This window comes from Nyctibius grandis (assembly GCF_013368605.1).
Source record: "Nyctibius grandis isolate bNycGra1 chromosome 34 unlocalized genomic scaffold, bNycGra1.pri SUPER_34_unloc_1, whole genome shotgun sequence".
NCBI classification, from domain to species: domain Eukaryota; kingdom Metazoa; phylum Chordata; class Aves; order Nyctibiiformes; family Nyctibiidae; genus Nyctibius; species Nyctibius grandis.
Window position 1 is genome coordinate 951578 of NW_027167468.1, and position 61235 is coordinate 1012812.

Below are 61235 nucleotides of genomic sequence, written 5' to 3' on the forward strand. Positions count from 1 at the left end.
AAACAGCCAACTCTCACTTACCTTTTCTCTGCTGACCCTGCTGTTGCTTGCTTTGTCCCCTCCTTTGGTGTTTTGGAGATTGTGTTCAGGGCAATTCCTACCTGGGTCTGCTGTGCCCTGCAACTCCTCATGCTATTATCTCGTGAGAGACACCACAATCAGGGTGAGCCATCTGCACACAGGCATTGCCATCTGACCAAATGGAGCTTCAGTCCAGGGGACCTTGAGAAACTCCAGGATTTCACCAACAGAAACCTCTTGAACTCTTACAAGGAGAAGTGGCCAGTCCTGCATTGACAGAAAGAACAACCCTGTGCATCAGGGCAGGCTGGGACCTGAAGTGCTGAGGAGTGACCCTGAGGAGAAGGAGCTGAGTACTAGGTGGGACACCATACGAGCCAGCGGTGCATGCTCACCATGAACCAGGCCAGCTGCAGACAGGGCTGCATTAGGGTGAGCACCCCCCGCCGGAGCAGGGCAATTATGATGCCCCTCAACACAGCACTGCCAGGGATCCCTACACAAGGGTTTTTCCCGGTGATCAGCTCCCCACATTGGAGGCCTGATGAGGACCTGGAGAGAGGGCAGAGAACGTCTGCCAAGGTGGGGTTTGGAGCCTCAAGCACATGCCCTGTGTGGAGGGGCTGAGACACTTGGTCTTCTTTGACCCTTTTTCCCAGTGGCACAGAGGCTCAAGGCAGTAGAGCATGAGCCTGAGAGTGCTTGAGGGGTGGTTTCTGAGATGGTGGAGCTTTTCTCAAATTTGGGAACCTCCATGAGACAGAAACAAATGCCACAAAGTGCATCTTGTGATGTTGAGCGTGGTCATGAGGAGAAAGAAATGTCACTTCAAGTGCAGTGCTGTGATACAATGGGGCACATAGAAAGAGTCTGGTTTAGGCAAAGCTTTGTATTGAAACAAACAGCCTGTGAGGATGGAGAGATATCAGTAAGGGTAGGGAGCTGCTCAGGAGAGAGCAAGCTTGGTAAGCAGAGTAGGTGTCAACAGCCTCCAGGGATACAGGCACAGGCGTGGGAAACCATAGGGCATCCTGTGCTGGAGACAGCTTGGGGTTCTGGCAAGGCTGAAAGGCCTCAGCACAGCTCAGGTCTGTGTCTCCTGGGCTATGGCTGTTCTCTCTGCAACTGGTGCCTGTGAGGAGATATCTTACCATTAGAGCACCAGACCTCATTGCTTCCTTGTGCCCACCTGTGAGCCTGGGAGGTATCACACCATGGTCCTGCTCTAGGCATTGCACATCCCCACATCACCCTGCCCCAGGAAGAGCCCTGAGCAACGTGTGAGGGACAGGATCTCCCTTCGCGGAGGCTGGGGTTCTGGGCTTGGCCCTTTGTTTTCATGTAACACATCCAGGTTTCCTCAGCATCAGAGCCACCTTTCCCTTGCCTTTGTCTACCTGTCATCACTGCCTCCAGTTTTCTGCTCTAACTGGCCTCCAGAGAGGCTTTGTCAGTGATGTCCCTCAGTGGGACCCATTATCACTCCTTGAAACTTTGGAGTTTGCGTCTGGCTTGGACTTGTTCAGATTTCGTCAACTTCTATTAATGTTATGTTCATGGACTCTAAAGCACTAAACCCACCTGAGGCATCATTACAATGCCTTGGGCTGTTCCCTCTGCTGCTGAAGTGGGCTGGGCTCCTGGGATGGAGGGAGCTCATGGCAAGTGGGCAGCGCTGCAGAGAGACAGCTCTGCCCAGGAGCAGCTCCTCTGCAGAGCGCAGCAAGGTTGAGGGCACTGCCTGCAGGCAGCGAGGGGAGAGGAGCCAGGCAGAGAGAGAGCTTAAAGGTGGTCAGGATTGGGAAGATGACTGAGAGCTCACTGGAGGAGAAATCTTTGCAGCCCTCGACATGGTAAGTCTCTGGGTGCAGGGCAATGCAGCTGTAGTTGCTGGAGGCATCTCCTAAAGCTGGCACAGCCACAGCTTATGGGATCTGTAAGGAGGGGGCTCTTGTTAGGTGATTCTGAATAGCTGTGAATGTGAGTGTGCAGCCAGGGGTGCCCAGGGCTGTCCTTCAGAGTAGGGTTCCTGCACCCCAGGGGGCTGTGTGCTGGGGCAGGGACTCTGCTGCCTGCCAGGGTCAGCACTCAGCCTGCCCAGAGAGCTCCACAACGCTCTACAGGGAGAAGCTGTGGGTGGAAGGAGCAACCCCTGGTAGGGCAGGGCTGGGTCCTCCTGCTTTTGAGAGGGTGCAGCATGGGCCAGGGCTGCTCACAGCTCCAGATCAGCCCTGGGACAGTTCACAGGGCACTTTTCAAGAAGCACATCAAGGCAGGGGCTACCTGGGAGCAAAGGTGCTTGACAGGGTCGGTGCTTTGACTTCCCAGCTGTTACGGTAGGTGGAAATGGTAATGGAGCTGTCAGGTGTGCACAGGAGAGGGAGACTCCTGTACCACTACAGTGAGTGATGAACAGGTTTCCAAGGAACCTAATAAAGTCACTTCACCCACCTCAGCCTACAGAAAGCATTAACATCCCCTTTGTGGTCTCTTCAGGGTTGCTCTGACCTTCTCTCTAGGACTGGCCAGCACACAATTGCCCCTGGGCAGTGCCCAGCTGCCAGGAGGTGTCTGCAGGGCAGAGCTGAGCACACAGCAGGTAAGATGGGGTCTGTGAGCAAGGACAGGGAGGAGATGTGGGGACAGAGAAAGAGCTCCCAGCAGGGATAGCTTCAGGCAGCAGCGATGGGCAGGGAGTGGGAAGAAAAGACAAACAAGCACTGGGGGAAGCTGTGTTTGGGCAGCTCTCTTGTGATCCTTCCCTGTAGATGTCTGCTGGGCGTTGTCTGCTGGGCAATGAGCTGACTCTCCATTGAAGACATCCCATCTCCAGGACCCCTGACTGTCTGCTTTGCCTGTCCTGCTGGGCTTGCCAGCTGCCCTCCAGAAAGGCACAGTTCTCGCGTAGGATCCTAGGGAGTGCTGAGCCTTTCCTTGGGGGTCAGCACTCCCCTCTCAGGGTGCTTTGTTTCTCTCTGTGAGCGGTTGTGTCCTGCCCTCTCCATCACAACTACTCGTCTGTGCTGGAAAAAGAAGAGTTCACAGTTCTGCCCTTTGAAACAGGACTCCCCTGCTTTCATCAGGTCCAGCTGCTTTTTTTTCTAAAGACCAATTTGTGTGTGCAGTCATCCTCGAGGCAGTAGAAGTGAAAGCCCTGGGCAACTGGGAACAAGACTGATGGACATTGTGGCTCTCCTGACTCTGCACTGAGCCACAGAGAGCTGGGCCCTTTTGCCTGTCCTAAGACTCCTCATACTTTCAGTCATAAAAAATGAGGATTTCTACCCCTCAAAGGAACCGTCACCAGGTGTGATGGTGCAAAGTATAAACAACAAACAAAGTTATTACCAGAACATGCTAAATCTCTCTTCTGCAGCCCATGCTTTTCAGAGTTGTGAGCGCAGATAGTGATATTTTTCCATTAAAGGTCGATTACATCTGACATCCTTTGGGAACATCGGAGCTGCCACAAACCATCTCCCAGGTACCCACTGCAGCAGAGGAAAACTGACTCCTTGGTAGCACAGGGTCAGAGGTCCTGCTCCTCACAGCTCACTCAGCCAGCACAATCCAGAGGAGGGAAAAGCCTTTGATCTGGAGGTGATTTCTATGAAAAATGGAGTGTTTTTTTTCAAAGAAATCTGTCCTAACTTTTCCCTATTTTCCTTCTTTGACAGTGCTCATGCCCAGAGGGACCAAATGTCCAACAGCAGCTCCATTACCTACTTCCTTCTCCTGGCATTTGCAGACACACGGGAGTTGCAGCTCTTGCACTTCTGGCTCTTCCTGGGCATCTACCTGGCTGCCCTCCTGGGAAATGGACTTGTCATCACTGCTGTAGCCTGTGACCACCACCTCCACACCCCCATGTACTTCTTCCTCCTCAATCTTTCCCTCCTTGACCTGGGCTCCATCTCTACCACTCTTCCCAAATCCATGGCCAATTCCCTCTGGGACACCAGGGACATCTCCTACGCAGGATGTGCTGCCCAGGTCTTTCTGTTTGTCTTCTTGATGGGAGGAGAGTGTTTCCTTCTCACACTCATGTCCTACGATCGCTACGTGGCCATCTGCAAACCCCTGCACTATGGGACCCTCCTGGGCAGCAGAGCTTGTGTCCACATGGCAGCAGCTGCCTGGGCCAGTGGGTTTCTCTATGCTGTGCTGCACACGGCCAGCACATTTTCACTACTGTTCTGCCAAGGCAATGCTGTGGACCAGTTCTTCTGTGAAATCCCACCACATCCTCAAGCTCTCCTGCTCACAATCCTACCTCAGGGAAGTCGGGATTATTGTGTTTAGTGTCTGTTTAGGTTTTGGCTGTTTTGTTTCCATTGTGCTCTCCTATGTGCAGATCTTCAGGGCTGTGATGAGGATCCCCTCTGTGCAGGGACGGCACAAAGCCTTTTCCACGTGCCTCCCTCACCTGGCCGTGGTCTCCCTGTTCATCAGCACTGGCACCTTTGCCTACCTGAAGCCCCCCTCCCTCTCCTCCCCATCCCTGGATCTGGTGATGGCAGTTCTGTACTCGGTGGTGCCTCCAGCAGTGAACCCCCTCATCTACAGCATGAGGAACCAGGAGCTCAAGGAGTCCATCAGGAAACTGATTTCATGGACATTTTTCAAGAGTGATGAATTTACAACCTCTCTCCATAAATGACTCCCATAGCATCTGATTCCATCCTGTTTTTTTTTTGTTTGGTACTTTAAATAATTTTATTTATCATTATTTCTCTTGTCATTGTCATTCATAGTTATCATGCTCCTACACAAATGTTTGCATTTGTGTCACTACACGAGACATGTACCTACTTTGTGTCACCTGCTTCCCTTATGAAAGTGTGTCTAACAATAGCTCAGAGTAACCTCGTTGTAGCATCTCTGTAATAAAATGGGAAAATAAAATAAAATAGAAAAGCTGCTTCTTAATATATATAGCTCGCATTGCATACTGATCTATCAAGCTTGAATAAGCAAACTAAAGGGCACCAGCTTATCTCAAGGACCATAATAACAGCCTTGACCTTGAAAGAAGGACTTTTCTTCTGGGCATCTTAGAGCTGTCCATGAAGGATAAAGGATGCCCCTGGAAAAAACAGGTAACACCAGCTTCCTAGCCCCTCTGACAGAGTTTTGAAACACTCCCAGCGTCTGGTGTCACAGCTACATTTTAACTATCACAAGACCAAATCGAGGGATGTCTGGATCAATAGAGAAGCAGACAGAATGCTGATTGATGTTGGCACTGCAGAAATACAGTTGCTTTGTGAAGTTTTACTCTGATTAGTAATCAGTACTGTGTGTGTTAATTAATGGTTAGTCAAATTGTGTTATACCTGAATGCTTGAACAGTAGAAGAACCCTGTGTAAAACCACTTTTGGGGTACCCCAGTTGATCTGGGACACCTCATGCACATAACTCACTATTTACCCTTGTAGTTCTCTACGTTGTGTCCTTGCCTTTCTCCTCTGTAGACACAGGCCTGTTGCAAATATTTGTAACATGAGTGACTGATGGACACCACAGCAGTGTGGCAAGGTCTTTCCATTCTCTATCCAGCAGATGTAAGGTCTCCACATATGTGCCTACACTCTCAAACTACTGTTTTTCCTCCCAACCGACCTTTACTCATGCCCTTGACAGTACAGTGAAGGAATTGACCAACCATTCTCACAGTGGGCCTGTCAGCAGCACCTTGTCATTCCTAAAGATCAGCTTCACGTCCTCCAAAGACCCTCAGGGGCAGCAGAGACACCACTGACACAAAACCCATTTCTTGCCAGGGCTCCACTTCCCAGCCCTGTTTTGATCTGGCCTTGGGGACAGCAGGGTTTGCTCCCTCTCTTGGCATGCAATTTCATCTTTATGAGGTGACGTCCACTCTGGCATGTCTTTGTTATGAGGCAAAACCTTTGCACACATGACGTCTAGGAGGCTTGGTACCATGTTTCCATAAGCAAAGTCAGAACTTGGCCTGGAGCCATACCTGAGGTGCTACAGCCCAAATGTGCACTGACGTCCTCAGGCAGGGGCACAGACAAGCTGAGCAGGAGCCTGTGTTTTTTGACATCCATGGAGTAACTGCCAAGGCATGGTGGGACAAGTGACCCAGCTTGGGGTGCTGCAAAGGATGGGTACAGGCTTTTCAGGGCAGACAGGCTGGAAGGATCAGGAGTGGGGGCCCCTCAAAGTGAAGAGGTTAACTGATTATCATAGAACATCAGGATCATAGAATGGTTTGAGTTGGAAGGGACCTTTAAGATCATCTAGTTCCAACCCTCCCTGTCACAGGCAGGGACATCTTTCACTAGACCAGGTTGCTCAAAGCACCATCCAACCTGGTCTTGAACACTTCCAGGGAGGGGGCATCCACAGCTTCTCTGGGCAACCTGTGCCAGTGTCTCACTACCCTCACAGGAAAGAGTTTCTTCCTGATATCTAATCTAAATCTACCCTCGTTCAGTTTAAAACCATCCCCCCTCGTCATTACATGCCCTTGTAAAAAGTCCCTCTCCACCTTTCCTGTAGCCCCTTTCAGGTACTGGAAGGCTGCTATAAGGTCACCCCGGAGCCTTCTCTTCTCCAGGCTGAACAGCCCCACCTGTCTCAGCCACTCTTCATAGGAGAGATGCTCCAGCCCTCTGATCATCTTTGTGGCCATCTTCTGGAGTCGTTCTAACAGCTCCATGTCCTTTTTATGACATGAGCCCCAGAGCTGGATGCAGTACTCCAGGTGGGATCTTACGATAGCAGAGTAAAGGGGTAGAATCACCTCCCTTGACCTGCTGGCCACCCTTCTTTTGATACGGTTACAGTTGGCTTTCTGGGCTGCAAGCGCAGATTTCCTGCTCATGTTGAGCTTCTCATCCACCATCAACCCCCAAGTCCTTCTCCTCAGGACTGCTCTCAATCCACTCTCCGTCCAGCCTTTATTTGCCTTGGGATTGCCCTGATTGTCACGGTTTAAAATGACAATCCTGGTGGGAGTCTGCTATAGACCAACCAGTCAGGATGAAGAGGTAGATGAAATATTCTATAAGCAGCTGGGAGATGTCACATGATCAGTTGCCCTTGTTCTCGTGGGTGACTAACTTACTGGATGTCTGCTGGACATACAATACAGCAGAGAGGAAACAGTCTCGGATGTTTCTGGAGTGTGTGGGAGAAAACTTCCTGGCTCAGCTAGTGAGCGAGCCTACTAGGGAAAGTGCCCCTCTGGACCTCTGGTTTTCAAATAGGGAAGGACTTGTGGGTGATGTGATGGTTGGAGGCCATCTTGGGCATAGTGATCATGAAACGATAGAGTTTTCAATTCTTGGAGGAGTAAGGAGGGAGGTCAGCAGAACTGATACTTTGGACTTCCGGAGGGCAGACTTTGGCCTGTTTAGGAGCCTGGTTGACAGAGTCCCTTGGGAGGCAGTCCTGAAGGGCAAAGGTGTCCAGGAAGGCTGGACACTCTTCAAGAAAGAAATCTTAAAGGTACAGGAGCAGGCTGTCCCCATGTGCCGGAAGACGAGCTGGCGGGGAAGAAGAGCAGCCTGGCTGAACAGAGAGCTTTGGCTGGAACTCGGGGAAAAAAGGAGAGTTTACATGCTTTGGAAGAGGGGCAGACCACTCAGGAGGACTATAAGGATGTTGTGAGGCTGTGAAGGGAAAAAATTAGAAGGGCCAAAGCCCAGCTAGAACTTAATCTGGCCACTGCTGTAAAAAGCAATAAAAAATGTTTCTATAAATACATTAAGCCACAAGAGGAGAGCCAAGGAAAATCTCCATCCTTTACTGGATGTGGGAGGTGACGTGTTAACAAAGGCTGAGGAAAAGTCTGAGGTGCTTAATGCCTTCTTTGCCTTAGTCTTTAGTAGTAAGATGAGTTGTTCTCTGGGTATCCAGCCTCCTGAGCTGGAAAAAAGGGACGGGGAGCAGAGTGAAGCCCCCATAAACCACAGGGAAATGGTTAGAGACCTGCTATACCACTTAGACATGCATAAATCTGTGGGGCCAGATGGGATCCACCCAAGGGTACTGAGAGAGCTGGAGGAAGTGCGCACCAAGCCACTTTCCATCATTTATCAGCAGTCCTGGATAACTGGGGACGTTGCATGGGATTGGAAAATAGCGAATGTGAGGCCCATCTACAAGAAGGGCCGGAAGGAGGATCTGGGGAACTACAGGCCTGTGAGTCTGACCTCGGTGCCAGGGAAAATTATGGAGCAGATCATCTTGAGTGCTATCACGGGGCAAGTACAGGACAACCAGATAATCAGATCCAGTCAGCATGGGTTTATGAAAGGTAAGTCCTGCCCAAAGGATTGTTATGAATGAAGTTAAACCCAGCTGGCAGCCAATCAGAAGTGGTGTTCCACAGGACTCTGTTTTGGGACCAGTTCTCTTTAACATCTTTATCAACAGTCTGGACGAGGGGATCAAGTGTACCCTCAGTAAGTTCGCAGATGACACCAACTTGGGCAGGAGTGTTGATCTGCTGGAGGGTAGGAAGGCTCTGCAGAGGGGTCTCGACAGGATCAATCAATGGGCTGAGGCCAACTGTATGAGGTTCAAGAAGGCCAAGTGCCAGGTCCTGCACTTGGGGCACAACAACCCCATGCACCACTACAGGCTTGGGGAAGAGTGGCTGGAAAGCTGCCTGTCGGAAAAGGCCCTGGGGATGTTGATCAATGGCGGCTGAATATGAGCCAGCAATGTGCTCCGGAGGCTGCACCTTGAATCTCGTGTTCAGTTTTGGGCCCCTCACTACAAGAAAGACATTGAGGTGCTGGAGCAAGTCCAAAGAGGGGCAACGAAGTTGGTGAAGGTTCTAGAGAACAAGTCTTATGAGGAGCGGCTGAGGGAACTGGGGTTGTTTAGTCTGGAGAAAAGGAGGCTGAGGGGAGACCTCATCACTCTCTACAATACCTGAAAGGAGGTTGTAGTAAGGCGAGTGTCGATCTCTTCTCCCAAGTAACAATCGATAGGATGAGATGAAACGTACTCAAGTTGCACCAGGGGAGGTTTAGTTTGGATGTCAGGAAAGATTTCTTCACTGAAAAGGTTATCAAGCATTGGAACAGGCTGCCCAGGGAAGTGGTGGAGTCACCATCTCTGGAGGTATTTAAAAGACGTGTAGATGTGGTGCTTAGTGATATGGTTTAGTGGTGGACTTGGCAGTGTTAGGGTAACGGTTGGACTCAATATTAAAGGTCCTTTCCAACAAAAACGATTCTACGATTCTGTATTTCTATGATTATTATTGTTGTTATTATTCTCTTCTGTTTTGGTCTATTAAACTCTCTTTATCTCAACCCACAAGTTTTACTTTCTTTTTGCATTTTTCCTCCCCATCCCACCAAGGCGGGGGGAGGACTTAGTGAGCGGCCATGTGGTGCTTAGATGTCAGCTGGGGTTAAACCACAGCAGTCCCTTTTTGGTGCCTAACGTGGGGCACGAATGGTTGAGATAACGACAGATCTCATCAGTGTGTTAAATCAGATTTGTTATAAGTACTCATTGTATTGTTTTAATTGTCACTGGTCACATTGTTGATTTATTTGCTCTCTAAGTTGTTGTTGTAGCTGTGGGATGTAACACCTGACTTGCTCCCTGTTGTGCTGGTTATCAGCTCTGGAGCCTGGCTCAAAGGTTCCCTTCGGCTGTACTGTGTGACACCGAGAGTGAGACTCATCCTGTACCTGTAGCCAGCAGTGCCGTCATCTCCGTACTTCGGGTACCATCTCCTGAAGACCATTAATAATTACACTTTTTAATTAAACAGCTATCTAAGGCTACTACGAGGAGATCGACGCCCACACAGACCCTGGCGACAGGCACTGCAGCTACTTAGAGCCCTGTGGCAGGCACTGCAGCTCGTCCAACCCCCGTGGCTGTGGCTACTCAAACCCCTGTGAAAGGCACTGCAGCTACTCAGACCTGGCAATGGGTGATGTATCTGAACCAGAGAAGCAACCAGTGCCAGTATAAATCGCCCCTACACACAAGAAGAAATGGACACAAATTCATAGAATCATAGAATGGCTTAGGTTGGAAGGGACATTAAAGATCATCTAGTTCCAACCCCCCGTCATGGGCAGGGACACCTTCCACTAGACCAGGTTGCTCAAAACCCCATCCAACCTGGCCTTGAACACTGCCAGGGAGGGGACATCCACAACTTCTCTGGGCAACCTGTGCCAGTGTCTCACTACCCTCACAGGAAAGAATTTCTTCCTAATATCTAATCTAAACCTCCCCTCTTTCAGTTTAAAAACCATTGCCCCTCTTCCTGTCACTCCATGCCCTTGTAAAAAGTCCCTCTCCAGCTTTCCTGTAGGTGCCCTTCAGGTACTGGAAGGCTGCTATAAGGTCTCCCCGGAGCCTTCCTTCTCCAGGCTGAACAGCCCCAACTCTCTCAGCCTGTCCCTATAGCAGAGGTGCTCCAGCCCTCTGAGCATCTTTGTAGCCTCCTCTGGACTCGTTCCAACAACTCCATGTTCTTCTTCTCTTGGGGGCCCCAGAACTGGACACAGTACTCCAGGTGTGGTCTCACGAGAGTGGAGTAAAGGGGTAGAATCACCTCCTTCCACCTGCTGGTCACGCTGCTTTTGATGCAGCCCAGGATACGGTTGGCTTTCTGGGCTGCAAGTGAACATTGCTGGTTCATGTTGAGCTTCTCATCAACCATCACCCCCAAGTCCTTTTCCTCAGGGCTGCTCTGAATCCATTGTCTGCCCAGCCTGTATTTGTGCTTGGGATTGCCCCACCCCACATGAAGGACCTTGCACTTGGCCTTTTTGAACTTCATGTGGTTCGCACAGGCCCAGCTCTCAAGCCTGTCAAGGTCCCTCTGGATGGCATCCCTTCCCTCCAGTGTGTCGATTGCACCACAGAGCTTGGTGCCTTACAGCCTTGCCAGCGCCCTTGGCCATCTCCATCACATCCTGCTCTATATGGTCCTACACCTGCCTCTCTTTCCCTGCAGGCTGTAGGCACCCATCTTTCTTCCCCACCTTGCTGCCAGCCTACCATTTCCATATCTTCACTGATGTGTCTCCACCCTCATTGACTGTTCTTTGAAACACAAAGCCATGGGTTGATCCAGACTCCCTTTGGGTGACCTCTTGCACCACAACACTACCCTTCAAGTGACATTTCTTCCTCCTAATATCCAGTCTTGACTTTCCAATTTGCACTTTCTGACATTTTTCCTCTCTTTCACTTTTTCCTTACACCAAGGAAAGATCTACCATCTCAGAAACTACCCTTCAAACAGGGAACCCAACCTGTTAGCCTTCTTGTGGTCTTTCACCTGACCAGAGACAAGTAACCTCACCATCATCTTCTAAATCACATGACTCCTACTGGCCTTTCAGCTCCTCAGATAGAAACGACGATGTGCCTGCTGCTGTCCCGTCATGTACTCAGGCAGAATGACATGGCAACCCATATCCAAGCCCTCTTCCTGGATAGGGCCTATGGGGCACTTTGGCAGAGGTACTTTCCCAGCCACGTTCCTGCTGCTGGCCTGTCACCTCCAGAGACAGAACTGACCTCACAGTCCCCTTCACAGCCATGCGCTTCCTGCTGGATTACGAGTTTCTGAGACACAATTGCCCTCATAACCATCCATCACCCTCCTATGGACCAAGACCTGACCAGATAAATGTATATTTGTTTTATCAAATTCATCCCATATATTTCCTATCAACGATTTGAGTGGAGGAACATTCTTTACAGGAACTGCTGTATTTATGTTGACAACTTTTATATCTCCTCTTCTGCCTCTATTTTTTTTTCTTCTTCCTCTGCTTATTCTGTCTTCAAAAGCCTCTCCAAGGGAAAGATTCATTGAATCACAGAATAACTGAGGTTTGAAGAGGGCCCTGAACATCATCTTGTCTCACTCTCTTACCTAAGGCAGGGTGAACCTGATTAGGTTTTTCAAAGCCTCCACCCAGCTTTGCATTATCCACAAAGCAGCTGAAAGTGCGCTCTGTCACATCATACAGGGGGATAATAAAGATGTTTAACAGTGCTGGTCCAAGTGCTGGAAACTGAGGAATGACACTAGTAACTGGCTGCAAGGAGGACTTTGTATCCCTGATGACTTTTGGGCTTGATAGTCCAGACAACTTCCCACACAGCGTCTACTTTTTCAGACCAGAAGCACCACTATGCCTATAAGGACACCACGGGACACCATGTCTAAGGCCTTGCAAAACTCTATGCACACAGCATACTTTTTTTTCCCCTGCCCATTTTGGTTCAGCAATCCCTTTCTTGTCCTGCAAGTGCCTGGAAATGGCTGCAGGAGGACATGTTCTATGCCCTTCCTAGGGACAGAGGTAGGCTGACCAGCCTGTAATTTTCCCAGTTCTTGTTCCTGCCCTTCCTGAAGATGGGTTAGACATCTGCCTTTTCCAAGGACCCCAGAACCTCTCTGATTGCTCTGGCACTTTTGAGAGCACAATCCAAAATCATGGGCAAGGGTGACGTAGCAGACAGGAGCATTTGCAATGAGCCTGTCCAAGGCAGCTGAGGTGAATCTCACTGGGCCAGTGGGGTTTGTTGTCGGAGTCACACACAGAAATGTCAGGGTTCTCTCAGGCATCCACATCTGAGCTGGCCTCATGGACTCCTTCTGCACCCAGGGATGTTCAGAGACAGTCTTTCCCTTGTACACAGAGGCAGTGCCCTGCAGCAGGGCTAGTGTCTCTCTGGCCTCCTGTTGCCACTCCCAAAGGACGGGAGGCACCTCAGCCCTGCAGTGTATCGCCCTGCCCTACACAGTTCTCATCTGAGATGACCCACATCATGAGGAATGGACACAGGAATCTCAGTTCAAGGAAGCACATCCCAGGGCTGCATTCAGGTGGTTTCCCATGGGATGTTACTCCCAACGTAAAGTGACCTCGACACACTGTGTGTCCCACAGGCCTTCATGGAACCCCAAGGAATAGCTGATGACCTTTGTGCTCACTCGAGTTCATCTCACCTCACACACAGGATGTGCATGTTTACATCTCGTCTGTACAATGCAAACACGGACTTCTGACCTTGGTGTCCTTCCATGGAGGGACAAAGAACCTCTCCAAGCTGGAGTGAGAGGCCAGTGCTGGGAATGGTGATTGTGAGGGTCTAGTCCATGATGATTGCCATGCGGCAGATTCCCTGGGGTGTCCAGCACACATCGGCACAGGCCAGACACAGCTCTGCTGGTCCCTCAGGTCTCTAGTAGGAGGCCAGGCTGTTCAAGGACACTACTGTGTGCCCAAACTGTGCAACCACACTGTTTAGCTGTACACTGGTGTTTTCAAATAAGGGCCACTTCCCTGGTCATGTTCTTGAGAGAATCTTTGGAAGAAGACCTTATCCTCTGGGAATACACTGGGGAGATCACCTTTCTTTATGGAAAGGCTGTTATGGAGGTCAACACTTTCGCAGAGGTGCCCATTGCCTGTCCCTGCCTGTGGTCACAGGACTACCATGCAGCACAACTGTGACCAAGCTGCCACAGCACTCAGGCCTTACAGTAATGCGAGGGATCAGAGAGTGTGGAAGTGGAAAGAGAACAGCTCTGGAAGACCAAGCACTGGTGTTCCCTGGCAGTGCTGCCATTCTGTAACTCTTTTGCCCTCCACCCATGCACACAGGAACTGTCCCTGCAGCTCCAAAAAGGCCTTGGAGGAAGGATAACACGAAAAAAGTCACTACTGGGTCTTTTATTTTGTTTAAACACACAGAGAGCACGGCTCCTCATTTCCACAGCCACAAAAGAAAAGCAGCGAATTAGAAAGTGGATGACAACATTATCACAAGTGAGAAACCACCACCACCACAAAAAAAAAAAAAAAAAAGACAGTCTGGGCCTGTAATGAGTTACATTATAACTGCTCTGCAGAAGATGATGGGCCGTTTATTGTTTCGAAAATAACACCCACTCATCAGTTTCCACAGGGCATCCTTGATTTCCTTGTTCCTCATGCTGTAGATGAGGGGGTTCACTGCTGGAGGCACCACTGAGTACAGAACTGCCACCACCAGATCCAGGGATGGGAAGGAGATGGAGGGGGGCTTCAGGTAGGCAAACATGGCGGTGCTGACAAACAGGGAGACCACAGCCAGGTGAGGGAGGCACGTGGAAAAGGCTTTGTGCTGTCCCTGCTGAGAGGGGATCCTCATCACGGCCCTGAAGATCTGCACATAGGACAGCACAATGAAAATGAAACACCCAAATGCTAAACAGAGACTAACAACAATAAGTCCAACTTCCCTGAGGTAGGCATCTGAGCAGGAGAGCTTGAGGATGTGGGGGATTTCACAGAAGAACTGGTCCAGGGCATTGCCATGGCAGAGGGGTAGAGAAAATGTATTGGCCGTGTGCAGCACAGCATTGAAAAAACCAGTGCCCCAGGCAGCTACTGCCATGTGGACACAAGATTTACTGCCCAGGAGTGTCCTGTAGTGCAGGGGTTTGCCGATGGCAACGTAGCGGTCGTAGGCCATGACGGTGAGAAGAAAATACTCTGCTGCAATCAAAAAGTAAAAGAAAAAGACCTGGGCAGCACATCCTGTGTAGGAGATGTCTCTGCTGTCCCAGAGGGAATTGGCCATGGATTTAGGGAGAGTCGTGGAGATGGAGCCTAGGTCAAGGAGGGAGAGGTTGAGAAGGAAGAAGTACATGGGGGTGTGGAGGCGGTGATCACAGGCTACAGCAGTGATGATGAGGCTGTTTCCCAGGAGGGCAGCCAGGTAGATGCCCAGGAAGAGCCATAAGTGCAAGAGCTGAAGATCCCGCCTGTCTGCAAACGCCAGGAGGAGGAAGTGGGTGATGGAGCTGCTGTTGGAAATTTGCTGCCTCTGAGCATGGGACACTGTCTGAGGAGGAAGAGACAGTGACAAGTTAGGGTAGACTTCTCTAAATAAAATCAAAGCCATCTCCCACAGTCTCCCCCCATTTAGCACACAGACATCCTTGTGATTTTCTAGGAGACCTTCCTTCAGCTCTGTGGCAGGAGTCATGGTTGGTGCTGGCCGCGTGTGTGATGAAGAGCAAGGCATCTGCCCATGGGCTCTTGATCATTAGCTGCGCTGTGCAGAAGTGGGTCGGGGCAGGGATCGGTCCTGGTGGTCAGTTTTGTCCTATGAAACTGCTATTAACGGCCTGTCGCCATCTGCACCCCCAGTGCTAAGGAACAGGGAGGGGAGAAGGCAGTTTAAGAGTTCTAGGTTCTTTTACAGCTCCCCCTCCATCTCACTTGAGGAGTATTCTTGGATGTCAGAAATTCTCAGCATTTCTGCTGCACTCAGGGAGAACAGAGCGAGTCCTGCGAGGCAAGAGGGTTCCCTGTGGCTTAGTGCAGAGTGAGAGGAGATGGTCAATCCCTCCGTCAAGTTCCCAGTTTCTCTGGGCTTGAACCTTTCTAACATGGAGGGTTATCACACTCCCATGTTACCCTGAAAAATGACCAGACACTGCTGAGAGCAGAGGGATCCACTGCAGACCATTAAATGCCTCACCCTTTTTCAAGGTCTCAGCACCCCACTTCCAGCCCATGACACTCATGCCTTATTTCACCAACCCAACAGCATTTCCTCAGTTGAAGAGATTTTGTGTTATCCATGAGGCTTTAAGATAAAACAGAGGTGCTATGAGATAGGTTTGCATCCTTGAGGGCAGCTCACAGCTTGGAAGGACATCTCAAGGGGACAGCCAAGTGCCCTAACAAGGGCATCTCAGTAGGAGTCAGCTCATATCCCAGCCCCACAGACTCTATTGACCAGATCCCACAGGTGAGAGGAAAGCTGGGACACTTGTTCCCATGGACACAACTTCATGAAAGGACCCACAAGATCAGGGTGTGACTCTGCAGCTGAAACTCCACCTCCCCAGAAAGCCTGGCAGCAAGAATGAAACAACCATAGCAATAACAGAGACAAGTGGAGAAACAAGGGAAAATCCAGTGAGGGTGTGGCTGGGAGAGGCCAGGGCAGAGGCAGCCGGGCCCTCAAGACAGCGTTACCCTGACCCAGCTGTGCACGCCACCTCCCACACACCAGCATTGCCGGGCAGCTGCTCTGAGCCCCTGTGCTCTGCAGAGGGAACTGGGCACGTGGCTGGAGAGCTGCACCACGCCTCTGCTGGAGCTCTGGCTGCACAGGAGGGGGTTCATGTCCTGGACCCCACAGCCTTGAGGGAACAGGCTTTGGTGGGTGGGAGAGGAGGCAAGTGGGGTTGCTCAGAGGAAGGGGTCTGCATTGGAGGGGGTCACACAGAGTTCTCTGAATTCTCCCTCCTACAATATTTCCTTTTAGTTTCCTCTCATTCCCAGATCATTTCCCTGCTGCCTGGAGATTTTCCTTCTGGGAGGTGTTTCCCTCTCAGCACTCACAGACCCCGTTGCAACCTCTGTGCACTCACCTACACAAACCTGCCTGTTTGCAGGACACTGGCTGCGTGCATGTTCCTGTTTGGAGGTTCAGAAGGGCAGAACACCCTGATGGGTCCAGCCAAGGTGATGCTGGTGGTGTCCATAGGCAGAGGAGTGGCTGAAGGCACATTAGGAGGCTCCTATAACACCTGCTAACCGCTCAAACATACAGCTCAGGAGTCTCAATGACTTGTTCAAACTTGAGAACATTTTTCTATTGCTCTTTCTCTTTCCCCCCACCCCAGCTCCTCTCCCCTGCCCTCAAATTAGGAAACTAAAACACAGGCTCAGGAAATCTCTTTATCTTTATAGCAAACCCTGCCTTGACCTTCCTCTTGAAACATCCCCTTGCAAGTTTCCTAGTGCTGATATGGAGCTGTGAGCAGCCCTGGCCCACACAGCACCCTCTCAACAGCAGAAGGACCCTGCCCTGCCTGGGCTCACTCCTTCCACCCACAGCTTCTCCCTGCAGCACCAGAGGGAGGTCCCCAGGCAGGCTGAGTGCTGACCCTGGCAGGCAGCACAGTCCCTGCCCTGGCACAAAGACCCCTGGGGTGCAGGGACCCTGCTCTGAAGGACAGTCCTGGGCACCCCTGGCTGCACACCCCTGCAGTTGTCCCCAGCAGAAGGCAGCCGTCATGCTCTGTCCCTCTCTGGCAGTGCAGCAGGGAAGCCCTGCTCTGGAGCATGTTCTTCTCCTCTACCACAGAGATACTGTGAGAGACATCCTGACAGCTCCTGTAAACTGTGGGATGCACCAGCTTCAGGTAATCCCACCAGCAACTGCCCCTGCATTGTCCTGCAGCCAGAGACTTACCATGTCGAGGGCTGTGAAGATTTCTCCCCCAGTGAGCTCTCAGCACCCTCCCACCCCACACTGCCTTTGACCTCTCTCTGCCTGGCTCCTCTCCCCTCGCTGCCTGCAGGCAGTGCCCTCAGCCCTGCTGCGCTCTGCAGAGGAGCTGCTCCTGGCCAGAGCTGTCTCTCTGCAGCGCTGCCCACTTGCCATCAGCTCCCTCCATCCCAGGAGCCCAGCCCAGCTCAGCAGCAGAGGGACCAGCCCAAGGTGTCTCTTCCTCTGTCCCCTCTGGTCTCCCTCCAGGTGTCCCTGGGGCTCCAGGGGAACCTGCTGTGAAACAGGCTGAAGCAATCCCTGATGTTCCCTCCCTCAGCTGGGGAGAGACACTTCTTTCCAGCAGCAGCATTTCTCCTCTCAGAGAGAGAGTGAGGTCTGAGACTGACATTTCCTTGTCCCATCATTAGACAGGACAACCAGACCATGACCAAGAGGGATGTCCTTTACCCCTGCTGAGGGAAGGGATGCAGATGAGTCAATAGAAGCATCTCATTTGTGGGTTTGTAGTCCTGGGGGTAGAAGGGGACTCAGCCCCCTCCCATGCACAACGCAAACCCACAGGAGGTGGGATTCCTCTTGCCTCAGGTGTTCAGGTGGGCACAAAATAGGCACCTGCATGTGAGCTCCTTGTCTCAGCTCCCATGGTGATTAATGGAGATGGAGGGCAGGACTGGGCTGTTCAGACACCAGCCTGGTGACATTGAAGGTGTCAGGGGTGGTCAGAGATGTGCAGGTAACTGCAAGCTCTAAATGAGCAGTTCACAGAGACAGGCCAACATCCAGGACAGGCTGGAGAGCTGGGCAGAGAGGAACCTCATGAAGTTCAACAAAGGCAAGTGTAGGATCCTGCACCTCAGGAGGAATAACCCCACGCACCAGTACAGGCTGGGGGTGACCTGCTGGAAAGCAGCTCTATGGAGAAAGACCTGGGAGTTCTGGTGGACAACAAGTTCCCCATGAGCCAACAATGTGCCTTTGTGGCCAGGAAGGTCAATCTTGACCTGGGGTCCATGAGGAAGAGTGTGGCCAGCAGGTCGAGGGAGGTTTTCCTTCCCCTCTACATGGCCCTAGTGAGGCCACACCTGGAGTAAGGTGTCCAGTTCTGGGCCCCCCAGTTCAAGGCAGACAAGGAACTACTGGAGAGAGTCCAGCGGAGGGTACGGAGATGGCCAGAGGGCTGGAGCATCTCTGCTCCGAGGAGAGGCTGAGGGAGCTGAGGCTGTTCAGCTGGAGAAGAGCAGACTGAGGGGGGATCTTATCAACGCTCACAAATAGCTCAGGGGCGGGTGTCAAGGGGATGGGGCCAGACTCTTCTCAGTGGTGCCCAGCGACAGGACAAGGGGCAACGGGCACAACCTGAGACACGGGAAGTTCCACCTGAAAGTGAGGAGAAACTTCTTTGGTGTGAGGGTGCCAGAGCCCGCGCACAGGCTGCCCAGGGAGGGGGGGAGTCTCCCTCTCTGGAGATATTCAAACCCGCCTGGACGTGGCCCCGTGCAACGTGCTCTGGGTGACCCTGCTTGGGCAGGGGTGGGACTGGGTGATCTCCAGAGGTGCCTTTGGACCCCAGCCAGGCTGGGACAGTGTGATTGTGTGTTACTGGGTGCCCGGGGGTTACTGGGAGTGCTGGGGTTACTGGGCAGCCTCGCAGCACTAGGTTTACTGGGCAGACTGGAAGCACTGGGATTACTGGGAGCACTGGGGTGACTAGGAGCACTGGGGTTACTGGGAGCCCTGGGGTTACTGGGAGCAGTGGGATTACTGGGAGCCCTGCTGTTACTGGGTCCACTGGTGTTACATGGAGCCCTGTGGTTACTCAGAACCCTGGTGTTACTGGTTTCCCGGCATTACTGGGCACACTGGAGTTACTGGGCACCTGATGTTATTGGGAAATCTGGTGTTACCAGATGCAATGGTGTTACTGGGAGCCCTGGGGGTACTGGGCAGTCTGGGAGCACGTGTGTTAATTAAAGCCCTGTTGTTATTGGAAGCACTGGTGTATTTGGGTGTGCTGGGAGCACTGGTGTTACTGACCGCACTGGTGTTAGTGGGTAAACTGGTTTTACTGGGCTCACTGGGGTTACTGTGTGCCCTGGTGCTTCTGGGTGCACTGAACCTACTGGGAGCCCTGGTGTTACTGGGACCACCAGGTTTACTGGTAGCTCTGGTGTTCCTGGCAGTGCTGGTGGTACTGGGCGTGCTGGGATTACTGGGCGCTATGGGCTTACTGGGAGCACTGAGGTTACTGAGCAGACAGGGAGCACTGGGGTTACTGGGAGCAATGGGGTTATTAGGAGCACTGGGGTTACTGGGAGCCCTGGGGTTACTGGGAGCAGTGTGGTTACTGGGAGACAGGGTATACTGGGGTTACCGGGAGCACAAGACACTTGTTACTGGGTGTCCTGGTGCTACTGGTGTTAATTGGCGCGCTGGTGTTACTGGGACCCCTGGGGTTACTGGGTGCACTGATGTTACTGGGAGGCCTGGTGTTACTGGGTGCACTGATGTTACTGGGAGGCCTGGTGTTACTGGGACCCCTGGGGTTACTGGGTGCACTGATGTTACTGGGAGGCCTGGGGTTACTGGGAACACTGGGATTACTGGGAGCACTGAAGTTACTGGGAGCACTGGGAGCCCTGGTGAGGAGAAGAAACACGCCTCCACACAATCCAATGTGAATCAAAGTGAAGACGCTTTATTAAGCATAAGCTGTCCCTTTTATACATTTTGTACTTTCCCTGGCTGTAAGCATGTGCCTTGCTATTGGTTAATATTACTAAACATACTCTTCTTTGATGTGTTGATTGGTCACTGCTCTGCCACTGGTCCTTCCTTAATTGGTTCCATCAGTTCTTGTTTCTTCTCCTCCGTGTTAGGCTCCCACCGGCTACTCCCTCAATTCTTGTTTGCTCAGCTACTGTTTTTCCTCATCTCTTCTCTCCAAGGTCGGCTTGTTGACACTAACTACATGACTCTTGTCATGCTGCTAGGCCCTCACTCCATGCTCTCATACTTCTGGCTCATTACATGACCATTCTCCTCCAGAAACCCCTCTACAATTCCCCCTTTCTTTTCTTGAGCCAGAAAGGCCGTGTTTATCATGCGCTGCAGGGCCCTTTGCAAGCAGGAGAATAAACACGGTAATACAAGCATGATAATACAAATCACGAACAATCCCATCAATAGCATTTTAATCAATCTGACCAGCCACCCTCTAATTCCCAGATTACCCAACCAGTCATCCAGGAACCCATGCTGTTCCCGTATTTTCTGTGTGGTATCCATGAGCTCCTTGATCTGCTTGTGAATTGACTTGGAGAGATCGTTCAGATCCATGCAACACATCCCATCAAAATCCTGACATCCATGACCATGTGCTAATAATAAAAAGTCCATAGCAGCTCTATTTTATCAGGTAGCATGTCGGATACTATCTACATCATTGGCTAATGTTCCTAAAATTCTAGAAGTTTGATCAGCTCTTTTTGTAACCCAGCAAGCTAAATTTTGCAATTGTGTTAGTCCTTGGGCAGCATCGTTACATTCTATCCCTATGTTAGTGACACTTCTTTTTTACCTGGCCTTATGTAGGTTAGTATGACTTTTTGCGTAGGCATTAGTAGACTTAATTTGCTTATCGTACATGAACCTCCCACCTTCTTACTGGGCAACCTTGGCCAAGCCCTATCCCCACAAATTAGGAATAAACCCTTTGGTAATTTTTGCTTTCAGATCCGTTTAAGGGGACCCCCACTAGACATGTATGAAAGGGTTGTTCAGGCTGAGCTAAGGAGGCACAAAACTGCGTCTGGTTCAGGCTCCGCATCAGAGTCACCCAAACGTTGTGACTCCCCTTCCACGGTGTCAGCGGAAGGACTATCGGTTGACATTTTGTCAGGTCTAGGATCCAAAGCAGGCTTAACACAGAAAAAACAACCCCTTGCTTCATCATGACTGCGCCTTTTGCTCCCTCTTCTATACCTCCCACGCAAACCTTTTTTCACACTTCCCGCAGTCAGGGCACTGGATCTCTCGAGAGGTCAGTGTTCCGAAGCAGATCCTGAGTTGGCTCCTGTAGTTCAGCTTGTTTTTGTAGCCACGGCTTCACCCACTTAGCTGGTACCCATTTGGCTCCTGTATCTGTAACAACACATGCATACCCTTGACCCAACGTTATTAATTTCATTGGACCTTCCCACATACCAGTCACCCCATTTTTTACCATCACTTTGCCTTGTTCCTGTTCTTTCTGAAAATCCTTCATACCTCCCTTTAACCCTGCACCATGTTTTACCACTGGGGGTACAGAGTAGTTCTGTGGCAAGCGTAAAAGGTTTAGTACATAAAGCGCTTTACACAACCTGTCAGGAGGAGATAGCCCTGGCTCTCCCCCTTTTTGTTTTTGTAAAAGGTGTTTCAGGGTTTGATTCATGAGCTCCACAATAGCTTGTCCCGTTGGTGAATGTGGGACGCCCGTTACGTGTGTTATACCCCACAGCTGGAAAAAGTCCTGTGTGGCGCGTGCCACATAGCCTGGGCCATTGTCCGTTTTAATCGTCTGTGGAATGCCCAGGGCCGCAATAGCAGAACGCCTGTGTCGTTGAACGTGTTTGCTGGATTCTCCTGTTTGCGCTGTAGCTATAATCAAAGAAGAAAAAGTGTCAATTTTTACATGAACATATTTTAACCTGCCAAATTCAGCAATGTGAGTTACATCTGTTTGCCAAATGTCCAAGGTCTGCAGACCTCGAGGATTGGTTCCTTGTATCGGCGTAGGTTGCGGCAGTTGCTGACAATCAGGACACATGGCCACGATATTCCGAGCATCACTGTGTGACAAATGAAATTGTCGTTGCAGTGCCCGATGTCCTTGATGAAAAAACTCATGTGATATACGTGCCTGCTGTTTAATGTCCGGCACCTGTACAATCATTGCAGTAGAATCTGTGGGGTCAGAAACCAAAGAGTCCACTCGAGCATTGCCTTCTGCAATAAACCCAGGCAAATTAGTATGACTTCTTACATATAAAACATAAAACAATGAAGTTCGGATTTGAATTTCTTGCCACAGAGCTTGCAGCAATTCAAAAACACACTGATTACGTGTATGCTCTATGACAGATCTATCCAATTGCTTTATAATGCCAGCTACATATGCTGAATCAGTAACCAAATTAAAGGGAATGGGAAAATTCTGAAATACTTCTAATACAGCTCGTAATTCTACCACCTGAGGTGAGCCCTCTTGTTGTATTACCATAGATTCCCACTTGCCATCAGAATACCAGACAAGGCCCACCTTGCCTGTTTTTCCAGATCCATCTGTAAAAATGGTAATTCCATCCACAGGAGTGTCTGTGCACAACACTCCTGTGGCAATTGGAAGTTCCGCACTCAATTTTATAACAGGATGGGAGGGCAAGTGGTAAACAACCTGTCCCGAGAAATTCTCCATGGCTGTTTGCAAAGCAAAGCTATTAGCCATACACCACTCAAAATATTGAGCTGCAATAGGAACGGTTAGTGATGCAGGATCTCTGGCCACAAGATCCTGACATCGCATCCGTCCTTTGATGAATAATCTGTGCCAATTGCTCTGCAATCATGGGGACAGTTTTCTTTGTTCTTAAAGGTAGAAACAACCAATTCCAATACATGTAACAAATCTGATTTTTCTGAATTCCATTGACCAATTATTGCATACGGAATTTGCCTATCAAACAAAGTGATAATTTGTATTTCCTGATTCAAATCAATACGATGTACAAATTTGGAATGTAGCCTGCTTTCTATTTCTGTAATCAGTTGCTGTACCTCTGCAGTAGTCTGTTGTGGTGCTGTTAAATTTGTGTCCCCTGCTAACAATTGGAATAGAGACTGCAATTGTGACGACGTAAGCCCCAGGTACGGCCGCAGCCATAACTTGAGCCTTATGTTCCACAATACCCACTTTTGTACATGCCTTTATCATAGCATTCAAATCTGGTTTTCCAGGTAAAGCTTCAATGATCTTTTGACAATCAGCATTATCATTATCCCTAGCTAATTGCGTAACTAGAGTATCTTGTAGACCAACATCAAAAACTTGCTTTTCAACTGCTTCTTGTAGCCTCACAACAAAGGATAAAAAGAGCTCCTTGGGTCCTTGTCTTACAGTAGTATATAATTGCATTCATACCCAGCGCTTTTTTTTTTCTTTTTTTTTTTTTTTGTGATTGAACGGATAAAAACAGCCACTCTAGAACGTGTAGCGGATCCTGCCAGCGCTCCTTCCACTGGCCCAGTAATCCCATGAGATGATAGTTGGCAATGGCTACATATAAACTTACTGGTGTCTCTAAATCCACACGATGTACCTTTTTCTGTTGCATACCTTTGACATATTGTGGGATTGTTTTTCATGCCTTGTGGTAATACCGTCCACTGATATCGTTGACAAGGCACCATGTTGTTCCTACTAGGTATTGAAAAAGCAAATTAGCATTTGTCAATTTCATGTAAAGGGATAGTGAAAAAACAATCTTTCAGATCAATAACCAAAACGTATAGTCTGCATCAATAACTCCTGGTAAAACAAATAGACCTTGCAAGGTTACACCAGAACGTCCAAGTAATAGTGCACTTAACCCGTTTCCAGTGGGTCCCACGGCATTCAGTGGTACCTTATGTACTCTGCTATTCTCTGTTGTGATTGCGGTTGCTGTGGTAACATCCAGTACGGCGCTCCCTGCGGTTCGGGCTGCGAGGTGACTGCTTAGGCCTGGAACTGGTTGGGAAGATTCATTTGTGGCAGCACACAGTTCCTCCCCGTGTTCTTTCTCCAGTTTCCCTGCACTCTGCAGCTGGTTGTTATCAGCTGACCTTGAGCATTATACTGAGACCTGCACAGCTTCACAAGATGCCCCAGCTTCCCACAGCAATGACACATCAAAACAGAGTTATCTCTCCCACTCAGCTTCGACTTCTTAAGGCAGTTTTTCTTAAAGTGACCTTCTTGCCCGCATGTATAACAATGATGAACTACCTTAACTGCTGCCGCAAATGTTTTTGCTAAATGCTCCATCTGAAATGTGGTGGTTCCCACTTTCCCACAAGCATCCATTAGCTCGGTTAAGGTGGGGTTACGGTTTGCCATCCCTGCAATAATTTTCCTGCAGTGCTCGTTTGCGTTGTCCTTCGCTAACTGTAACAACAACGCTCCTTTAGCAGCCCCATTTTGTATTTGTTTGTCTAAGGCAAATCACTCCCCAACTGAATGGCTCCCATTCGGGTGGGCCGCTTCCATCCCCTCGATATACCGAGCAAGCCAACACCCCACCACCCATAGCAGCCACAGCCCCGAAATCACATCCGCAAGTGCGTGCTCTCTTAATTTTCTCCAGAACCTGGCCAAGTCCAGGCCAGACACAGTAACCTGGACTGGCTGCAGTGTGGATAACTCCTCCACGCTACCGCCTGACTTTCCCGACCCTGAGGCTCTGCAGCAATTATGTCCTGCTTCCACCTCTTCAGAAAGGTCTATTAAGGGTGGCTCAGTCTCAGATTCGGGTAACTGGATGGTAGAAGCATCAATGTTCTGCTGCTGTTCTCTGGGCGGTGTGGGGGGGGCTCTGGCGGCGCGGAGGGCGAAGGGAGGGAGCTCTGGCAACGCAGAGTGCGGGGGGGGGGGGGAGTTCTGGAGGCGCGGTGGGGGGGAAGGGGGGGAAGTCTGGCGGTGCGGAGGGCGAAGTCACTGTGAAAGGAGCTGTAGCCGCCTCAGCCGCTGCCTTTTGCCTCTCTGTCCGCCTTCAATTGCTCCAGTGAGTCTATAACTAATCTGTACATCGTCAAATGACGCAGTGGCGATCTTGTCCCTCCTTGAGACAGCCTCAAACAGAGAAGTTCCAGCGCTTTGCCATGTACTAACTTCGAAAGCAGTCTGCGCTGTAGCTGGCAAATTATTCTTTTTACATCATTATTTACAATTATTTACATCAATAGTCTCCGGAGCAAATGCTCATCGTATTTCACCCCTCTCTTAGAGAGGATATGTAGGAGAAGCCTCACTATCGCACTTTCTTCTTTAGAAATATTTTGGCTGTTAAAAAAAATTGTCAGAGTCCGGGTCTCTAGGTTTGCTGGTTTTATTAAACAACTCAGAGTTGGACCACCACCGCAGTGAATGGTACCTGACTCCAATTCACTATCGGTTTATATAGAAACTAATAATCAATTACATCATAAACATTTCATAAGCTTCTGTTAATAATCCACTAATTATTTCAATTCCTCTTTCTTCCTTCGTCAAGAGTCCACAAAAGTCTATTCTTTTCCATTGGTCAGCTGATCTTTATGTTCTGGTTCCACTCCGACTCCAGTCGACACCCCGTCCTCGATGTTCTTGCTGTGATCGGTGTCCTTAATGTTCCTGCTGTGGTCAGCGTCCCGTCCTGATCCAGGTTGACCAGAGTCCAGTTCCCACCGTCAGTGTCTCCTAAACATTCAACCTTAAAAACAACTGAAGTTATATTTAAAACCTTATCTATACTAATTTTTATTTCTAAGTGTCCTATATTTCTTTTAAGGTAAAGAAAAGGTTAACCATACATCCCCTTTACTAAAATCATCAGAAGGTAATACTTCTAGGCCTACTCCTGCTTAGCTACTCATTAAGCTTTGATTGATGATTTGTTCAGTCCTAGGTCAGGATTACACAAGGAGCTTTGAGAACAATATTCATGGATTGTGAAAGCCCACCTGTGTTTATTCAGATAGACTTATATTAATTATTCTATTCACTATTCTATTTCACCCCTATTGATTCTTGTCTCTCTAACTCATAAGAACTTTTTCATTAATCGTGTGAAAATTTCTATAACACACATCCCAGTGCTGCATTCAGGTGGTTTCCCATGATACGTTATTCTCAACATGAAGTGACCTCGATGCACTCTCTGTCCCACAGGCCTGCATGGAACCCCAAGAAACAGATGTTTGTGTTCACTTGAGTTCATCTCACCTCATGCACATGATGTGCATGCTTACATCGCATTGGTACTATGGAAACGTGGACTTCTGACCTACTCATTTGGTGTCCTTTCGTGAAGGGACAGGAAACCTCTCCAAGCTGGGATGAGAGGCCAGTGCTGGGATTGATGGTTGAGGGGCTAGTCCATGATGATTGCCCTAGGGCAGCTTCCCTGCAGTGTCCAGCACTCATCGGCACAGACCAGACACAGCTCTGCTGGTCCTTCAGGTCTCTCACAGGAGGTATGGCTGTGAGGACACTGCTGCGTGCCCCAACCCTGCACACCCACACTGTTTAGCTGTACACTGGTTTTTTCATTTCTGGGCCACATTCTTGGGCATCTTCTTGAGAGAATCTTTGGATGAAGACCTAGCCTTCAGGCACTGTCCTGAGGAGATCACCTCTCTTTATGGAAAGGCTGTTATGGAGGTCAGATCTGTCACAGAGGTGACCATTGTCTGTCCCCACCTGTGGTCACAGGACTACCATGCAGCACAACCGTGACCAAGCTGCCATAGCACTCAGGCCTTAAAACAATGCAAAGGATCAGAGAGTGTGGAAGTGGGAAGAGAATAGCACTGGAAGACCAAGTGCTGGTGATCCCTGGCAGTGCTGCCACGCCGGGACTCTTTTGCCCTCCACCCATGCACACAGGAACTGTTCCTGCAGCTCCAAAAAGGCCTTGGAAGAAGGATCTTAGGAAAGAAACAGTCACTACAGGGTCTTTTATTTTCTTTAAACACACAAAGATCATGTCTCCTCATTTCCACAGCCATAAAAGAAAAGTAGACAGTGAATTGGAAAGGGGATGACAACATTATGACAAGCGAAAAACCAACACCACCAAAAAAAAAAAAAAAAAAAAAAGACAGGCTGGGCCTGTAATAAGTTACATTATAACTGCTCTGCAGAAGATAATGGGCAGTTTATTGCTTCAGAAAAACACCCACTCTTCAGTTTCCACACTGCATTCTTGATTTCCTTGTTCCTCATTCTGTAGATGAGGGGGTTCACTGCTGGAGGCACCACTGAGTACAGAACTGCCATCACCAGATCCAGGGATGGGGAGGAGATGGAGGGGGGCTTCAGGTAGGCAAACATGGCAGTGCTGATAAACAGGGAGACCACAGCCAGGTGAGGGAGGCACATGGAAAAGGCTTTGTGCTGTCCCTGCTGAGAGGGGATCCTCAGCACGGCCCTGAAGATCTGCACATAGGACAGCACAATGAAAACAAAACAGCCAAATGCTAAACAGAGACTAACCACAATAAGTCCAACTTCCCTGAGGTAGGAGTGTGAGCAGGAGAGCTTGAGGATGTGGGGGATTTCACAGAAGAACTGGTCAAGGGCATTGCCTCGACAGAGAGGTAGTGAAAATGTATTGGCTGTGTGCAGCAGAGCATAGAGAAACGCACTGGCCCAGGCAGCTGCTGCCATGTGGACACAAGCTCTGGTGCCCAGGAGGGTCCCATAGTGCAGGGGTTTGCAGATGGCAATGTAGCGGTCATAGGCCATGATGGTGAGAAGAGAATACTCTGCTGCAATCAAAAAGGAAAGGAAAAAGACCTGGGCAGCACATCCTGTGTAGGAGATGTCTTTGGTGTGCCAGAGGGAATTAGCCATGGATTTAGGGACAGTGGTTGAGATGGTTCCCAGGTCAAGGAGGGAGAGGTTGAGAAGGAAGAAGTACATGGGGGTGTGGAGGCGGTGGTCGCAGGCTACAGCGATGATGATGAGGCCGTTTCCCAGGAGGGCAGCCAGGTAGATGCCCAGGAAGAACCAGAAGTGCAGGAGCTGCAGCTCCCGTGTGTCTGTGAATGCTAGGAGGAGGAAGTGGCTGATGGAGCTGCCGTTGGACATTTGGTGCCTCTGGGCATGGGGACCTGTCATAGGAGAAAAAGACAGTGAGAAGTTAGGGGAGAATTCTCTAAACAAAATCAAAGCCATTTCCCACAGTCTCCCCCAAGTAACACACACAGACATTCTTTTGTTTTTCTAGGAGACCTTCCTTCAGCTCTGTGGCTGGAGTCATGGTTGGTGCTGGCTGAGGGTGAAATGAAGAGCAGGGCAGTTGCCCATAGGCTCTCAATCATCAGCCCTGCTCTGCAGAAGTGGGTTGTGGCAGGGACCGTTCCTGGTGGTCAACGTTGTCCTATGAAACTGTTGTTAACAGCCTGTCAGCATCTGCACCCCCAGAGCTAAGGAACAGGGAGGGCAGAAGGCAGTTTAAGAGTTCTAGGTTCTTTTACAGCTCCACGTCCATCTTCCCTGCTGAGTATTCTTGAATGTCAGAAAACCTCAGCATTTCTGCTGCACTCAGGGAGAACAGAGCGAGTCCTGCGAGGCAAGAGGATTGCCTGTGGCTTAGTGCAGAGTGAGGGGAGCTGGTCTGTCACTCCATCAAGTTCCCAGTTTCTCTGGGCTTGCAACTTTCTGACATGGAGGCTTATCACACTCCCATATTATCCTGAAAAATAACCGGATGCTGCTGAGAGCAGAGGGATACATCACAGACCACTAAATGTCTCACCTTTTCTCAAGGTCTCAGCATCCCACTTCCAGCCCACAACACTCATGCCTTATGTCACTAACCCAACAGCATTTCCTCAGTTGCAGAGGCTTTGCGTTCTCCATGGGGCTTTAAGATAAAACAGAGGTGCTATGAGATAGGTTTGCATCCTTGAGGGCAGCTCACAGCTTGGAAGGACATCTCAAGGGCACAGCCAAGTGTCCTAACAAGGGCATCTCAGTAGGAGTCAGCTCATATCCCAGCCCCACAGACTCTATTGACCAGATCCCACAGATGAGAGGGAAGCTGGGACACTTGTTCCCATGGACACACCTTCATGAAAGGACCCACAAGATCAGGGTGTGACTCTGCAGCTGAAACTCCACCTCCCCAGAGAGCCTGGCAGCGAGAATGAAATAACCACAGCAATGACAGAGACAAGTGGAGAAACAAGGGGAAATCCAGTGAGGGTGTGTCTGGGAGAGGCCAGGGCAGAGGCAGCCGGGCCCTCAAGACAGCGGTACCCTGACCCAGCTGTGCACGTCGCCTCCCACACACCAGCATTGCCGGGCAGCTGCTCTCAGCCCCTGTGCTCTGCAGAGGGAACTGGGCACGTGGCTGGAGAGCTGCACCACGCCTCTGCTGGAGCTCTGGCTGCACAGGAGGGGGTTCATGTCCTGGACCCCACGGCCCTGAGGGCAGAGGCTTTGGTGGGCGGGAGAGGAGACAAGGGGGCTTGCTCAGAGGAAGGGGTCTGCATTGGAGGGGTCTCACAGAGCTTTCTGAGTTCTCCCTCCCACAACATTTCTGGTTTTAGTTTATTCTCATTCCCAGATCACATCGCTGCTGCCTGGAGATTTTCCTCCTGGGAGGTGTTTCCCTCTCAGCACTCAGACCCTGTTGCAATGTCAGTGCACTCACCTACACAAACCTGCCTGTTTGCAGGGCACTGGCTGTGTGCATGTTCCTGTTTGGAGGTTCAGAAGGGCAGAACACCCTGATGGGTCCAGCAAAGGTGATGATGATGGTGTCCATGGGCAGAGGAGTGGCTGAAGGCACTTTAGGAGGCTCCTAGCAGACCTACTGACTACTCAAAGATACAGCTCAGGAGTCTTGGTGACTTGTTGAAACTTAAGAGCTCCTTTTCTATTTCTCGTTCCCTTCCCCTGACCCCCCCTCCTTTCCCCTGCCCTCAGAGCAGGAAACTGAAAACACAGACTCAGGTAATCTCTTTATGTTTACAGCAAACCCTGCCTTGACCTTCCTCTTGAAACATCCCCTTGCAAGCTTCCTAGTGCTGATATGGAGCTGTGAGCAGCCCTGGCCCACACAGCACCCTCTCAACAGCAGAAGGACCCTGCCCTGCCTGGGCTCACTCCTTCCACCCACAGCTTCTCCCTGCAGCACCAGAGGGAGCTCCCCGGGCAGGCTGAGTGCTGACCCTGGCAGGCAGCACAGTCCCTGCCCTGGCACAAAGACCCCTGGGGTGCAGGGACCCTGCTCTGAAGGACAGTCCTGGGCACCCCTGGCTGCATGCCCCTGCAGTTGTCCCCAGGAGAAGGCAGCCATCATGCTCTGTCCTTCTGACAGTGCACCAGGGAAGCCCTGCTCTGGAGCATATTCTTCTCCTCTACAACAGAGACACTGTGAGAGTCATCCTGACAGATCCTGTAAACTATGGGATGCACCAGCTTCAGGTAATCCCACCAGCAACTGCCCCTGCATTGTCCTGCAGCCAGAGACTTACCATGTCGAGGGCGGTGAAGATTTCTCCCCCAGTGAGCTCTCAGCACCCTTCCACCCCACACTGCCTTTAAGCTCTCTCTGCCTGGCTCCTCTCCCCTCGCTGCCTGCAGGCAGTGCCCTCAGCCCTGCTGCGCTCTGCAGAGGAGCTGCTCCTGGCCAGAGCTGTCTCTCTGCAGTGCTGCCCACTTGCCATCAGCTCCCTCCACCCCAGGAGCCCAGCCCAGCTCAACAGCAGAGGGACCAGCCCAAGGTGTCTCTTCCTCTGTCCCCTCTGGGCTCTCTCCAGGTGTCCCTGGGGCTCCAGGGGAACCTGCTGTGAAACAGGCTGAAGCAATCCCTGATGATCCCTCCCTCAGCTGGGGAGAGACACTTCTTTCCAGCAGCAGCATTTCTCCTCTCAGAGAGAGAGTGAGGTCTGAGACTGACATTTCCTTGTCCCATCATTAGACAGGACAACCAGACCATGACCAAGAGGGATGTCCTTTACCCCTGCTGAGGGAAGGGATGCAGATGAGTCAATAGAAGCATCTCATTTGTGGGTTTGTAGTCCTGGGGCTAGAAGGGGACTCAGTTCCCTCCCATGCACACCACAAACCCCTTGCCTCAGGTGTTCAGGTGGGCACAAAATAGGCACCTGCATGTGAGCTCCTTGTCTCAGCTCCCATGGTGATTAATGGAGATGGAGGGCAGGACTGGGCTGTTCAGACACCAGCCTGGTGACATTGAAGGTGTCAGGGGTGGTCAGAGATGTGCAGGTAACTGCAAGCTCTAAATGAGCAGTTCACAGAGACAGGCCAACATCCAGGACAGGCTGGAGAGCTGGGCAGAGAGGAACCTCATGAAGTTCAGCAAAGGCAAGTGTAGGGTCCTGCACCTGGGGAGGAAAAACCCCATGCACCAGTACAGGCTGGGGGTGACCTGCTGGAAAGCAGCTCTATGGAGAAAGACCTGGGAGTTCTGGTGGACAACAAGTTCCCCATGAGCCAACAATGTGCCCTTGTGGCCAGGAAGGTCAATCTTGACCTGGGGTCCATGAGGAAGAGTGTGGGCAGCAGGTCGAGGGAGGTTTTCCTCCCCCTCTACATGGCCCTAGTGAGGCCACACCTGGAGTAAGGTGTCCAGTTCTGGTCCCCCCAGTTCAAGACAGACAAGGAACTACTGGAGAGAGTCCAGCGGAGGGGTACGGAGATGGCCAGAGGGCTGGAGCATCTCTGCTCCGAGGAGAGGCTGAGGGAGCTGGGGCTGTTCAGCTGGAGAAGAGCAGACTGGGGGGGGATCTTATCAACGCTCACAAATAGCTCAGGGGCGGGTGTCAAGGGGATGGGGCCAGACTCTTCTCAGTGGTGCCCAGCGACAGGACAAGGGGCAACGGGCACAACCTGAGTCACGGGAAGTTCCACCTGAAAGTGAGGAGAAACTTCTTTGGTGTGAGGGTGCCAGAGCCTGGGCACAGGCTGCCCAGGGATGGGGGGAGTCTCCTTCTCTGGAGATATTCAAACCCGCCTGGACGCGGCCCCGTGCAACGTGTTCTGGGTGACCCTGCTTGGGCAGGGGTGGGACTGGGTGATCTCCAGAGGTGCCTTCTGACCCCAACCAGGCTGGGACGGTGTGATTGTGTGTTACTGGGTGCCCTGGGGTTACTGGGAGCAGTGGGGTTACTGGGAGCCCTGGTGTTACTGGGAACACTGGGGTTTCTGGGCATACTAGGAGTATTAGTTTTACTGGGAGCCCTGGTGTTACCGGCAGCACTGGTGTTACTGGGCTCCACAGTGTTACTGGGCGGCCTGCTGTTACTGGGAGCACTGTTGTTATTGGGTACGCTGGTGTTATTGGGAGCACTAGAAGCCTAGTGAGCACTGGGATTACTTGAAACACTGGTGTTACTGGGAGTACTGGGAGCACCGCTGTTACTTGGAGTACTGGTGTTACTCAGAGTACTGGGAGCACTGGGGTTACTTGGTCCCTGCAGTTCCTGGGCAGGCTGAGAGCATTGGGGTTACTGGTAGCACAGCACAATGGTGCTACTGGGCACCCTGCTGATTCTGGGCATCCTGGAGTTATTGAGAGTAGTGGTGTTACTGGGAGCACTGGTAGCACTGACGTTACTGGGTGTCCTGGTGTTACTGGGCGCACTGGTGTTAATTGGAGGATTGGGGTTACTGGTAGCACTGGGAGTACTGGTGTTATTGGGAGCCCTGGTGTAACAGGGCATCATGGGAGCACTGCTGTTGCTGGGACCATGGTTTTACTGGGCGCCCTGGAGTTACGTGGAGCACTGGGGTTACTGGGAGCCCTGGTGTTACTGGGCGCATGGGTGTTGCTTGGACCCCTGGGTTTGGTGGGAGCTCTGGTGTTACTGGGCGCCCTGGTGTTACTGAGTGCGCTGGAGTTACTCGTTACTCAGAGCCTGATGGTACTGGGAGATCTGGTGTTACCAGACGCAATGATGTTACTGGGTGCTCTGGGGTTACTGGGCACCCTGGTGTTACTGGGAGTCCTGGGGTTACTGAGCAGACTGGGAGCGACAGTGACAGCAGCGACTGAGGTGAGTGCGGGGGCGAGATCGGGCTGTACCAGGTGGTTTTCATTCTCTGGGCCCCCCCGAGCAGCAGCCCCGAGCTGCTTCCCCTCCCACCCCGGACCTGGAAGTTCCCAACAACGAATCAGGAGAGGAGGGGGCGTAGCACCACCCCCCATCGATCGGGTGATAAAAAGCCTCCTGGAGGACAGGGACTAGTCCCTGCCCAGAGGGTACAGGGAGAGTCAGCAGTGACTGGGTGTGTCCCAGGGCAGGAGAGGCCGCAGCCATTTGCAGCTTGTTGGGGAGGGCGCTGACTCCCTCCCAGTGCACAAGGCGAGGAAGGCGTCAAGGAGCTGTGAACCAGGGGTGTCACCAACAGGTATTTCCCAGCTCAGTGAAAGAACAATGGTCTCCACCCGGCGGAAGAAGACCAAAATGGATGTGGGAACCCAGACAGCGCTCCCACGGAAGGAAGCAATGGTGCAGGTCGCAGGCTGCAGGGAATGTCACAGCGTCTCTGTGGTGACAGGGGGCTGTGTGCGCTGTGAGCACGTAGATGATCTACTCGGCCGAGCGGCACACCTACAAAGCCAGGTTGAAAGGCTTCAAGCCGAAGTAGAAAGACTTAGGAGCATTCGGGAGGCTGAAATGGAGATAGACTGGTGGAGCCAGGCTCTGCCCTCCCTGCAACAAAAATGGGAGCACCTGCCAGAGAGCTCCCAGGATCGAGGGACCCCTGTACTCTGCCCCTCTCAGGTGGAAAACAATAACCTAGAGGAAAGGAGTGAGTGGAGGCAAGTGTATGGCCGTGGCAAAAGGCGAGTGCTCTCCTTGCCTACCTTGCCTCCTCAGGTGCCTCTGAGAAACAGATATGAAGCCCTAGTGGAATACAGCCGGTCCAATGGGGATGTGGTGGAGAGGCAACATATATCAGAGGTCCCACCACAGTCAGAAAAACCTGACAGGCGTATAGCTACCTCCTCCACAAGGAAGAAGAGAAGAGTTTTATTGGTTGGAGACTCCTTCCTAAAGGGAACTGAGGGCCCAATATGCAGAGCTGACCCCCATCACAGGGAGGTCTGCAGCCTGCCTGGAGCCCGAATCAGGGACATGACCAGGAAACTCCCCAACCTGGTGAAGGTCACTCCCTGCTGATCTTCCAGACAGGTGGGGAAGAAGATGCATCCCGTAGTCTGAGGGGGATAAAGAAAGCCTACAAGGCCCTAGGACGGTTGGTGAAAGAGTCTGGGGCACAAGTTGTTTTCTCCTCCCTCCTTCCATTTTCAGGTGATGACGTGGGATGGAATAGTAGGATTCTCTCTATTAATGTCTGGCTACGAGACTGGTGCTACAGGCAGGGCTTTGGGTTCTTTGCTAATGGCTGGTTTTATAAGACAACAGGCGTGACCGTAATACATGGGAAAGGTTAATGTCTTAGGGGCAAAAGGGTTCTGGGACAGGAATTAGCAGGGCTCATTGGGAGAGCTTTAAACTAGATTCGAAGGGGGATGGGGTAGTAGCTGGGCTTGCACCACTGGGGCAACGCTCTAGTGTTGAGGTAGACCAGGAGGCCTCCCATCCCCCTAGGGTGAAATTGGTGCGCTCAGCTTGATACCAGACGGTTCAAGTTAGCAACAGTTTAGCAAGAGTAGGCCTCAGAGTAGGCTTTAAAGGCCTGCTCTGTGTTACCTTTATACAGAACAAACTTTCCTGTCACTAATCTTCCTTTTAGCTAAGAATAATATAGAATAATAATAATAGGTTCTGAAGTATCTACATGTTTTGTAGGTAGAGTTTGTTTATGGGATTGATAACAAGGTTCTAGTAAACAAAGATTCATGCTGTTTACGCTTACTCTTAGATAAACAAAGGTCTCTGCTAATTATATAAGGCCAAAAGACAAAACAAAACTGTAAAGAATAACTTTGTGATGTCTAAATTAATTTGATTCATAAACTCTTGTGTCAGAGGAGAGATAAGTCCAAAACGATATCTTCTTCTCGGGAACACATGTACTTGTAAACAAGAAGGCCTCAACCACGCTTGCGCACGAGCACAATTTAAGGGGGATTGGGACCACCAGCGACCCCCAGAGACCACCAAAGACCCCTTCCCCAATTTAGTACGCATGCGTAAAGACATTACGTAATGCATTACATCATGGGTTATGTATAAGTTGTTTTCTAATTGGGTGGGTTTTTCCCTTGGAATTGTATATAAGGAGCAAGCTTTTGTTCTTAGGTGTGCATGCTAGGAGGAGAGATCCCCCATGCACCCAGCGCTGCAATAAACCAGTGTCGGCTTTCTAAACTATCATTTGGTTTGGAGAGTTTTCTTGGTTACTATTTTCCGGTAACAGAATTTGGCGACCCAGATGTGACCAGCTCTCCGGAATCTCCACAGACCAGAGGAATCGTGAGGACTCCAGCGCGCACCGGAGTATTTTCGGGGAAGCCTCCGATTCCCTGGTTGGGTGAGTTTCCGAGACAGCTAACAGCTATCTGGGAGATTAACGACATTGGTTGTGAGTATTGGTACCGGTATTTTAATTTGGTTGCTTAAGCTATTGGTTTTGGGTTGCTTACAAATAAGTCGTACTTGAATTAAGTGTGCGTTGTTAAGCTATTGGTTTTGGTGTGCACAATTTTGATAATCCGTACGCTACTACGGGGACGCCCGGAGTCTGGATTTTGGGTTGAATATTGGTTTTGTACATATTTGTATATATTTGTATATTCATTGCCGCTTAGCGAAACTGCTTTTGACTTTCGGCTTGCAAGTTTCTCTCTGTGTTCTCCGTTCCTCTGTTTCGGGGGAGGGAAGGGAGAAAGGGGGGAGGCGAGCGGCGTTTTGCCGTTCACTGCTTGTTATCAGTTTAACAGCCGGTCCGGCTCGGTGAACTGTGATAGATTTATTTGTTGTGTATATAACCTTGTTCGGGTATTTGTGTTAATTTTGAAACTTTGTAAAATGGGAAACAGTTTGTCTACCAAAGGGGGGATTCTTAAGGGCTCTCCCTTAGGGCGTATATTAAAACACTGGAAAAAGTTTGGGGGTGATCCCCTTACTCGTAAAAAGTTAGTAGACTATTGTAATCAGCGGTGGCCTTTATATACCCTGGATGATCAGGAGAAATGGCCTAAAAATGGGAGTATTAGTTACAACACAATACTGCAATTAATGTTGTTCTGCAGACGAGAAGGAAAGTGGGATGAGATGCCGTATGTGAATTTGTTCTTTGCATTACGGGATGATTATGATGTGCGTAAGGAATGTGGTTTGATTGTAAGCGAAGGTGAAGTATTGGCGTTAGAGGCAGGGAAAAAGAAAGTGCCTAAACGTTGTTGTTCAGCATGCAGCATTGGCAAGCGGTGTAATAAGTATAAGGAGAAAAGAGAGAAGGAGGATAACGAGGAGGATGTTCAAATGTTAGTTGGACCGAGAAGGGTTAATGAACAAAGTGAATCGGACAGTACTGATGGTGAAGGTGAAGCAGGTTTCAGTCCAATGGCAGGTAGGACTAGGCAGAGAAATGCTGATATACAAGCCCCTCTCAGACAAGCAGTAGGACCGGAGGGGCCGGTCTGGGTAAAAGTGCCATTTTCTGTATCGGATCTGAAATCCTGGAGGGAGATGGCAGGAGTATATAGGGAGGACCCTGAATGGGTAGCAAACTATAATTGAAAATCATGATATCGATTGGAAAGATTTGCAAATTATCTTGAATAACTTAGTGATTTTCGAGGAAAAACGACTCATTCTGGCCAAGGCCAGAGAGGAGGCTGAACGAGTGCATGTTGAAGCTGCACAAGCAGGACGGTTAGATGAACATTTTCCTCCCAATAATCCTGATTGGGACCCTAACGTTCCTGCTCAGAGGTTGTTATTGACCGAATACTAACGATTGATTTTGCATGGTATTCGGAATGCTATTCCAAAGTCAAAGAACTGGTCTAAATTATATCAGGTCGTTCAGGGAAAGAATGAGGATCCCTCCTCTTTCCTTGAAAGACTAACAGAGGCTGCAAGAAAATACACTGATTTGAATCCGGAAAATTATATAGATGCTGTCTCGTTAATACACAATTTTACGGGACAATCTAGTGCACACATAAAATGGAAACTGCAGAAAATAGAGGGGGCAGATGCCCACTAGCTAGACAAAAGGTTAGAGAATGCCTGGAAAGTGTATAACAACAGAGAAAAGGTAGAGGAAGAAAAGGAAAAAAAAAAAAAAAGTATTTAAAAACAACCAGCAACTGGCAGCAGCTATAGCCCAGGAAAATAATAGGGTTAGAGAACGGAATTATCAGGGGAGGCCAAAGGGAAGAAAATCTTCCGATAAAGTACCAGGTGCTGAAAAGCAATTAGAAAAAAATCAGTGTGCTTTCTGCAAGCAGAAAGGGCACTGGAAAAATGAGTGTCCGCAATCAGGTCAGCGAGGCCTTGGGAAAAAGCCAAGGAAAGCTGCTAACATGATAACTTTAGATTCAGACTGAGGAGGACTGGGGGAGGAATCGAAACCCTCCCCAACAGAACCCCTGGTTATAGTAAAATTGGAAAATGAGAAAGTAAAATTTTAGCAGACACGGAAACTATCTATTCAGTATTAAATACATGCAAGGGTAATTTCAGTGATCAAAGCATGCCAATTATTGTTGCCATGGGGCAGAAAGATCGGTCATTTTTCCAGCCTTTAAAATTTGGAGTTGGGAAAAAGGTGTTAACCCATGAATTTCTCTACGTACCAGATTGCCCCATGCCGCTGTTAGGATGAGAAATGCTAAGTAAATTGAATGCACAAATTACCTTTACAAAAGGAAAAATCCAAAACCATATCCCTGAAAATAAAGCTTTGGATGCCCAAGTTTTTATATTACAGAAGGAAGCCGAGTTACAGGAGATACCAGAAGATGCTGTGTCACCTTTCGTATGGGCCTCAGGAACACCGGGACGATCCCGAGCGGCAGAGCCGCTAATCATCCAGCTGAATCCAGACGCCCGACCGGTAAGATGAAAGCAGTACCCAATTAAGCTGGAAGCAAGAAAAGGACTAGAACCACTAACCGAACGATTTCTAAATTTTGGGTTACTAAGAGAATGCCAATCAGAATACGACACTCCGATACTGCCGGTTAAGAAACCTCGTTCAGAAGAATATAGATTGGTTCAGGACTTACGGGCTATAAATCAAATCGTGCAGGATGTCCACCCGGTAGTGGCAAACCCGTACACTCTTTTAACCACTCTGAAGGAAACAGATAAATGGTTTACCTTATTAGATGTAAAAGATGCGTTCTTTTGTCTCCCACTGGCAGCCGAAAGTCAGGAACTGTTTGCTTTCGAATGGGAAAATCCCACGACTGGTAGAAAAACTCAACTGTGCTGGACAGTGTTGCCGCAAGGATTTAAAAATAGTCCTACAATCTTTGGAAATCAATTGGCCAAAGAATTAGAGAACTGACAGAGGATGCATGAAAACATCACCTTACTGCAGTATGTGGATGACATACTGGTAGCAGCAAGTAACAGGGAGGATTCCATACAGATAACAATACATCTTCTAAACTTTCTGGGACTGCCAGGGTACAAGGTCTCCCGGAGAAAGGCACAGATAACCCAGCAAGAAGTAACGTATTTGGGATTCACAATTTCCCAGGGTCAACGTAATCTGTGAACTGAAAGAAAAGAGGCTATCTGCCAAATCCCGGAACCCAAATCAAAGCGGGAGCTTAGAGCATTTCTAGGGATGACCGGACGGTGCCGCCTCTGGATAATGAACTTTGGACTCATTGCCAAACCCTTATACGAAGCTGTACAAGGGGAGGGAAACCTCCTTGTTTGGACTCAGCAATGCAGAGATGCATTTGCAAAACTAAAACAGACTTTAATGAGTGCTCCAGCTCTGGGCCTCCCGAACTTAGAAAGACCATTTGAACTATTTGTACATGAAAGACTGCATATTGCTCTGGGAGTGTTGGCCCAGAAACTAGAATCACAGAAAAGACCTGTGGGATACTTTTCAAAACAACAAGACAATGTCAGTAAGGGATGGCCAGCATGCCTCCGAGCAGTGGCAGCTACAGTACTACTGATCCAAGAAACCCGAAAATTAACACTCAGGCGAAAACGAACTGTGTTTGTGCCCCATGCAGTTACAACTGTTCTAGAACAAAAAGGAGGACACTGGCTGTCACCGAGCCAGATGCTGAAATATCAAGCCGTCCTTCTGGAACAAGATGGTGTGGAACCGAAAGTAACCAGAATCTCGAATCCAGCAACCTTTCTGACTACAGATCCTGGTAGGAAAAATTAACACATGACTGTTTGCAGGCAGTGGAACATACTCCAGCAGAGACCTTTATCAGGAGCAACAAAGAGAAGAAACAATCCAGAAGACTTTTGGCAAATAGACTTTTCCGAATTACTGTGGCAAAATGGGTATCGGTATCTTTTAGTAATGATAGGTACTTCTTCAGGCTGGCCGGAAGCTTTCCCCTGTCGCACCAACAAGGCAAGAGAAGTAGCAAAAATATTGCTTAAAGAAATAATACCAAGATTTGGGGTACCTATGGGACTATCTTCAGACAGGGGCCCACACTTTGTATCGGAAGCTGTTCAAAGTTTGGCTAAAGTGTTAGGGGTAAAATGGAACCTCCGTACCCCATGGAGACCTCAATCAAGTGCAAAAGTAGAAAGAATGAATCAAAGCTTAAATAAACAGATGAGTAAAAATTTGCCAAGAGGCTCAGATAAAATGGTCCGGTGCTTTACCCTTAGCTTTGCTATGAATCCTAAAACTAAAGAAAAGGTTAGTCCTTTTGAAATCATTTATGGTAAACCCTATGAGGTGACAGAAACAGGAGTTGATCCTGAGATCATGGGGAAACATTATCTGAAAGAATATGTTATCTCTCTAGGAAAGGTTTTGTTCTCCCTCCACAAGTACATCACTGTGAGCACACCACTATCCCTGGACGTGCCTGTGCACCAATACCAACCTGGACACTGGGTGTACCTGAGGACATGGTCAGATGAACTGCTAAAATAGAAGTGGAAAGGACCTTTGCAGATTTTGCTCACCACCTACACAGCTGTCAAGCTCGAGGGAGTCACTCCGTGGATACATCACAGCAGGATCAAACCAGCTTCATCACCAGAATCAGAATGGACTGTAAAACAAGGACCTTTATGTTTAAGATTAACTTGGGGTCACAAGGTTCTGGGTTATCTCCCTTGCAGTGATGTTCGGAAATGCAGAAATTGATACAGATGGAGAGGCCAATACAGTCATAAATGAGAACTTAATTCTAACTCTGATACAAGGGTTTGATAGAATGAACAATCTTACTAGTGTAACAACATGTATCCCAATTCCTCATTCAGCCAGTCAGCATATCCCCTGGGGTCACAACTTCAATGGGGATTTCAAAGTTTCCTTTTACCAGGACTGATGGCTTTAGAAAATCGGATGCTAATAGTAAATCTAAAGTGGCAAGTAGAATCTTTATCAAGATCCACTCAAAAGGGATTCCAAATTGTTAACAAACCAAGCTAATACTAAAATGACTCTGCAAAATAGACTGGCCTTAGACTTGCTATTAGTCAAAGAACAAGGAGTGTGTGGATATCTTAAGTTAGACAAAGAGCACTGCTGCATCCACATCCCAAACATCACTGATAATCTGCAAGAGCAATTGGATACAATGAAGAGAGTAGCAGAAGACAGCAGGGCAATCAGGGATGCAGCAGAAAATAGTTGGCTCAACAAAATCCTGCAAGAATTAGGTGGATTGTCTCTAAAAGGATGGTTAGCTGCGTTATTAGAGGGAATAGGTTATGTAGTTGTTATTATAGTTATTATAGGGATCTGCATAGGTTGTGTTAAGAGAATCATTGAGAAAAATATATGGAAGTAGTGAGATAATAAATCTAACTACTTCCAAAGGGGGGAATTGATACCAGACGGTTCAAGTTAGCAACAGTTTAGCAAGAGTAGGCCTCAGAGTAGGCTTTAAAGGCCTGCTCTGTGTTACCTTTATACAGAACATACTTTCCTGTCACTAATCTTCCTTTTAGCTAAGAATAATATAGAATAATAATAATAGGTTCTGAAGTATCTACATGTTTTGTAGGTAGAGTTTGTTTATGGGATTGATAACAAGGTTCTAGTAAACAAAGATTCATGCTGTTTACGCTTACTCTTAGATAAACAAAGGTCTCTGCTAATTATATAAGGCCAAAAGACAAAACAAAACTGTAAAGAACAACTTTGTGATGTCTAAATTAATTTGATTCATAAACTCTTGTGTCAGAGGAGAGATAAGTCCAAAACGATATCTTCTTCTCGGGAACACATGTACTTGTAAACAAGAAGGCCTCAACCACGCTTGCGCACGAGCACAATTTAAGGGGGATTGGGACCACCAGCGACCCCCAGAGACCACCAAAGACCCCTTCCCCAATTTAGTACGCATGCGTAAAGACATTACGTAATGCATTACATCATGGGTTGTGTATAAGTTGTTTTTTAATTGGGTGGGTTTTTCCCTTGGAATTGTATATAAGGAGCAAGCTTTTGTTCTTAGGTGTGCATGCTAGGAGGAGAGATCCCCCATGCACCCAGCGCTGCAATAAACCAATGCCAGCTTTCTAAACTATCATTTGGTTTGGAGAGTTTTCTTGGTTACTATTTTCTGGTGACAAGCTCGCTCCCTGAAATGCCTGTACACCAATGCGCGCAGCATGGGAAATAAACAGGAGGAGTTGGAAATCCGTGTTCGGTCGGGGGGCTATGATCTAGTGGCAATTACAGAGACTTGGTGGGACGCCTCGCATGACTGGAATGTGGTCATGGATGGCTATGTCCTGTTCAGGAAAGACAGGCCACTAAGGAGAGGTGGTGGAGTTGCTCTTTATGTGAGTGAGCAGCTAGAATGTATTGAGTTCTGTCCAGGGGCGGATCAGGAGCGAGTTGAGAGTTTGTGGGTGCGAATTAAGGGGCAGGCTGGCAGGGGTGATACTGTCGTGGGTGTCTACCACAGGCCACCAGATCAGGATGAGGAGGGTGATGAGGCCTTCTACAGGCAGCTGAGAGCAGTTTCGCAATTACAGGGCCTGGTTGTCGTGGGGGATTTCAACTACCCTGATATTTGCTGTGAGGCCTACTCAGCCAGCCATCCTCAGTCCAGGAGGTTCCTCCAGTGCATTGATGATAACTTTCTGATGCAAATGGTGGATGAGCCAACTAGGAGAGGAGCGCTGCTGGATCTGATCCTCACTAACAAGGAGGGTCTGGTTGAAGCGGTGAAGGTTGAGGGCAGCCTTGGTTGTAGTGACCATGAGATGGTAGAGTTCAGGATCTCATGTGGCAGGAACAGAATAGCTAGCAGAATCACAACCCTGAACTTCAGGAGGGCCAACTTTGGCCTTTTCAAGGAATTGCTAGGGGAAATCCCATGGGACAGGGCACTAGAATGTAAGGAGGCCCAAGATAGTTGGTTAGCATTCAAGGACTGCTTCTTCCGAGCTCAAGATCAGAGCATCCCAGCAGGTAGGAAGTCAAGGAAAGGTACCAGGAGACCTGCATGGTTAAACAGGGAACTGCTGGGCAAACTCAAGTGGAAGAAGAGGGTGTACGGATCATGGAAGGAGGGGCTGGCCACTTGGGAGAAATATGTCTGTTGTCAGAGGATGTAGGGAGGCAACTAGGAAAGCTAAGGCCTCCTTGGAATTAAACCTTGCAAGAGAGGTCAAGGACAACAGAAAGGGCTTCTTCAAATACATTGCAGGTAAAGCCAACACTAGAGGCAATGTAGGCCCACTGATGAATGAGGTGGGGGCCCTGGAGACAGAGGATGAAAAGAAGGCGGAGTTACTGAATGCCTTCTTTGCCTCTGTCTATACTGTTGGAGGCTGTCCTGAGGAGCCCCGGACCCCTGAGGCCCCAGGAGAAGTCAGGATATAGGAGGAATCTGTCTTGGTAAATGAGGGCTGGGTCAGGGACCAATTAAGCAACCTGGACATCCATAAATCCATGGGCCCTGATGGGATGCACCCGCGGGTGCTGAGGGAGCTGTCGGAAGTCATTGCTAGGCCACTCTCCATCATCTTTGCTAAGTCGTGGGCAACGGGAGAGGTGCCTGAGGACTGGAGGAAAGCGAATATCACTCCAGTCTTCAAAAAGGGCAAGAAGGAGGACCCGGGTAACTATAGACCGGTCAGCCTCACCTCCATCCCCGGAAAGGTGATGGAACAACTTGTCCTTGGTGCTGTCTCTAGGCACATCAAGGATAGGGGGATCATTAGGGGCACTCAGCATGGATTCACCAAGGGGCAGTCATGCTTAACCAACTTGATAGCCTTTTATGAGGACGTAACCCGGTGGATAGATGATGGTAAAGCTGTGGATGTGGTCTATCTCGATTTCAGTAAAGCCTTTGACATGGTCTCCCACAGCATCCTCACAGCTAAACTGAGGAAGTGTGGTCTGGATGATCGGGTAGTGAGGTGGATTGTGAACGGGCTGAAGGAAAGAAGCCAGAGAGTGGTGGTCAATGGGACTGAGTCCAGTTGGAGGCCTGTGTCTAGCGGAGTCCCTCAAGGGTCGGTACTGGGACCAGTACTATTCAATATATTCATTAATGACTTGGATGAGGGAATAGAGTGCACTGTCAGCAAGTTCGCTGATGACACAAAACTGGGAGGAGTGGCTGACACAACAGAAGGCTGCACAGCCATTCAGAGAGACCTGGACAGGCTGGAGAATTGGGTGGGGAGAAATTTAATGAAATATAACAAGGGCAAGTGTAGAGTCCTGCATGTGGGCAAGAATAACCCCATGTATGAGTACGAGTTGGGGACAGACCTGTTGGAGAGCAGTGTAGGGGAAAGGGACTTGGGGGTCCTAGTGGACATCAGGATGACCATGAGCCAGCAGTGTGCCCTTGTGGCCAAGAAGGCCAATGGCATCCTGGGGTGTATTAGAAGGGGTGTGGTTAGCAGGTCAAGAGAGGTTCTCCTCCCCCTCTACTCTGCCCTGGTGAGGCCGCATCTGGAATATTGTGTCCAGTTCTGGGCCCCTCAGTTCAAGAAGGACAGGGAACTGCTAGAGAGAGTCCAGCGCAGAGCCACAAAGGTGATTAAGGGGGTGGAACATCTCCCTTCTGAGGGGAGGCTGAGGGACCTGGGTCTCTTTAGCTTGGAGAAGAGGAGACTGAGGGGTGACCTCATTAATGTTTAGAAATATGTAAAGGGCAAGTGTCATGAGGATGGAGCCAGGCTCTTCTCAGTGACATCCCTTGACAGGACAAGGGGCAATGGGTGCAAATTGGAACACAGGAGGTTCCACATAAATATGAGGAAAAACTTCTTTACAGTGAGGGTGACCGAACACTGGAACAGGCTGCCCAGAGAGGGTGTGGAGTCTCCTTCTCTGGAGACATTCAAAACCCACCTGGACGCGTTCCTGTGTGATATGGTCTAGGCAATCCTGCTCCGGCAGGGGGATTGGACTAGATGATCTTTCGAGGTCCCTTCCAATCCCTAATGTTCTGTTATTCTGTGTTATTCTGTGTGATTCTGTGTGATTCTGTGTGATTCTGTGATTCTGTGAAAATTGCCCTGAGACAGCTTCCCTGGGGTGTCCAGGGAATATGGGACAGACTGAGCCCTTCTCTTCTGCACCTTCGGTGCCTTGCTTCCTTCACCATGACACTTGGCTCTGCACCGTCAGCACCCTGCTAGGTGCCGTCACCCTGCACACTCAAACATCTGAGCTCTACACAGGTGTTTTTCTCTCCCAGACACTTTCCTTTCCAGCCCAAGCCCTCCTCATCTCTCCCCACCTCCTCTCCCCAGCCCACCAAAGCAGCCCATTCTGACCTGGTCCTACGGCAGTGCCCACTGCAGGGTGCTACAGAGCTCTGGGCACTCACCCCACTGCCCCAGCCCCTCTGAAGGGCTCAGCAGGTCGTGCAGGGGCAGAGAGGGGTCTCAGCCTGTCCATCAGCCCCAGGGCTGGGGGCCAGCTATACATGAGAAGACAGAGGCCAGTGTCTCCCATTGTCCGCTGCTCCTGTCTCCAAGACATTCTTATTGCCAACTGACAGAAGTGCCTCTGAGCCAGCCCCTCTCCACGGCACAAAGCTCCTGACCTTTTGGCTCCTCAGGCTGATCCAGACAGAGTGTAGCCTTCCCTGAGATGGTGCATGCAGAAATAGGTCACTCCTTTTCATCTATCCCCCCTTGAAAGCATGGAGGTTCTCATTTACTCTTGTCCAGGTACATCTCTGCCCCCAAAAAGCCTTTCCCCAGGGGACTGTGCCCACGAAGAACCCAAGCACAGCAGCATGGCATCGTGGGGGTAATTTCTTCAGCCTGTTCCTGACCTCAGCTTTGGAAGAGCAGCCCAACCTCCAGATATCTGCGTTGAGGAAATTCCCTTTTATTACAGAGATGTGACACAGGAGGCCAGCTGTACCATTGTGCCAGACACACATACAAAGGCCTCTGGGTCAGACAGACTGAGTACAAAGAAGAGAGAAGTCAAGTGGATGCAGACATTGCTGGACAAATTTAGTTATCACATATACAATGCCCAAAGCACAGAAGGATCCTGATATGGATTGGAAATCCCTTGTGAAGAGACATGGGCAGCTTATTGCTGCTGAGAGACAACTGACTGAATCAGCTTCTTCAGTGTGTCCTCGAGCATCTGGTTCCTCATGCTGTAGATGAAGGGGTTCACTGCTGGAGGCACCACTGAGTACAGAACTGCCACCACCAGATCCAGGGAGGGGGAGGAGATGGGGGGGGGCTTCAGGTGAGCAAACATGGCGGTGCTGACAAAGAGGGAGACCACACCCAGGTGAGGGAGGCACGTGGAAATGGCTTTGTGGCGTCCCTGATGAGAGGGGATCCTCATCACGGCCCTGAAGATCTGCACATAGGACAGCACAATGAAAACAAAAGACCCGAAGACTAAACAGGCACTAACCACAAGAAGCCCAACTTCCCTGAGGTAGGAGTGTGAGCAGGAGAGCCTGAGGATCTGGGGAAGTTCACAGAAGAATTGGTCCACAGCATTGCCTTGGCAGAGGGGTAGTGAAAATGTATTGGCCGTGTGCAGCAGAGCATTGAGAAACCCACTGGCCCAAGCAGCTGCTGCCATGTGGACACAAGCTCTGGTGCCCAGGAGGGTCCCGTAGTGCAGGGGTTTGCAGATAGCAACGTAGCGGTCATAGGCCATGATGGTGAGAAGAAAATACTCGGTTGAGATGAAAAAGAGAAAAAAAAAGAGCTGGGCAACACATGCTGCATAGGAGATGGCCCTGGTGTCCCAGAGGGAGTTGGCCATGGATTTGGGGACAGTGATGGAGATGGAGCCCAGGTCGAGGAGGGAGAGGTTGAGGAGGAAGAAGTACATGGAGGTGTGGAGGTGGTGGTCACAGGCTACAGCGGTGATGATGAGGCCGTTTCCCAGGAGGGCAGCCAGGTAGATGCCCAGGAAGAGCCAGAAGTGCAAGAGCTGCAGGTCCCGTGTGTCCGCGAATGCCAGGAGGAGGAACTGGGTGACGGAGCTTCCGTTGGACATCTGCTTCCTCTCAGCATGGAGCACTGTGCAAAAAGAAAAAGACAGTGACAAGTTAGGCTGGACTTCTCTGAGCAAAGTCAAAGCCCTTTCTCCGAGACCTGCACCCGCTGCTACATGCCACTCCCTTTTTCTTTTCTAGGAGACTTTCCTTCAGCTTCATGGCTGGAGCTCTCGTTAGTGCTGGCCGAGTGTGCCATGGGGAGCAGGGGCTCTGCCCACTGGCTGCCGAGGAATCAGCCCTGCTCTGCAGCAGTGGGTTCATGGGAACAGTGCTGGCAGGGACCAGTCCTGGTGTTTGACTTTGTCAGACAAAAGTGCTCTTACGCAGAAGGGCTTGTCAGCATCTGCTCTCCCAGTGCTAAGGAAGGGGGATGACAGAACGCAGTTTGAGAGGGTTTTCTGCTGCACTCAGGGAGAACAGAGTGAGTCCTGCGAGGCAAGAGGATTGGCTGTGGCTTAGTGCAGAGTGAGAGGAGCTGGTCTGTCCTTCTGTCTTGCTCCCAGCTGCCTTGGGCTTGTGCCTTTCCTAGATCAATGGTGATTACACTCCCATGTCACCCTGAAAAGCCACCAGACACTGCTGAGAGAAGAGGGATCCACTGCAGACCATGAAATGGCTCACTCTTTCTCAAAGTCTCAGCACTCCACTTCTAGCCAAGGACACACATGGCTCATAGTGTCCCCTAGAAACAACATCCAGCTTGGATGGACACCCCAAGGAGAGAGCCAAGAGTCCTAACCATGGCAACTTCTTAAGGGAGAGTCTGCTCATTCCCCAGCCCCACAGACTGCATTGCAGAAAGCTTCACGGGTTAGAGGAAAGCTGAGACACCTCTTTGCTATGGACACATCTGCATAGGAGGACCCACAAGCCCTGTGCCTGGCTCTGCAGCTGAAACTCCCATCTCCAGAGAGCCTGTCAGCAATATCAAGAGCATCTGAGCAAGGCAAGGAGAGAGACAGACGGGCACTCAGGAAAGCCTTTCCCTTACCCAGCTCTGCACACCACCTCCCAGACAACAACAAAGCAGGACTCAGGCCCTGGTCAGTGGGAAATGGGCACATGGCAGGAAAGATGCACTTCATCTCTCCTGTTGGTCTGCTGGACATGGAGGTGGCTAATGTCCTAGACCCCTGGGCAGGGAACTCTGCTGGTTGGGACAGGAGACAAGAGGTGTGCTGCTCAGGCAAGGAGTCTGCACTGGAGGGCATGGCCAGGAGGTGACCATGTCTCCCTCCCATGCAACAGGGTTTCCCTTAGCATTTCCCTCCCTCCCTGCACCTGTTCCTGCCAGGAGCTGTTTCTCTGGCCCCGCCAGTGCTCACAGACCCTATAGCAGCCCATGTGTGCACAGCTCTGCCCTGCAGCCTCTCCTTGTGTGCAGGGATAAAGAACAGGTCACACAAACCCTGATGAAAGTGGAAAGGTGACGCTGGTTTTATCTGTAGGCTGGTGGGGTGTGAAGGCACTTGCTGAGGTTCGTAGTAAACTTCAGTATGATGGTTTAAGTGTCTCAGCCCCTGCTGTAACCTGCACAGCTGAGATTCCATCCCCACCAAGCTGAACCAGAGAAAAGTGGAAGCACAGATCTAGGAAAGCACAGGCTCAAGAAGGAAAACCCTGCCCTGAACATACTCATGAAAAAGTCCCCTGGGAAATGACCTGGGCATCAGCTGGAGCTGTGAGCAGTCCCAACCCACAGGTCACTCTCTTAACAGCAGAAGGACTCTGCCCTGTCCTGCCATACCAGGTGTCGCTCCTTCCACCCACAGCTTCTCCCCACACTGCCATGGGGAGCTCCCTGGGCAGGCTGAGTGCTGACCCTGGCAGGAAGCACAGTCCCTGCCCCAGCACACAGACCCTGGGGTGCAGGGACCCTGCTCTGAAGGACAGCCCTGGGCACCCCTGGCTGCACACTTTGCCTTCACATCCCTGCAGCCATCCCCAGGAGAAGACACTGTCATGCCTCGTCCCTCTGACCATGCAGCAGGGAAGCCCTGCTCTGGAGCATGTTCTTCTCCTCTATAACAGAGATACTGTGAGAGACATCCTGACAGCTCCTGTAAACTGTGGGATGCACCAGCTTCAGGTAATCCCACCAGCAACTGCCCCTGCATTGTCCTGCAGCCAGAGACTTACCATGTCGAGGGCTGTGAAGATTTCTCCCCCAGTGAGCTCTCAGCACCCTCCCACCCCACACTGCCTTTAACCTCTCTCTGCCTGGCTCCTCTCCCCTCACTGCCTGCAGGCAGTGCCCTCAGCCCTGCTGCGCTCTGCAGAGGAGCTGCTCCTGGCCAGAGCTGTCTCTCTGCAGCGCTGCCCACTTGCCATGAGCTCCCTCCACCCCAGGAGCCCAGCCCAGCTCAGCAGCAGAGGGACCAGCCCAAGGTGTCTCTTCCTCTGTCCCCTCTGGGCTCTCTCCAGGTGTCCCTGGGGCTCCAGGGGAACCTGCTGTGAAACAGGCTGAAGCAATCACTGATGATCCCTCCCTCAGCTGGGGAGAGACACTTCTTTCCAGCAGCAGCATTTCTCCTCTCAGAGAGAGAGTGAGGTCTAAGACTTACATTTCCGTGTCCCATCATTAGACAGGACAACCAGACCATGACCAGGAGGGATGTCCTTATAGTCAATAGAAGCATCTCATTTGTGGGTTTGTAGTCCTGGGGCAAGAAGGGGACTCAGCCCCCTCCCATGCACACCACAAACCCACAGGAGGTGGGATTCCTCTTGCCTCAGGTGTTCAGGTGGGCACAAAATAGACACCTGCATGTGAGCTCCTTCTCTCAGCTCCCATGGTGATTAATGGAGATGGAGGGCAGGACTGGGCTGTTCAGGTGCAAATATCTGGTGACATGTGAGAAGGATTGAGGGCAGCCCTGAGGAGAAGGACTTGGGGGTGATGGTTGACGAGAAGTTCAACAGTAGCTGACAATGTGCGCTTGCAGGCCAGAAGGCCAACCGTATCCTGGGCTGTATCAGAAGCAGCATGGGCAGCAGGTCGAGGGAGGTGATACTGCTCCTTTACTCTGCTCTCGTGAGACCCCACCTGGAGTACTGCATCCAGTCCGTGTCCCCAACAGAAGAAAGCCATGGAGCTGTTGGAACGAGTCCAGAGGAGGGCCACGAACATGATCAGAGGGCTGGAGCACCTCTCCTCTGAAGACAGGCAGAGAGAGTTGGGGTTGTTCAGCCTGGAGAAGTCTCCGGGGAGACCTTCTAAAAGCCTTCCAGTACCTGAAGGGGGCCTACAGGAAAGCTGGAGAGGGACTTTTCATAAGGGCATGGAGTGATACGACGAGGGGTAACAGTTTTAAACTGAAAGAGGGTAGATTTAGATTAGATATTAGGAAGAAATTATTTCCTGTGAGGGTGGTGAGACACTGGCACAGGTTTCCCAGAGAAGCTGTTGCTGCCCCTTCCTTGGAAGTATTCAAGGCCAGGTTGGATGGGGTTTTGAGCAACCTGGTCTAGTGGAAGGTGTCCTTGCCCATGGCAGGGGGTTGGAACTAGCTGATCTAGAGAATTTTCCTACAGTTTGCATTGCTCACCCTCACATCCCACTGCCTCCAGGAAGAGCCTTGACCCACATGTGAGGGACAGGAGCTGCCTTCCCAGGGCCTGAGGGTCAGGGCTTGGCCTTTCTGCTTCATCAAACAAACCAAAGGGTTTTCTCAGCATTACAGCCACCTGCACAGGGCCTTTGCCTACCTGCAATCACAGCCTCCAATTATCTGCTCTAACGAGTCCTTGGGGAGGCTTTGTCAGTAATGGCCCCAGTGAGGCCCATTAATACTTCCAGGTACTTTGAGTTTTGCTTCTGACTTTTTGAGCAGTTTCTTCAATCTTCTCTCAGTACCTGAGGTTCAGGGACTCAGCACCAAATACACCATGGGGCTCATTAAAATACAGAAAGACCTAACGAGCCGTGTCTCTTCCTCTAATTTTCTTCAACACTTCAACACTTGTACAGCTGATTAGAGAGGTTTCATATTGTAGTTAAGGAGGAAGATTTCAAAGTGTAGCTAATAAAGAGGTTTTTTTTTAATTTTAAAGGATATTTTCTATTACTTTTAAGTTTAAAAAAGAGGTGATAGAAGCATTCTCGAAGTGGTATTGATCCAGAGTGTCTCCTCAGGAGCTCTGGACAGCTAGGAAAAGGGTCCCTTGAGGTCTGATACTGTATGGACAACTTTGCTCCTCACCTCCCCAACCCTACCATTTCTGTCATCGGCCAGCTGGGACTTAGGTCACTGTTCCTTGTATCAGACGTCTTCATTGAAGTCTGCAGCTGGGTGTTACAGCACCATTGCACCAGCTCCCACCTGCTCTCCTTGGAGAACTGGCTGCACACAGGCACAGAAGAATTTTTCTTACTTGCAAGGAAAGAAATCTAAAGCATGATAAAATTTCGTAAACAATAAAACACACTGTGAAACAATATGCTGAGTACAAGCTGCCTCTAATGAAGTCTCCTTTCTACAAGGGATAATCTTATGAGAAATATTTTAGGGAGGTAGATAGAAAACCATAGATATAATCATAATTAAAGATCTGGCTAAGGAGACAATTAGACTACTCAAAGACAGGCAAACTTTTAACTCCCTGAAGCTCAAAGCAGCAACCAGATAGGTGAGAGGTATCTGAATGAACAAAGAGTAGCAGAAGGAGAAAACTGGAGAATAATTAAAATGTCCTTTGTCTAGACAGTCTGGATCTGAAAAGATGACTTTAGAAATGGTCATTGTGTCAGGACAGGTGAAAGTATATGACAGATCAGAGACATTAAATGCAGCGTATGATAGGCAGAACAGTGGTACTGAAGTTACAGGGGAAGATCGCTATTTCTTTGGAATACCCCTTCTGAAAGCTCATGGGATTGGTAGAGGTCTCTTTGAGTGAAGACAAGCAATTGTTGCACCCATCTTTGGAAGAGACCAAAAGTGCAACCCAGGCAACCCCAGCCTGTACAAGCTCACTTTGGTGAGGAGTGTGTACTGAACGGAGTTAAATCCATCTGGCGGCCAGTCACAAGTGGCTGGACACAAGTGGTGTTCATCGGGGCTCAGTGTTGGGGCCAGTTCTGTTTAGTATATTTATCAATGACCTGGATGAGGGGATGAAGTGCACCCTCAGTAAGTTGGCAGATGATACCAAGTTGGGCAGGAGTGTTGATCTGCTGGAGGGTGGGAAGGCTCTGCGGAGGAATCTGGACAGGTTGGATTGATGGGCCGAGGCCAACTGTATGAGGTTCAACAAGGCCAAGTGTCAAGTCCTGCACTTGGGGCACAACAGCCCCATGTGCTGCTACAGGCTGAGGGAAGAGTGGCTGGAAAGCTATCTGGTGGAAAAGGACCTGGGGGTATTGGTCGATGGCTGGCTGAATATGAGCCAACAATGTGCTCAGGTGGCCAAGAAGGCCAACAGCATCCTGGCTTCTATCAGAATTGGTGTGACCAGCAGGACTAGGGCAGGGAACGTCCCCCTGTACTCGGCACTGGTGAGGCCACACCTCAAATCCTGTGTTCAGTTTTGGGCCCCTCACTACAAGAAAGACATCGAGGTGCTGGAGCGAGTCCAGAGAAGGGCAACGAAGCTGGTGGAGGGTCTGGAGCACGAGTCTGATGAGGAGCAGCTGAGGGACCTGAGGTTGTTTAGTCTGGAGAAAAGGAGGCTGAGGGGAGACCTTATCACTCTCTATAACTGCCTGAAAGGAGAGTGTAGAGAGGTGGGGGTCAGTCTCTTCTCCCAGGTAGCAAGTGATAGGACAAGAGGAAATGGCCTCAAGTTGTGCCAGGGGTGGTTTCGGTTGGATATCAGGGAAAATGTCTTCCCCGAAAGGGTTGTCAAGCATTGGAACAGGCTGCCCAGGGAAGTGGTGGTCACCATCCCTGGAGGTATGTAAAAGAAGTGTAGATGTGCTGCTGAGGGTCATGGTTTAGTGGTGGGCTTGGCAGCGTTAGTTATATGGTTGGAATTGATCATCTTAAGGGTCTTTTCCAACCTCAGTGATTTTATGATTCTATGACTTGAAGCACACAGAGGTGGGGAAAGTTCTTATGTCAGCACAAACACTGACACCACATTGACCTGTTATCTGACAGGGGTCCTGTCCTCTTCTCATCGAGATTTGGTTTCAGTTTGTGGCCAGCCATGGTGATCAGGGCCATTAGCAGTTAAGTCCAGTGCAGCTGACCCAGGCTGGCCCACAGGTGTGTTCTACATCATTAACATCAAGTTCACTATAAAAGGGAGGGCTTGCTGGGGAGAGGTGGGGGTTCCTTTTGCTATTTTTGTCTCTGTCTTCCTCATTTCTGGTGGTTGCTGTTCTTGGAGCAACTTGCAAGTGTTCTATAGATAAGTATAATTTTGTGTGTTAGTGTTGTTATTGGTTTCTTTATTTTAGTAAATCTGTTTAACTTCTAACCCATGAGTCTCCTTCCTTTTCCCACTTCCCTTCCTCGTTTGGGGAAGGGACATTGGGTGATACAAAAACTGTTTATTGTTCAGCCCTGGGTTCAGGCTAAATGAAGACAGGTCCACAAGAAGCATTTTCCCCTCACCACGTGCCTTCCTTGTGCTTATTCAGGTCACTGCCCTGGACCACGCCAGGAGCACGGGCACCACCCTACTGGAGGTGTGACATGTGCCATGCGCTGCCCACCCACTGCCAGCAGAAGTCCTGCCATTTGCCCTGGGAGTCTCTGCCCTCTACTGGTCACATGATGTGTTTTGATTGGCTGCAAGGAGCAGCCATGCTTTCTGGCTTACCCGGAAGTACATCTGACCCAGAAAGCCCTTGCCCTACAATACAGGGGCTGCCATTGTGTTTTGGCTGCCATTTGAGCGATGGGGGCTGCCATTTTATGACATGGTGCCACTGTTTTGTTGGAGTGAGCTGCCATGTTCTTAACCATCATACTGCTCTGTGATTGGCTGATGGCCATTGCTTGACATCATCAAACCCACATGCTCTCAGGAAATCCTGTGATTGGCTGGCAACAGGAGCCTCCTCTCCCACTGCACCCAGAAGCGCATCAGCAAAGGAAGCGCCCTGTAGTTACATACTGAGAGCGAGACACTTCTGGCAGACTCATTCCCCACACAGTTTCATACTGCATTGTGGTTGGCTGGCAGCCATTTTTTGATCCTGTCATAGCCATGTGTTCTCATGCAGCCCTGTGACTGGCTGCCTGCCTCCTTTGGACAAGGAAGTGCTCAGATATAAAAATAAGACATTTATATAAAATATATAGATTTTTAAACATATATATGAGTGTACAAATATCTATAAATTTCTTTTATTTATCTATAGATATGGTACTTTGAATATATATGTGCCTCTATGTATGTATATATATGTATACATTTATATATGTGTGTATTTTTATATATATAAACATTTATAAAGACAGAGAAATTAAATATATACAGCTATTATACGTAGAAATTGGATAAAATCTTCTTTAATAGAGCTAATCTAATCAACAATTAGAGGTTAAAGGTGAACAGAAAGAAAAGTGCAAGGGTGGCTGAGGTCTCCCACTTGACCAGGCTGCAGAAGAAGCCCAGACAGATCTGAGTTGGGGGCAACTTCAAGAGGGCAGAGGGGCACCCAAAGGGTGGGGAGGACACAGACAAGCTGGAACATGCCTGAGGGCTATGGCCCCCTCCCAGGGGGCCAGCAAGGGGCCATCAACGTAAATCCTCTTGACATATGTAGAAGAGTTCGATCCTGTGAACTGGCCTGGGAGGCCCTTGCATCCCAGCCCAGCCCAGCAGGATGGCCATGCAGGGTTACTGGGGCAGACTCTGAGCTTTTCTTGGTGCTGCAAGGCACAGGCAACGCTATCTGCAAACACAGAAAATCAGGACAAAATGCCACCTTCAGAAGAATATGTGCATAGGGACAATATGGAAAAGACCTGAAGGGGATCCTAAAAAAGACCGTGTGAACCAGAGGAACTAGTCAATGAACCACAAACTGGATTTGCAGGTGGCAAACAGAGAAGTGGGGTGGTGGTGGGGAACTCCCTTTCCCCATGGTTGTGAGGGATCTCCTATCTACTGGTCAGACCACTGTGGGGTGCGGGCTGATGCTATATAGATTTCCTTGTCCTGAGGTCGATGACCTGTTTGAATGTTTCAAAAAGCTCTGGCTGACTGAGTGAGGGGAGAAGTCAGGCATGTGCTGGGACTTGTCCAGGTCCACCTGAGCCACACCAGCCAAAGCCAGTATGCCGTGTGTACACCACGTCAAAGGATGGGGAAGAGGGTGGTGGATGTAAATGTATTGAATACTGTTGGACCTGAGCAGGATGCACATGCTATGTAATAAAGGGTGGAGACTGTACCGGGTCTTGTTGAGAGGGCACGGAGTAAATGCACGCAGACCAATATGATCGTTAAGCAGATCTCGTTTATTTTCGTATCTGAGGGTACATTTATACTATTCTATTAAGGGTACATTTATACTATTCTATTTTTGTACACACTCTGTGTACATGTCATTTCTATTATGATTGGTTAGTATGCTTTATTCACACGCCTCTATATTAGTTCTGATTGGCTTATGCTAAAAAGCTATATCTTGCAGGTGCAGCATTCTTTCTTATTTTTCAACTTCCCCCATATCTTGTTGGTCTCATAGCCAAGGCCCTTGTTCTGTATTATGATTGGCTAGTTCATCACCACCCCATTACCACCCCCTGGACATGCCTGGACATAGCTCGTTCAGTAGCTCGTTCCCACCATTGTCCCGTGGGAACCCCACAAATCCCCCTTTTTGTTTTTGAAGGAGCTGTGTCCTCTCTCGTCCTTTTTGGTTTTGTTTCTTACTCAAACCCGGTTCCCTGTGTCTCGCAAAGCCCGGTCAGAGAATCCCAGCCTTGGTTACCCATAAATCCTGCTCTCTGTTGTTGTGCCAAAAAGGCTGTATTGACCATTCGTTGCACAGTTTTCTGCAAACATGCAAACAAACAGGGTAACACAAGTAGGATAATGCCTATTATAAACATTCCCATAAGCAGACTCTATCTACAAAACATGCAGTTTATTTCAGAACATACTGTTATTCTCTGTTATTCTAGCTGAAAGGAAAATTACTGTCAGGAAAGCTGATTCTGTTTAAAGGTAACACAGAGCAGGCCTTTTAGAGGCTAATCTGAGGCCTACTCTTGCTAAACCGTTGCTAAACCATCCGGTATCAATTTCCCCCTTTGGAAGTAGTTAGATTTATTATCTCACTACTTCCATATACTATTCTCAATGATTGTCTTAACACAACCCACGCAGATCCCTATGATAACTACAATCACAACTACATAAACTATTCCCTCTAACAATGTGGCTAACCATCCTTTTAGAGACAATCCACCTAATTCTTGCAGGATTTTGTTGAGCCAACTATTTCCTGCTGTATCCCTGATTGTCCTGTTGTTTTTTGTTACTCTCTGTCGGATCTCCGGCTAAAGTTAAATGGTTAAGTACATAAACAGCTTTTGAAAGTCTCTCAGAAGGTTCAGTCACCTCTCCCTCTTTTTGTTTTGCAGAAGCTGTTTCAATGTACTATGAGCACGTTCCACAATCGCCTGACCCGTAGGTGAATGAGGAATCCCAGTGACGTATGTAATACCCCATAGTTGACAAAATTGACGAAAAATCTGTGAACAATATGCTGGTCCATTATCAGTCTTAAGTTGTTGTGGAACCCCAAGACTTGCAAAGCAAGCAAGTAAATGTCGTTTGACATGACGACCTGTTTCCCCAGTTTGTGTTGTTGTCCACATTACATGTGAAAACATATCAACAGATACATGAACATATTTGAGTCTTCCAAATTCTGTAAAGTGAGTAACATCCATTTGCCACAGTTGCAACGCACTCAGTCCTCGAGGATTTACCCCTATTCCAATTCCCATGCCAATTTTCTGACAACTAGGACAAGCACTGACCAATTCGCATGCTTGTGCCATGGTGAGGTGAAATTGTTTCGCCAGCATTTTTGCTGATTGATGAAAGAATTGATGGGATAGGTGTACTTGTTCAAATAAATTTGGTGATATTTGCGTATAGGACACAAGTGTGTCTGCTTTATTATTTCCAATGCTCAAACCTTGATCAAATTGATGACTACGAATGTGGGTGACAAAATAAGGTACCTCTCTGAGGTTTATTGCTTGATGCAACTGTAGCAAAATGGTATAAAGTCGCATATTCTTCACTGGTCGTATAAAAGCTTTTTCAATTCGATTTACAATGCCTGCGGCATAAAGAGAGTCTGTTACAATATTTACAGGTAAGTCCTTCCATTTTATAAAGACCTGGTATATTGCAAAAAGTTAAAGTGTCTGCAATGAGTCCTCTGTTTGTCCTGAGAATTTGCAATGTTTCCATTGTCCATCCTCTTGTCAGGTAATAACTGCTGAATGTGATCGCTTTCCTGCATCAGTAAAAACAGTTAGTCCAGTCACAGGTATCTCTGATCTGATAGGTTTTTCTTCCCAATCCTGTTTGCAAATAAACTGTAGCTTTTTATCTTTTGGTAAATGTGTTAACAATTGTCCAGTAAAGTCCTGTAAGGCCATTTGAAAAATAGTTGACTGATTTGTTAACCACTGTAGATATTCCTTCTTGATAGGTAAATAGATAGCATCTGAGTCTAGTCCGGGAATGTCTGTAATTCTTTTACGCACTTTGACAAGCAATAGTGCTATTGCTTCCACTCTAGCCACAATATTCCGAGCATCACTGTGTGACAAATGAAATTGTCGTCACAGTGCCCGATGTCCTTGGTGAAAAAACTCGTGTCATACATGCCTGCTGTTTAATGTCCGGCACCTGCCAAAGAGTCCACTCGAGCATTGCCTTCTGCAATAAACCCAGGCAAATTAGTATGATTTCTTACATGTAAAACATAAACCAATGCAGTTCGGATTTGAATTTCTTGCCACAGAGCTCGCAGCAATTCAAAAACACACTGATTACATGTATGCTCTATAACAGATCTATCCAATTGTTTTACAATACCAGCTACATATACTGAATCAGTAACCAAATTAAAGGGAATGGGAAAATTCTGAAATACTTCTAATACAGCTTGTAATTCTACCACCTGAGGTGAACCCTTTTGTTGTACTACCATAGATTCCCACTTGCCATCAGAATACCAGACAAGGCCCGCCTTGCCTGTGTTCCCAGATCCATCCGTAAAAATGGTAATTCCATCCACGGGAGTGTTCGTACGCAACACTCTCGTGGCAATTGGAAGTTCCGCACTCAATTTTATAACAGGATGGGAGGGCAAGTGGTAAACAACCTGTCCCGAGAAATTCTCCATAGCTGTTTGCAAAGCAAAGCTATTAGCCATACACCACTCAAACTATTGAGCTGCAATAGGAACGGTTAGTGATGCAGGGATCTCTGGCCACAAGCTCCCGACATCGCATCCGACCTTTGATGATAATCTGTGCCAATAGCTCTGTAACGAATCTGATCATTCTGAATTCCATTGACCAATTATTGCATACGGAATTTGCCTATCAAACAAAGTGATAATTTGTATTTCCTGATTCAAATCTATACGATGTATTGCCATCCCCGCAACAACCCCTCTGCAGTCCTCACCTGTGTCATCCCTCGCCAACTCTAGTGGCAATGCTTCTCCCACAACCCTCCAATCCAACAGTTGCCAAATATTTCCTCCCTCAGGACCCGCACCCACAATCACCGGATATGCTTGTGGAATCACAACTCCTCCTAATAACGCATCTCGAATGACCCCTTTCCATTTCACTCCTCCCTCACCTCCCCCCTCTTCCCCTGTATACGCGGGCGGACGCTGACCCTCTCCCTCACCTCCCACATTACCAGATGGACGCAAACCTCCTCCCCGGCCCTGATCTAAAGGTGGATTAGGGAGTTGTAAAGGAGGTTGAGGTGGCCCTAATACTTGTCCCGAACACAGAGGGGGTTTTGGGGGAGACATAGTCACGTGTCCCGAGGCGTTGGCTGAACAATGCTGCTGCAATTCCGTCTTTAATTCTTCCAGTCGTCTACCAAGCTCTGTCATGTCAAGTTCGTGTCCATTTCGTGATGGTAACAGTCCTTTAAGTCCTTGTGACTCTGGTACTGCTGACTCCGTAAATGGCGAATCCGGTAAAGGTGGGTACAAAGCAGGTTTACCCTCCTTCTTGTCCTCCTGCTCAGCCTCATCCGTAGAGAGATCAATGAGAGGAGGGGGTTTCGGAAGGGGTTTCTGCCAAGTCTCCTGTTCAGCGTCTGAATCAATTAGTCCAAATCGAGTTTGTGTTTTAGGGCGCACTACCGGTTCTAATGGATCTGTATCTATTTTACTCACTCCCCGCTCCCCAGCTTTTTTCGGAGCCGTCCGTACCCACGGTGATAAAGGAGCTGCCACCGGTACAGCCACCGGGGCCGTTGGAGGTGTTGGTCCCGCAAACAGTGAGGGGGTAGTAGACGTCTGCAGTCCTAAAGCCATAAAAGCTGTATGTGTGACTTCTCTCTCTGCTTTTATTCCTTTTAACGCTTCGCTAACCAGCCTCCATGTAGCAGACAATTTAAAGGCTTCCTTATCACCACTTGACACCACATCCCAGAGAGAGTCACCAATCTTCTCCCATAAAGGCACTTCAAAGACATCATTAAAGGTTGTAAAATGTCCTTTATCTTCTGACCAAGACAGTAACTGCTTTAACGCAGCTTCGTCATATTTAATTCCTCTCTCAGAGAGTATATGTTGGAGGAGTTTCACCACTGCCACTTCTGTCTTGGTCAGGGTAGACCCCATGTAAACATGCCCGAGCCGCATCCCATGTCGCCCGGTCCTCCCGTGCAGCCCGTAGCAGCCACAAGATAACTCCCCATGTTTTTAATTCTTTGACAGAACCCGCTGCCATAGCTCGCTCAGCGAGCTGCATCGAGCACCGCTCCCAGGTATTCGGCTGTAAACAATCAGCCGGTCCCGCCACCGCCCCCCCCCTTTAACGAGACGGTCCACACACTGGGCTACGTCTTTCGATTTCACAGAAATCTTAAATTCCCCGCCCAGTAACGAAATCACCTTTATCAAGGTTTCCATGGTTCGCGAACCCACTCCGACCGCCTGCGGTCCACCAGCCCAGCTATCACATCGGGGTCACCATTTGTTGCCGCTTGTCTGCGGCAAGCTCCGTTCGGTTGCTGGCTGGCCTGAGGCTATTCGCACCCCAGGGCCATTGAGCACTGACGCCAATGTGAGGATGCAACAAATGGCATTTATTTAACTGCGCAACAGCCTTATATAGTCGTCTTGTCTTGTACGAACTCGCACGATACTTGCACATCCTGCTCCTTTCGCCACGCCTACCTGTTACGACCTGGTCGCAACTAGTTCATAAATCCCTTGGAGTAAATTAACGTGAAATGACACCAAATAACTGGTATGAAATTAAGAACAATTTATTAATACAGGGAAAGTTGCATGGCTGTAAGTGTCTTGGGTTTCTAAAGGCATTGAGAAAAGAGAGAAAAGGGAAAAGAAAAAGAGAAAGAGGATAGAGACTATGAGAGAGAGGAAAAGAGAGATCACCACCCTTGGATCCAGCGATGTCAGTTGTAAATCGCTTGCAGGATCTGTCCTCAGGTGGCGGGCGGGAGCGTGCACCAGCATCCCAAGTGAGAAGGTCTAAATACTTTAGGTCATTTGCATGCGAGATAAGAGAGGATGGTAACATCCCTCTTGTCTCCCCCCCTCTGCTCGCTTCCCATGCTAATTGGGATGCCTGCGCTTTGCAGTTTTAGATTGTTTTCGAAATGAGTCGGTGGTCGCCCAAGGGGTGTCTGGTGGTCGTGATCCCCTAGTTGTGGTGTCCGCTGTATGACCCCGCTTCTGCACAAGCGTGGCTGAGGCCTTGCAAAGTTGTTGCACGTGTAGGCTGGTCCCAAGGAAAAGACACCATCCCGCCTCCGCAGGACTTATCTCTCCCTCCAGACAGAGTTGTAAATCACAACAATTAAGGCACAGCAGGGGTATTGTTCTGTTCCCAAGGCCCTTATCTCTTGCCAGACTTGCAGGCCTCTGTAGCACCCCTATCCTCCTGCAGACAGAGTTGTCAAACAAGTTGTTTAAGGCATACAAACTCTGTCCGTCACACTACCTTCTGTTACAGCCCGAGATTTTCCAGTCACCGTACCCTAATCTACCTACAGACTTGGGCATTACAAGGGATGCTATAGCAGTCAGTGGTGCTAAACAGGAATATAGCCAGGAGCACACTGGGCTGCATTGGGAGGAGTGGGGCCATGCAGACAAGGGGAGTTACTGTCCATCCTGACTCAGCACTGGTGTGGCCACATCTGGAGTAGCATGCACTGGTGTGGGGCTCCCCGTTCTGGAGGAAGGGGGAGGAACTGTCTTGTGGCCAGAGAAAGTCTGACAAGATGGGGTTAGGGGTCATGTTTGGAGAGGCTGAGAGACCTGGGCTTCTTTAGCCTGGTGAACTGAAGGCTGAGGAGGGAACAGTAGTAGCTTAAGACAGCTTGAAAATCTCTTTGAGATGATG

General features: G+C 49.4%; 3 protein-coding genes and 1 pseudogene across 3 annotated transcripts; 1 reads left to right on the forward strand and 3 right to left on the reverse strand.

Moving 5' to 3' along the window:
• The first annotated feature begins 3720 nt into the window (after positions 1 to 3720).
• On the forward strand, positions 3721 to 4681 carry LOC137677020 (olfactory receptor 14A16-like; annotated as a pseudogene).
• A 9210-nt stretch (positions 4682 to 13891) lies between these two features.
• Positions 13892 to 15034, reverse strand: LOC137677015 (olfactory receptor 14A16-like). The gene has a single exon (XM_068424207.1). It carries the CDS (start codon positions 15032 to 15034, stop codon positions 13892 to 13894), a length of 1143 nt encoding a protein of 380 aa, XP_068280308.1.
• A 12166-nt stretch (positions 15035 to 27200) lies between these two features.
• Positions 27201 to 28253, reverse strand: LOC137677016 (olfactory receptor 14A16-like). Its single transcript, XM_068424208.1, has one exon. It carries the CDS (start codon positions 28251 to 28253, stop codon positions 27201 to 27203), a length of 1053 nt encoding a protein of 350 aa, XP_068280309.1.
• A 17487-nt stretch (positions 28254 to 45740) lies between these two features.
• Positions 45741 to 46676, reverse strand: LOC137677017 (olfactory receptor 14J1-like). The gene has a single exon (XM_068424209.1). The coding sequence runs from the start codon at positions 46674 to 46676 to the stop codon at positions 45741 to 45743; it is 936 nt and encodes a 311-aa protein (XP_068280310.1).
• Positions 46677 to 61235: the final 14559 nt, after the last annotated feature.

Excerpts from the sequence above, each read along its gene's own strand:
- LOC137677015 (XM_068424207.1), bottom strand. The coding sequence starts at position 15,034 with ATGACTCCTGCCACAGAGCTGAAGGAAGGTCTCCTAGAAAATCACAAG.
- LOC137677016 (XM_068424208.1), bottom strand. The coding sequence starts at position 28,253 with ATGGCTTTGATTTTGTTTAGAGAATTCTCCCCTAACTTCTCACTGTCT.
- LOC137677017 (XM_068424209.1), bottom strand. The coding sequence starts at position 46,676 with ATGTCCAACGGAAGCTCCGTCACCCAGTTCCTCCTCCTGGCATTCGCG.